Source organism: Dromiciops gliroides, chromosome 3, assembly GCF_019393635.1.
Source record: "Dromiciops gliroides isolate mDroGli1 chromosome 3, mDroGli1.pri, whole genome shotgun sequence".
In the NCBI taxonomy this organism is placed as follows: domain Eukaryota; kingdom Metazoa; phylum Chordata; class Mammalia; order Microbiotheria; family Microbiotheriidae; genus Dromiciops; species Dromiciops gliroides.
This window is the reverse complement of record NC_057863.1, coordinates 259102690-259168303: the sequence shown is the minus strand read 5'-3', so window position 1 is coordinate 259168303 and position 65614 is coordinate 259102690. Positions and strand designations below refer to the sequence as shown.

The 65614-nt window shown below is 36.8% G+C and overlaps 1 protein-coding gene across 2 annotated transcripts; it reads right to left on the bottom strand.

Annotated features, from left to right (window-relative positions):
• Positions 1-23041: 23041 nt before the first annotated feature.
• PSMG1 (proteasome assembly chaperone 1) lies at positions 23042-51809 on the bottom strand. 2 transcript variants are annotated; one of them, XM_043991195.1, is made up of 7 exons: positions 51467-51809; positions 41343-41449; positions 38499-38650; positions 35981-36043; positions 35127-35325; positions 33176-33312; positions 23042-23227 (listed from the first exon to the last, which is right to left on the bottom strand). In XM_043991195.1, the coding sequence occupies exons 1-7, from the start codon at positions 51601-51603 to the stop codon at positions 23153-23155; spliced, it is 870 nt and encodes a 289-aa protein (XP_043847130.1). In that variant the 5' UTR covers positions 51604-51809; the 3' UTR covers positions 23042-23152. The 2 variants fall into 2 exon arrangements, with proteins under 2 accessions (XP_043847130.1, XP_043847131.1); XM_043991196.1 differs by having other exon boundaries at positions 38499-38620.
• Between the last annotated feature and the right edge of the window lie 13805 nt (positions 51810-65614).

The window sequence follows — 65614 nt, the reverse complement described above, 5'->3', positions numbered from 1 at the left end:
AATTGTAAGTTGTGACAATCAAATGTTGCTTGCCTAAGTGCCAGGGAATTCAAATGATTTTTTTTATCACCAAGATTGCTAAAAAATGTTGTATAATTGTAAATGAAAATATTTATTTTTGGAAAAGCTATGCCATTAATCTAAATCTTTTAACAAACTTTTGTGGGTTTTTTTCCTCATACTATTGTTGATCTACCATAATTTTACTGTTGGGCAATTCAAAAAGGAGATAACGCTGTATACAGGGTAAAAATGTATCATATGTATATGTCCTTTTTGTGATCCTCATTTTTAAAATTTTGCTACTTACACAGCTTTATGTAGTTCAGGACAATAATGTATTTATAGAGAAGAGAGGTGAAGGGGAAAAGCTCATAATAGATTCTGAAAACCAATATCCCAAACTATTGTCTGGATTTCCATGTGTTAAATCTCGTTTATAAATTTAAATCTGCTTAGGTGGTGGTCAATACCTAATGAATTTTCAAAATACAAATGATGCCGGAATCACACTTACTTAAGAAATGATTGTGAAAAAGCATAAAAATACAGCAAACATTGATGATTTTCCCATTTGCACAGAGCAGAGTTTTAGAGTCACTGGTGTGAAGAAAACATTTTCCTTAATCCTCCCAACCTCTCAAACCTTTCCAAAGTAAGAATTATATGGAAGAGTCAAAGTAATTACAGCTGTCTCCATAGTCTACAACATCAAGAACCCTAATGAGGTAACAAACTATTACCTTGAACAGCAGCAAGGGCTATTCCCTAACCCCCTAAACACTCAGCACTCTTTCCCACCATCTCCCATATGCTGGCAGGACTGTGCAACAGAACTTACAGGCTTGTGCTCTGGCATCCACTTGGCAACTGGCTTGCTGCTGCTGCAGTCTCTGACAACCACTCCTTCCCACTTGTCCTTATCCCACTATTCTTTTTTTTTTTTTTTTTTTTGCGGGGCAATGGGGGTTAAGTGCCTTGCCCAGGGTCACACAGCTAGTAAGTGTTAAGTGTCTGAGGCCAGATTTGAACTCAGGTCCTCCTGACTCCAGGGCCGGTGCTCTATCCACTGCGCCACCTAGCTGCTCCCTTATCCCACTATTCTGAGGTAACAAGCAATAGATCTCAACTCTGTTCCAACTCACTCTGTGCAGAGGAGGTGGAGGTACAGGAAGGTGGAGGCTTCCTCTGCCTGTGACAGCAGCATGCTATATTACGTCAATGGTCCATTAGAGAACTAAAAAAAAGAGGGAATTGGGTCAGGGCACCTGTATGGGAAGCAGGAGTTCCACAAGCCTGAAGGAAAGGGGACTAGCGCCCAACTAAGCCCAGTTCTATCCTCCTAGAAGTCCCTTGGGGCAGACGAAAGGAGGCTGTGATTGAACAACATTGAGATTTGCCATCAAAGAAGGACTCAGAAAGTGAACGAGAAAGGAATATGAGGGGAAAAGAGGTTGAAATTGTCAGAGGTCTCAGGAGGAAGAAAGCTTAGTCAAAAACCTTGATAGATAAACCAGCAAGAAAGATCTTTTTAATAGAAGGGAAGATGGTCTCCACATCGTCTACGCTAGCCCAAACATTACTGAATTAGTATTGCAAAAGAAAATGAATCAACACCTGATGAGGCAGAGGACCCTGGGGATTCCCAAGAGAGCATGGAACAGTAGCAGGATGTTCCCAAGTTGGTTCAAGAGAGAAATGAGAACTATGAGGATGGACTTTATGGCTTGCACAGAAAAAAAAAAAAAAGACATAATAGAAAAAACGAATTTACAGTGGCGAATTTCACCAAAGAAACAAAAGAGTGAACAACTGATTAGGAAAGCAAACATACAGAAGTGAAAGACAACCTGGAAGAAGCAAAAATCAATAACATTAAAGGAAATATCTCTCTACAAGCAAAATATAATAATCTTAAAATCAGGATACATAGAGACAACTTAGAATTAACAGTCTGTTAAATGAACATGACAAATAAAAAAAACCCTGAATATCATAATATTAGAAATAATACAAAAAAACTTCCTAGAACTTCTGGACACAAAAACCCCCAAATGTTAGGGGTGGGGGGGCGGAGGGGGACAACCTATACTGAAAATTCTAAGATACAACAATACAAATTACGAAAGTGACTAAAAGAAAAACCTTCAACTATCAAGGAAAGAAAATTTGAATAACACAAGACTCTTCTGCACCCACCAGAAAGAAATAGAATAATGTGTTACAAAGAGCAAAGGCATTTTAGATGCAACCCAAGATAATATGCACTCCCTACAAACCTGAGCCTAATCATCAGTGAAAAAGGATGGATGTTCAATTTAAAAGAGGCATTTGAAGAATTCCTACAGAGAAAACCAGACCTCTGTTGATTACTTGCTTTGCCAGCACTCCAGACAACAAAAGTGTAAAACAAGTAAATAAAGCAACCAAGAAAAGCACAGATAACAAAATAAATTACCCACAGAGAAGAAAAATCCTAGAAAGACATATATGATATTAAAACAATAACAAAGGCACTACTAAGAGATTTCTTACTAAACAGTACTTAAGGAGACATGGGTAAAAGCAAAATGAAATAGAAGTGATGGTGGAAGAACAGCTCTGAAACACCATGGACTAAACCTCAAAACAACTTGCCTATAGGTGAATCAACACTTTTTGTGGGATTAAACTGCAGAATGGGAGGGCACATAAAAGGAGAGGGGGAAAAAGAAGATAGAAGGGGATCTGTGATGTTTCCTAATGAAGTCAGTGATAATGAATTGAAAATAACTCCTGTAGTCTCTTAGGAAGAAGAGGGCCTACAAGAGAATGGGTGAGCTGGCAAAGGGAGGGATTGAAACAAATGAGGAAAAGGGAAATCTCAATTTAATGCTGGGAGGATGTCCCACTCACAAGAGGAAAATTATACAGTAGGAGATTGAGACCTTAAAATGGGCATAATTAATCAATAAACATTTGGCACAATGTTTGCTAAGCACAAGGATTTGGTGCTTAGATCTGAAACAATGTGCCTCCACTCGTGCTTCAGGAAAAAGGGAATTGGGGCTCTGAATCAGGGTAGTTGACATTTAGACTGGTGGTAGAGCATGGACCCAGAGAGAATTCATGGCATGGGGAGGGGGAAAGGAGGACAGGTGAAAATAAACTTGGGTCAACATGAGGTATTAATGGACCAGACAATCAGGGACATAAAATTCCTCGCCTGGAGCAATGCTTCTATCCTTTACACTTGTAGGAATTGTTACTTCTAGGAATGAGACACAATAGAAAAAAAGATGGGTGAGGTGGAGGGCAAGATCTGTAAGGCAATAACATACTTAGAAGAGGGAACTCAAAATAGGTGTATTGGAAATTTTGATTTTATAAAGAATGCAGAGACTGAAAAGATATAAGGACAATAAATCAAAGAATAAATCTAGAAGAGAATGAGGGAAGGAAATCCATTTTAGAAAAAGGTACAGAAAAATAAAAGTTGAAAAAGTGGCTTTTACTTAATTACATAACTGATGGGGGGAAAAGGAGGGAAATATTTGATAACTAGATAAAAGAAAAGGATTTAATAAGTTACATAAAACCCTAAAACTAGGAAAAGGTAATGAGGGGTGAAGGTTAAGGGGGAGGGGAAGAGAGCCTATCTGAATAGGATTGCTTTCAATTAGATTAAGCAAAAATAACTGAAAAGACAAAGTATTGTCTTTACCAAAGAAGAGGAGCAACATACAAAACAAACAAACCAAAAAAACCTAATTCAGAAAAAAAAAAGTGATTTACACTTACCTAGGGGAAACAGAATAGTTTCTGGACCTCCAATTCTTCTGCCCTTCTCTTTCCTTTTCAAAGCACAGGCTAACTAGCAATCCTCAGAACTGATATTTCCAAGCTTGGGGTACCTTGGTCCATGTCTTGTGGGTGGTTCTGAGTTCAAATCAGGCATTGTTCTCCTAGAGAGAATGGTTGTGTCTGAGACCAGATTTGAGCTTGAATCTTCTTGACTCCAGACCCAGTGCTCTATTTACAGCACCACAAAGCTGCCCAATAAAATTCTAGCATTTATATAGCCATATAAGATTTGCAGTGTGCTTTATGACTGTTATCTCAAATGATGTTCACAATGAAGTAGGTGCTATAGCCTCATTTGCTGGATCCCCTGTATGTTCAGAGTCATACAACTAAATATATGAGGGAAGATCTAAACTCAGGTTTTCCTGACTCTTAGCTCAATGTTCTATCCACTACACCACCTAGTTGCCCTAGTGCTAGAAGTATGAAAATAAGAATCATTTGTATATCAATAATGATTAAACCAATGTTAACTGATGAAATCACCAGAAAAGAGTGAAGAGAGTCAAGAAAGAGTCTTGGGGTATACCCCTATCTAGAAGATGGGATACAGATGATGATCTAGCAAAGCGGACTGAGAAGGAGATGAAGAGAACCAAGGGAGTTCTCTCTCTCTCTCTCTCTCTCTCTCTCTCTCTCTCTCTCTCTCTCTCGTGTGTGTGTGTGTGAGAGAGAGAGAGAGGAGGGAGGAGAGAAGAGGATGGTCAATAATGTCCAATGATTTAGAGTAGTCAAAACATGAAGCCCTGGCCACTTTCCTGATTGCCCTTATAAGTCTAAGTTGTCAATTTTGCAGTTAGTCTACACAGAATCCAGCAGCTAAGGAAAGAGCCCAGACCTTGAAGAAGAATCACTCCACCACTATTATCCATGGCACCTTGCAACAAATTTAGTTGCCCAGTAGGAAACATAATTAAGATACATACAGTAGAGACAGAGACATACTCTCTATATAAGTAAATAGAGTAGCATTCTAGGCAGGAAGCAGCTTCAAGTAAATACCTCTGCCAACAAACTGGATTCAAGAGAGAAATTATCCTGGTAGTTAAGAGTCAAGCTGTGGGGGCAGCTAGGTGGCGCAGTGGATAGAGCACTGGCCCTGGATTCAGGAGGACCTGAGTTCAAATCCAGCCTCAGACACTTAACACTTACTAGCTGTGTGACCCTGGGCAAGTCACTTAACCCCAATTGCCCCACCAAAAAAAAAAAAAAAAAAGAGTCAAGCTGTGGAAAAGAAGAGACCCAAGGAACACAGATGGGCGAGCCATCCGCTAGGCTCTATGTCCAAGGGAGAGCAATGTGTGCACTCTACAAGAAGAAAAAGGATATTTGGGTTCTGTGTTATTGGAGGCGTGAGTAGTCCTAGCCACATGTGTTGTCCTTATTACTAGAGTACTCCAAGTATATGCCCTTCCCATTGCTACTGTGTGTATTTGTGGAAGTGTACCCCAGCTTTACTCAGGGGATTATTTTGTAGCTACTGTTCTTACTATGCCATTAGTAAATGTGCTCTGAGCTACTTATGTCTGCTACCTGACTATTAAAAGTATGTTCATCATTGCGGGGCGGGGCGGGGGGGGGGCGGTGTTGTTCATAAGCTGTAGTTTTAGGAATACAAAGAAGATATCCAGGTAGGGGGCAAAGCTAAATTGGGGAAATGGAGAGTCATTCACCCAAGCTCTCCCAACATTCCCCGCCAAAGAGCTTTAAAATAACACCTCAAATGGAATTCTGGAGTGTCAGAGCCAACAAAAGGTCAGAGTAAGACATTTTTCTGTACCAAGACAGCTAAAGAAGTCAGAAAGAGAGATCTGTGACATGGGGTGGAAGCTAGTCTGGAACCCATGTGGATGAAACTCCAGGGGTGGGACTAGGTGGTGTTAGCAGGAGCAGCTTCAGGTACTCTCAGAAAGAGATGACAGGGGACCCCTATGCTAGCACTGGGCACAAGATCAGTTGCTATTTGTCAACTCCATTGCCTATGCCTACTTCTGAGTTATACATAGTTTAAGGGTAGAGAAGGGTACTTTCAAAAGGGAGTGGGAACTCTGAGAGGCAGCTCTTTGGAAACTTCATTGCCTATTTTGGTCAAGAGGGAGTGGGAGCCCTGAATAGCAGTATCTTCTTTTCAGCCCTAAGGGATCAGGGACCCTGAAGAATAGTATCTTGCAATCATAAAGGATCAGAGGTCCTTCCTGGGCAGGGGCCAGAGTTCAGACCAAGGCAACAGTGACCACATCTCTCCCTAGATCACATCAACTGGGAAGCACTGAAAACTTCTAAACTGCCATAATGAGCTCTGAAAAAAGCAGTGTGAAAAAGCCTGAAGTTTCAGAGTTCCTCCCATGCCCTCCGCCATGGCAGAAATAGAACCCCAAATTAACATGAAGTTCCAAATCAAGAAATAGTGTGGGATAATGAACAAACAACAAAAAAAGAACCTATAAAAAGCTTCTATGGTGATTGGGAAGATCAAGACAAACTCAGAAGTCAATGAAGTAAAAACATCTACAAGCAAAGCCTCAAAGAAGAATGTGGATTGGACACAAGCCCCACAAGCATTCTTGAAAGAGGAGGCAGCTAGGTAGTACAGTGGATAAAGCACTAACCCTGGATTCAGGAGGACCTGAGTTCAAATCTGGCCTCAGACACTTGACACTAATCTAGCTGTGTGACCTTGGGCAAGTCACAACTCTCATTGCCCTGCAAAAAGAAAAAAGAAAAAGTTTTTGGAAAAGCTAAAAAATTATTTTCAAAATCAGAGTGGTAGGGGAAAAATTAGGTAAAGAAATAAAAACAAAGGAAGAAAATTATGAAAAGACAACAGGTTGGTAAAAGAGGCACAAAAAATACTAAAGAAAACACCTTAAAAATGGAATTGGAGGGGCAGCTAGGTGGCGCAGTGGATAAAGCATGGGTCCTGGATTCAGGAGGACCTGAGTTCAAATCCAGCCTCAGACACTTGACACTTACTAGCTGTGTGACCCTGGGCAAGTCACTCAGCCCTCATTGCCCCACAAAAAAAAAATAGAATTGGAGAGCACCAGTCCTAGAGTCAGGAGTACTTGAGTTCGAATCTGGCCTCAGACACTTCACACTTACTAGCTGTGTGACCCTGGGCAAGTCAATTAACCCCAATTGCCTCACTAAAAAAAAAAAAATAGAATTGGTCAAGTGGAAAAAGAGGTACAAAGTCTCGCTGAAGAAAATAATTTCTTAAAAATTAGAATTGGACAACTGGAAGCTAATGATTCCACAAGACACCAAGAAACAATAACATAAAGTCAAAAGAATGAAAAAATAGAAGACAATGTGAAATATCTCATTGGAAAAAAATTGACCTAGAAAATAGATTGAAGAGAGATCATTTAAGAATTAAATTAAGTCTAATGACTATCTGAAAGCTATAATCAAAGAAAGAGCACAGATATATTTAAAAAATATCGTCAAGGAAAACTGCCCTGATATCTTTGAACCAGAGGGGAAAATAGAAATTGAAAGAATCCACTGATCATTACTGAAAGAGATCCTAAACTGAAAACTCCCAGGAATATTATTACTAAATTTCGGAGCTCCCAGGTCAAAGAGAAAATACTTTAGGTAGACCATGGAGCCACAGTGAGGATTACACAAGATTTAGCAGCTATCACATTAAAGGAATGGAGGCCTTGCAATATATTCTGAAAAGCAAAAGAACTATTATAACCAAGAATAACCTACTCAGAAAAACTGAATATAAGCCTTCAAGGGAAAAATAGATTTAATTCAATAGAGGACTTTCAAGCATTCCTGATGAAAAAAACAGAGATTAATAGAAAATTTGACTTTCAAATACAAGACTCAAAAGAAACATAAAAAAGTAAACATAAAAGAGAAATCATAAGAGACTCAGAAAGGTTAAACTGTTGACCTTTCTATATGGGAAAATGATTCATGTATCTTCTAAGATCTTCATTATTATTATTAGGGCAATTATATTCTATAGAAAAAGAGGGTGTAGGAGTGAGATGATTATGTTAGGATGGTTTTTAAAAAATGGAGAGGCAAGAAAGAGAGATTCCCTGGAAGAAGGAGGGAGGGAGAAGAATGAGGAAAATTATCTCATGGAAGAGCTTTTACAGTGGAGGGGGGAATGGGGGGACAGGGCTTCTTAAACCTCATTCACATCTAAATTGGTTCAATAAGGGCAAATATATATAAACAATTGGCAATAGAAATATATCTTACCCAAAAGGGAAATAGGAGGGAAAGAAAGGGGGATAAGAGACAGTAGGCAGTGATAAAAGGGAGGATAGATTAAAAAAAAAAGCAGTGGTCAGAGGCAAAACAGACTTTAGAGGAGGGGCAGGATAACAAGAGAAGGATAAATAGAAGAAAATAGGATGGAGGGAAATGCACAGTTAGTAATCATAACTGTAAATGTGAATGGGATGAACTCACTCATAAAATGGAAGTGGATAGTAGAATGGATTAGAAACTGGAATCAAGCAATATGTTTCTAAAAAACACCTGAAACAGAGAGAGACAGTTAAAATAAGGGGCTGGAGCAGTATTTATTATGCCTCAGCTGAAGTGAAAAAGACAGGGGTTAGCAATCATGAGGGGTTACAAAGAATCAGACATGACTGAAGTGACTGAACAACAAAAAGCAATCATGACCTTGGACAAGGCAGAAGCAGAAACAGACCTAATTAAAAGGGTTAATCAGGGAGACTATATCTTTCTAAAAGGAACCCGAGAAAATGAAGTAATATCAATACTAAACGTATATGCACCAAATGGCATAGCATCAACATTCTTCAAAGAAAAGTTAAATGAATTACAGGAGGAAATAGTAAAACTATTCTAGTGGGGAACCTCAACTTTCCCCTATCAGAACTGGATAGCTGTAACCATAAAATAAATGAGAAGAATGTCAAAGAGATTGATAGAATCTTAGAAAAATTAAATATGGTAGAACTCTGGAGAAAACTGAATGGGGAATAGAAAAAAGTATACCTTTTTCTCAACTGAACATGGCACCTTCACAAAAATTGATCATATATTAGGTTATAAAAACCTCATGACCAAAAGTAGAAATGTGAAATGCCTCCTCTTCAGATCATAATGCAACAAAAATTCCCTTTAGTAAAGGGACATGGAAGCATAAATTAAAAGCTAATTGGAAACTAAATAATCTAATCCTAAAGAATGAGTGGATCAAAGGACCAATCATATAAACAAATCAATGATTTCATTAAAGAGAATGAGACAATATACCAAAATTTGTGGGGTATAGCCAAAGCAGACTTTGGGGAAATTTTATATCTCTAAATGTATACATCAATAAAAAAGAGAAAGAACAAATAAATGAATTGGATATGCAACTAAAAAAAAACCAAACAACAACAACTAGAAAAAGGACAAATTAAAAATCCCCAATTATCCTGAAAATCAAAAGCGGGATTAGTAAAATTGAAAGTTAAAAAACCCCACTGAACTAACAAATAAAAGTAGCAACTTGTTTATGAAAAAAAATAAAAATAGATATACCATTAGTTAATTTAATTTAAAAATAAGAAAACTAAATTACCAGTATCAAAAATAAAAAGCATGAATGAAGATAAAATTAAAGCAGTTATTAGGAGTTATTTTGCCAAATTATATGCCAATAAATCTAACAATATAAGTGAAATGGACGAATAGTTACAAAAATATAAACTGCCCAGATTAACAGAAGAGGAAATGGAACACTTAAATAACCTTATCTTAGAAAAGGAAATTGAATAAGCCATCAGTGAGCCCCTTAAGAAAATATCCCTAGGATTAGATGGATTCACAAGTGAATTCTATCAAATATTTAAGGAAAAAATAAATCCCCAAATTATATAAGCTATTTGAAAAAATAGATAGGAGCAGCTAGGTGGCGCAGTGGATAGAGCACCGGCCCTGGATTCAGGAGTACCTGAGTTCAAATCCGACCTCAGACACTTGACACTTACTAGCTGTGTGACCATGGGCAAGTCACTTAACCCCCATTGCCCTAAAAAAAAAAATAGATAAAGGAGTCCTACCAAATTCCTTTTATAACACAAATATGGTGGTTTTGGGGGGGAGGCAAAAGGGTTAAGTGACTTGCCCAGGGTCACACAGCTAGTAAGTGTCAAGTGTCTGAGGCTGGATTTGAACTCAGGTCCTCCTGAATCCAGGGCCAGTGCTTTATCCACTGCACCACCTAGCTGCCCCACACAAATATGATTTTGATACCAAACCGGGGAGAGCAAAACCAGAAAAAGTATAGAGCAATTTCCTTAATGGATATAGATATAAAATTTTAAAATAAAATACTAGCAAGGGAGTACAGGAATATATCACAAATATCATACACCATGACCAGGTCAGATTTATACCAGGAATGCAGACTGGTTCAATATTAGGAAAACTATAAGCATAATTAACCATATCAGTTATCAATATATATCAATATATTGATCAATATCAACAATAACAAAAATCATATGATTTTGTCAATAGGTGAAGAAAAAGCCTTTGGAAAAATACAACACCCATTCCCTTGAAAACACTAGAAGGCATGAGAATTAATGGGGCTTCTCCTGAAATGATGAATAGTATCTATCTAAAACCAAAATCAAGCATTATATGTAACAGGAATAAGCTAGAAGCCTTCCAAAGAAGATTAGGAGTGAAACAAAGATGTCCATTATCACAACTATTATCCAATATTGTATTAGAAATGGTAGCTATAGCAATAAGACAAAAAAAAAAAAGAAATTGAAGGAATAAAAACAAGCAATGAGAAAACATCCTTCCAGATGATATGCTTATAGAACCCTAGAGAATCAACTAAAAAATTGTTGAAAAAATGAACAACTTCAGCACTTATAGGATACAAAATAAACCCACAAAACCACCAGCATTTCTATATACTATTGACTATTCCTTTTTTTGTTTTTGTTTTTTGTTTTTTCAGGGCAATGAGGGTTAAGTGACTTGCCCAGGGTCACACAGCTAGTAAGTGTCAAGTGTCTGAGGCCAGATTTGAACTCAGGTCCTCCTGAATCCAAGGCCAATGCTCTATCCACTGCGCCACCTAGCTGCCCTATTTCTATATACTATCAATAAAACCCAATAGAAAGAGATAAAAAGAGAAAATCCATTTAAAATAACTGTAGACAATATGAAATACTTGGGAATCTACCTGGCGAGACAAATCCAGGGATTACATGAACACAATTACAAAACATTTTTTCATACAGAAAAGAGATGCAAACAATTGGAAAAATATTAATTGCTCATGGCAGACTGAGTCAATATAATAAAAATTACTTCTACCTAAATCAATTTACTTATTCAGTGCCATGCCAAACAATCTACCAAAGAATTATTTTATAGAGCTAAAAAAAAATAATAACAAAGTTCATATGGTAAAACAAAAAGTCAAGAATATGCAGGGAAAACAATAGAAAAAAGTTAATGAAGGTGGCCTACTAGTTCGAGATTCAAACTATACTACAAAGCAGTAATCCTGAAAACCATCTGGTACTGTCTAAGAAATAGATTGGTGGAAAAGATTAGGTACGTGAGGCATAGTCTAAAAGATCATAGTAATCTAATGTTTGATAAATACAAAGATCCATGCTTTTGGGGTAAGATCTCAACATTTGACAAAAATTGATGGGAAAACTGGAAAGCAGTTTGGTAGAAACTAAGCATAGACTAACATCTCACAATATATAACAAGATAAGGTCCAAATGGATAAATGATTTAGACATAAAGGGTGATATCATAAGTAAACAAGAGGAGCATGGAAAAATATACCTGTCAGATTTATGGATAAGGGAAAGGTTTATAACCAAACAATAGATAGAGGGGTTTATGGGAAACAAAATATATAATTTTGACTACATGAAATTAAAAAGTTTTTGCAAAACAAAATAAATGCAGCCAAGATTAGAAGGAAAATGGGAAACTGGGGGGAAATTGCAGCAAATTTCTCTGGAAAAGACCTAATTTCTCAAATATATAAGGAACTGAGCCAAATTTATAAAAATAAAAGCCATTTCTCAGTTGATAAATGGTCCAAAGATATGCACAGGCAGTTCTCAGATGAAGAAATCAAAACTATCTATAGTCATATGAAAAAATGGCCTAAATCACTACTAATTAGAGAAATTAAAATTAAAACAACTCTGAGGTACCACCTCACACCTATGAGATTGACTAACATGAAAAAAATAATGACAAATACTGGAGGGGATGTGGATAAAAACATTAATGCACTGTTGGTAGAGTTGTGAACTAGTCCAACCATTCTGGAGAACAATTTGGAACTACGCCCAAAGGGCTAAAAAACTGTGCATAACTTTGACCCAGCAACACCAACCACTATTGGGTCTGTATCCCAAAGAGATTAAAGAAAAGGGAAAAGGACCTATTTATAAAAAATATTTTTAGCAGTTCTTTTTTGTTCTGGCATAGAATTGGAAATTTGAGAGAATGCCCTTCAATTGGGGAATGGCTAAATAAGTAGTGGTGTATGATTGTGATGGAATACTATTATACTATAAGAAATTACAAGCAGCATAGATTCCAAAAAAACTGGGAAGTCTTATATGAATTAATGTAAAGTAAAGTGAGCAGAACCAGGAAAACATTGTACACAGTAACAGCAATATTGTAAGGATGATTAACTGTGAAAGACTTAGCTATTCTGATCAAGACAATGACCCAAGACAATTCCAAAGGATCTGTGATGAAAAATGCTATCCATCTCCAGAGAGAGAACTGATAAACTCTGAATATAGATTAAAGCATTCTTTTTTAAAACTTTATTTTATAAATTTGTGTCTTCTTTTGCAACATGTCTAATTTGGAAATATATTTTGCATGACCTCACATGAATAATTAAAATAAAATTGCCTTCTCAAAGATGGGGGAAGTGAAATAGAAGAGAGAATTTGGAAATCAAAAATATTCTAAAATTATTGTTAAAATTCTTTTACATGTAATTGGGAAGTGTTTAACAAAATAAATAAAAATAATTTTAAAAAAGGAGTACAAACACACAGGGTACTTTATTTTTTTATGTTTTATTTGTTTTTTTCAACAAACATTTATTTTATTTTTTTCCAGTTACATAGGTCAAAATCAATTTGAAAAACTTTCTCTAGTGAAATGCCCCAGGGCCCATTTTTATCAATGAGTTGGAAAAAGTCATGGGTTACATGTTTATCAAATTTATAGATTATACAAACTAGAGAGAAATAACTAACATCTTGGATGATAGGCTAGAACATTGAGCCAAATTTAACGGGATGAAATTTAATAGGGATAAATATATAATCTCTTTCAATTGATTTTTTTTAATGAGATATTTTATTTTTTCTGTTACATGTAAAGATAGTTCTCAACTTTTGTTTATACATGCTTTACAATTTCAGATTTTTTCTCCCTCCCTCCCCTCCCTCCCCCCTCCCCTAGACAGCAGGTAATCTGATATAGGTTATATCTATATATCTCTATACATATACATATATATATATACACACACATATATATACACATAATAACATTAATCCTATTTCTGCATTAATCCTGTTACTCAATTGATTTTTTTAAAAAAAATCAGTTTCACAAGTACAAGGGGAATAAGAAATGGCTATTGAGCATTTTGTCTGAAAAAGATCTTGAGGTCTTAGTGGACTGGAAGCTTAGTATGAGACAACAATGTGACAGGGCATCCAAAAAAGCTCAGGCAATCTCAGGCTAGGTTAAGAAAAGGAGATGATAGTTCTGTTGCACCTATCTTGACCAATATACTTTCACTATCCTTTTCTGGTACTACCTGATGTCTCCCTCATATTGCCACCATGAGGTGGGTTATGTAAAAGAACTCTCAATCCCATCCAGGGACACAAAATCACCATCAAGTGAGCTAAGGGATCCATTTTCTTCCAAGTAAATAATATAGTTATGTTGTGACAGTTTTTTTATCTCTCCCACACTATTAGAAAACAAGACACTTCCCCAAAATACAACTCCATGTTCCTCCATAAGTTTTTGTACCAAATCTCTGCAAGAAACTGAAATGAATAATTTATAATTACTAATTATGACTTCATAAGGATGATGATGAAGCATGACTCCCATCTCTGGATAGAGAAGTGATGAATGAGAGGTTCAGTTTCAGATATGATCAATGTGTTGATTTATTTTACTTGATTATACTTGTTAAAATAATTTATAAATTGTTGAAAGAAGCATTTATATTGGGAGTCAGCTTGTAAGAGGTGAAAGAGAGGGCTCCATTCACTTTGGAGAAATAGCTAAATAGCCTCTCAATTATTTGGTTCCCTTTTCTCTGGGATGGTTTGTATAAATAAAGCCTGACCTATATCCTTGATTAGTTACATATGAGATGAAGGTATTTTTTTTTCTTTTTTTGTAGGGGAAGGGAGTGATGTGTGAAGATCTAGACATGAATCAAATTCTGAGATTTCCAAGGGAAATCTTGAATGGATTTTCAATACTTATGTCAATACTTCAAAAATCTGGGTCTTCACTAGTATGAGAACTCCCTCCATTGAGCAGATTGTGACCCCTCTATGACTTAGAGTTGTAATGAGTTGCTGTGGTTAAAAATTTCATCACCCGGTCACCAATCTTATAGTAATGAGGCTCTCTTAACTTAGCTATACTAGTCTTCTAACAAAAGGGGCTATACTCAAAACTTTTCCAGTTCCATAGAATTTTCTTGGATTTGAACTCCATTGATAACACAGGATCTCCTATATGCCATAGCGAGAAATAGCAAATTATATACTTAATAAAAATAGTTCACACATATAACATTTTTTTACACATATAACATTTTGCAGTTTGCAAAGTACTTCCTGCATAACAGTTTATCTAACTATTAATTTTACTCATTTTACATATGAAGAAACTGAAACTCAAAAAGGTAATTTGCCCACTATCAAATAAATGGTCATTGGTGGAAATTGTGCACCTAATGCCCAAGACTTCATTATTGATGGTGGAGAGGAGATAGGAAAAATTTATCTTTGAGAAAATTTGATATTTTATTTAATATTGTACTGGAAATACTATCTAAAGCAATAAGAGAAGAAAAAGAAATTGAAGGGATTGGAATAGGCAATAAGGAAACAAAACTATTACTATTTGCAGATGATATAATTGTATATTTAGAGAATCCTGGAGAATCAACTAAAAAAATTAATTTAAATAATCAACAATTTAGCAAAGTTGCAGGATACAAAATAATCCCACATGAGTCATCATCATTTCTATATATTACCAACAAAGTCTGGCAGCAAGAGATAGAGAAATTCCATTTAAAATAACTGCAGGAACACTTAACACTTACTAGCTGTGTGACCCTGGGCAAGTCACTTAACCCCAATTGCCTCACCAAAAAACAAAAACAAAAACAAAAACAAAAAACTGCAGGGGCAGCTAGGTGGCGCAGTAGATAGAGTACCAGCCCTGTATTCAGGAGGACCTGAGTTCAAATTCAAGCTCAGACACTTGACACTTACTAGCTGTGTGACCCTGGGCAAGTCACTTAACCCCAGTTGCCTCACCAAAAAAATAAAATGAAATAAAATAACTGCAGACAATGTAAAATATTTAGGAGTTGACCCACCAAGACCCAGGAGCTATCTGAACACAATTTAAGACACTTTTCATACAAATGAAGTCAGATCTAAACAATTGGAGAAATATTAATTGCTCATGGGTAGGCTGAGTTAATATAATAAAAATGACAATTCTACCTAAATTAATCTATTTATTCAGTGCCATACCAATAAGACTACCAAAAATTATTTTATAGAGCTAGAAGTAATCATAACAAAATTCATCCAGAAGAACCAAAGGTCAAGAATATCAAGGGAATTGATGAAAAAGAATGTGAAGGAAGATGGTCTAGCCATACCATATCTCAAACTGCAACTGCCAAAACAATCTGGTACTGGCTAAGAAATAGAGTGGTGGATCAATAGAATAGATTAGGAATACCATACATTGTAGTAAATAACCATAGTGATTTAGTATATGATAAACCCAAAGATTTAAGCTTTTGGGACAAAAACTCTTATTTGACAGAAACTGCTGGGAAAACTGGAAAACAGTATGGCAGAAAGTAGGTATAGATCACCATTTCACACTATATCCCAAGATAAGGTCACAATGAATGCATGATTTATTTTTTTATTTGTTTGTTTATTTATTTAAAATTTTGACTTCCAAATTCTATCCCTCTCTCATTCCCTCCCTTCCCTCCCCTCCCCCCTCCTTGAGGCAGCAAGCAACCAGATATGGGTTATACACGTGCAATTATGTAAAACAATACCACATTAGTCATTTTATACAAAAAGACTCAAGTAAAAAAAAAAGAAGAAAGTGCAAAACAACATGCTTCAGTCTGTGCTCAATCAACATCAGTTCTTTCTCTGGAGGTGGATAGTATGCTTTATCATTAGTCCTTTGGGAATGTCTTGGATCATTGTATTGCTGAGAGCAGTTAAGTCATTCACAATTGCTCATAGAACAATAATGCTGTCACTGTGCACAATGTTCTCTTGGTTCTGCTGGCTTCCCTATACATCAGTTCATATGAGTCTTTCCAGGTTTTTCTGAAATCATCCTGCTTGTCATTTCTTATAGCACAATAATATTCCATTACAATTATATACCACAGCTTGTTTAGTCATTCCCCAATTGATGCCAATGAATGCATGATTCACACATAAAGGGTGATACCATAAGCAACTTAGGAGATATGACAGAAGCCAAGAAAGACTAGGGAATCATGAGAAACCCAGTCTGACTGGAATGTAGAATGAATAAAAACAACTTGCATAAAATATATCTGGAAAGGTAGGTTGGAGCCAGACTATTGGAAGAATTTGAATGGCAGGTTAGAGAGTCTGAATTTTCTACAGAAGACAAAAGTAAACTACTAAAGGTTTTGAGTATGGGAAAAATATGTTTAGAACTGTTTATATAATAATGAATATTAGATTACTTGAAAACAAATCATATTTATATGGCATTCTTCAATTTAAAAAAACACCTTAATACATGATCTTGCTTAATCTTCACAAAGAATCTTGTGAGGTAGATGGTTTAAGCTGTGCCCCAGGACCTCAGCTACTGGGCTTACACAGTCTGGGTTCAAACTTGGAGGTATTTTTTTCTGTCACTTTGGCTCATACTCCCACATAGAGTTTCTGTAGGAACCTCAGAATCCGGCCCATTTTACTCACACAGTTTCTCCCCTAGGAATATCAGAATATAGCTCTACTATTGTGGGTAAAAGGCCCCTCCATGCCTCTATAATTAAATACACACATACACACATGTATGTGTATATGTGTACATACATACACATATATATAAAGTACAGGATAGTCTTTATTTTATTTGCAAAACAAGAAAGATTCAAAGGAGCCCATAAGTGATTATGGAAACACTTGTCTCCTTCTGGTAGCTACCACCTACAGGAGGCAGCTAGGTGGCAGTGGATAGAGCACTGGCCCTGAAGTTGGGAGGACTTGAGTTCAAATCTTACCTCAGACACTTACTAGCTGTGTGATCCTGGGCAACCCACTCAACCCCAATTGCCTTAAACATCTGGGGCCATCTCTAGTTGTCCTGATAGATATCTTGCCACTGGATCCAGATGGCTCTGGAGGACAGAGTGAGACTGGTGACTTGCACAGCTCTCCCTCACTTAAATCCAATTCACTGCAAGTCATGACATCACCTCCTGATGTCATGGTCCTCTTCAAGATTGAAGGACAAACAACAACCTCCTATATACAACCCAGGCCCTCAGTGCCTCCTTGCTGTTGAGACTCCTCTGGAAGAGAAATGTACTTGGGGTTGTTCCAGAGTCATCCTTTTTTTCTGTCACAACTGCAGTCTGAATAACTCATAGTAGTACTGGAAGAAAAGGCCCAGGTTATTCCTCCCTATGAAGCTACAGAACGCACAAAAGCCACAGCCCAGTAAAACTGATTCAGCAGACATGCTACACGGGGTTGAGGGTAATCAACAGGCCTCAAACCCATTGGAGAATTAGGGGAATGTCTACCTGTGAAGACTTCCTCTGATGGTGGAATCCTCAGAGATAGTGGCAGAGTAGTGGAAAAAGAGGTAGGGAGGAATAAGAACGTCATAATTTTAGACTACCTATAAACTCGAATTTGATTCAGCCTTCTAAATGTGAGACCCCTGTCAAAAAAGTGGACCTACTGTTAAAGGGACTGAATAACAACTTTAACATAAGTGGTGGCATAGAATGGGGCAAAAGGAAAAGCAACCATTTGTTTCAAAGATGTATGCATATCTCCATTATCTTATAATCCAAAGAAAAAGGGTTGCTTTGCCATTGGCCTACTCCCTCAGAAGTGTGGTCTTTAAAAAAGAATTTATCTGAACTCAAATACCAAAAAAAGAGAGAGCATTTCCATATACATAGAACACAAAAGAGGATTCTATATTATATTGTAGACCTCCATATTGCTGGCTTTTTTTTTTTTTGGAGGGGGCAGGGCAATGAGGGTTAAGTGACTTGCCCAGGGTCACACAGCTAGTAAGTGTCAAGTGTCTGAGGCTGGATTTGAACTCAGGTCCTTCTAAATCCAGGGCCAGTGCTTTATCCATTGTGCTGCCTAGCTGCCCCTGCTAGCATTTAAAAAAAAATTTATTTATTTTATTGCAGGGCAATGGGGGTTAAGTGACTTGCCCAGGGTCACACAGCTAGTAAGTGTCAAGTGTCTGAGGCCAGATTTGAACTCAAGTCCTCCTGAATCCAGAGCTGGTGCTTTATCCACTGCGCCACCTAGCTATCCCCACCCCCTCCGCTGGCATTTTAAAAGAAAGAATTTAATAAATTCCTCACTACTTTCAAAACCACCCTGCTTGTTTGTGCTGCCTTTTGAATTTCCATCTGTTCTCTTGTGTGCATTTAAATTATATTTCATTCTGGAGAGCAATTTGGAACTATGCCCAAAGGGTTATGGGACTGTACATACCTTTTGAGCCAGTAATACTACTACTAGGTATGTATCCCAAAGAGATCATAAAAAAGGGAAAAGGGCCCTCGTGTACAAAAATATAGCTGCTCTTTTTGTGGTGGCAAAGAATTGGAAATTGAGGGGATGCTCATCCATTGGGGAATGGCTGAACAAGTTGTGGTATATGAATGTAATGGAATACTATTGTACTGTAAGAAATGATTAGCAAGAAGAATTCAGAAAAACCTGATGCTGAGCGAAGTGAGAAGAACCAGGAGAAAATTGTACACAATAACAGCAACATTGTGCAATGATCAACTGTGATAGACTTAGCTCTTCTCAGCAATACTATGATCTAAGACAATTGCAAAAGACTTATGATGGAAAATGCTCACCACATCCAGAAAAAAACCCTATGGAGTCTGAATGCATACTATTTTCACTTTTGTTGTTGTTTTAGTTTTTTCTTTCTTGTAGTTTCCCCTTTTGTTATGATTCTTTCACATGACCAATGTGGAAATATGTTTAATATTAAAAAAAAGTGTTTCAATGGTCATTTTGGGGGGTATAACTATCGCCAACCCTTCCCTGTATCCACCCCACCCATACTGACACATACTTTCATACAAATATATGCAGAGTCTGTGGGGTGGGGGGAGGAGAGTGGGCACAGATTTAAAGGATAATGTCAGTGTTCATAGGGTGACATGTTCATAGGATACATGTGGCCAGAACAACTCACAATAATTCATAGCTCTGAGATTGTAGGACCTTGTTGTCCCCTCTTTCTTGAAGTGTCTTCATGAAGTTCGCTGACGCTGAAAGATTGAAAGAAAAAAACCCTTGTAGCCAATAAGCACAGCCAAGTAAAGAAAATCCACGGAATGGCTGTGTTTAACAACGCATGCCTCTTTCTGCATCTTTTGTCCATCACTTCTCTGTCATGAGATGGGTACGATGTTGTTTTTTTAATCACAGGTTCTCTATATGTTCTCTGGAAATGCTTGTCATTGCAGAGTTGAGGATATCTGCGTCTTTCAAAGTATTGTTGTTACAATGTTGCTATCCTTGCATTAATTATTCTCTTGCTTCTGCTCTCTTCATTCATCAGTTCATACTACCCCCAATTCTCTAAAAATCATCTCTTGTGTCATTTCTTATGGTACAATAATATTTGATTCCATTCATATACTCAATTCATTCACCCATTCCCCAATTGTCTAAGATTTCATCTAATATTCTAACTCACCCTTGGATTCTAGCTCTTGTCTTTTAATTTTCCTCTTTAAGATCAGAAAGTTTATTTTGCTTTCAGCTCAGAAACATTACTCTCATGTGTCATGTTGTCCCCTCTCAAGTTCCACTTATTGCACAATGCCTGGCACATATTAAGTACTTAATAAATACAAATTGGCTGTTTAATTTGAGACATTTCTACAACTTTGTGTGTGTGAGGGGGGAAGGGAGGAGAGAGAGAGATTCAATCCTCTTTCACCTCATCGAGATAAGGTTCATTTGTTGACTACTTATCTTCCTCCATGTTTGCATACTATTTTCACTCACCAATTATGAGAAATAGCAAATTCTGTCTCCTTATTCCTCCTTTCTATATAATTTAATTCTTTTATTCAGCTTCTCTTTCCCTCTTCAAACCCTCAGAACAAAATCAATCAACATTACCTAACTCCCACTAAGTCTTCAGTTCTAAATCCCTCAATATCTTTAGAAGACATGACATTTCTGAAGTAATACTTACTTTTCCTCATTCAACTGTTAGCACTACATCATCATATAAACCCTCCCAAATGCTCAAATATATTTACCTAAGTTTCTTTGGACTTGTGTTTGCATTGCCAAGTTCCTACTCAGCTATGGTCTTTTCCTCAGAAATGTTTGTAGAGTACATTAGTCTTGGTTGTAATCTTCTATCTTTTACCTCTTAAAATGTTGTGTTCTGATTTCCTCTCATTTATACATGAAGCCAACAGGTCTTTTGTGAATATGACAGTGGTTCCTAAGTACTTGGCTTCTTTCTGGATACTTGTGGTAATTTTTCTTTGATATAGGAACTTTAAATTTTGGTTATGGAATTTTTCCTTTCAGTGTTCCTTTCAGGAGGTTGAATGATGACTTTTTAAAAAACCTTTATTTTCTCTTCTGATTCTAATAGCTCAGGAGGCAGTTAGGTGATGCAGTACATAGAGTGCCAGACCTGTAGTCAGGAAGCCTGAGTTCAAATCCAAGTCTCAGATACTTATTAGCTGTGTGAAACTGGAAAAGTCACTTAACCTTGTTTGCTTCAGTTTCTTCATCTATAAAATAATCCAGAAGAGAAAAAAATGGCAAACCACTTCAGTACCTTTGCTAAAAAGAAAAAAAATTTTAACCCCCCCCAAAACAAAACCAAAAGGGGTCATAAATTGTCAGACAATTGAAAAACGACTAAACAACAGTCTAATAGTTCTTTGCCAAAACCCCAAGTGGAAGAGTCAATCATGACTGAAATGAATGAACAACAAAAAGAATAAACAAGAATTCCAATGAGAAACTATAGTAAATTAATTCTTTCTCCCCAGAACTACACAAAGAATTAGGCAGAAGTCCTCAAGCAATCGGAAAGGGACTAACCAATAAAATCAGCACAACTGGGTCCAGAAAGCCCCAGGGAGTAAAGAAGTCCAAGGGTGGTCACACAGTCCAAGGGCAGTGCTTTTGCATTGATATTCTTTAAGAGATATTGGTCTACAGCTTTCTTCCTCTCCTTCATGCCTCCCCGGTTCAGGTATTAAGATATTTCACAAAGTTAATACAACACTGGAATTATTCTTTCTTCTAATGTTTGAATTCACCATAAATCTATCTGGTCCTTTACTCCCTGCCCCTACCCACTTGTGAATTTATTTATGGTGTGGCATGTTTAGGGCCATGTTCTTGAGTTCAAATCTGACCTCAGACACTAGCTTTGTGACTTTGGGCTTGCCAGTTCACTTAAGTTCTCTTAACCCTGTTTGCCTCAGAGTTCCTCATCTGTAAAATGAACTGGAGAAGGAAATTGCAAACCACTCGAGTGTCTGATATGTATTATCTGATTTAAGACTGATAAGTTAGTTGCTGCCATGGCCTGTATTATCTGAATTGTGGTTCCTGGGTACTTCCACAGGTTGTAGTTGCTTTTGTTTTTCATTTTGAGCTGTTTGCATTATTTTTTTAATTTATTTCAAAATTTTGGATTTTATTACATTATCTTTCCTGAGGTGACTAGGAGATTTCTACCCACCCCCCTCACTTTGCCTTCAAGTTCTAAAAAATGTGATCATTTTTGCAAAATTAATGTTATTTTGAAATGGCATATCCTGTCTTTTGTTTAGTCAAGGTTTTTTTTTTTTTTTTTAGTGAGGCAATTGGGGTTAAGTGACTTGCCCAGGGTCACACAGCTGGTAAGTGTTAAGTGTCTGAGGTCGAATTTGAACTCCGGAATCCAGGGCCGGTGCTCTATCCACTGCCTCACCTAGCTCATTTTGGTGTATTCTTACTCTCTTCTTATTAATTCAGAAATTCCCTTCAAGGATGCAGATGACAACTCATCCTGTGTGCTCCTAAGTTTGCCACAGTGAAATAGAAGTCTTTTTTCACTGCTTCTTGCTATTCCAAGGATAAAAATAGAGCAAAGATAAGAGTAGATCATCATCCTTTGTTTTTGCCATACTTGCCTATCTTCTCTATCAATACTTTTCTTGAGAATTACTGGTTCTGTGTTGCAGCCTGTGTACATCTACTATATGTCTTTCTGTCACCTTCTGGGTGCTATTCATCTTTAGTTTTTCAGAGGCAGTGGTATTTACAAATTTGTTGTTGTTCTTACTTATTTAAAGTTAACAGAAATTTAGAGGGACTATAAAGGAGCACAGAGCAAGTGCAGTTTATTTTACTGGTTTGCTGTTAATGCTCAGTTTTACTTTGTTGAAAGCCAAGAGATTTTATACAAGACTGTATTCCTTATAACATGGTTTTCCCCCTTGTAATAATAAAGTTTATTTTAAAAATTTAAAATAATTTTAAGGTAAGCTATTAATATTCCCACCTAGAGTCAGAAAGAAAAACTTGTTTTAATCATAAATCTAATTCTACATTGAAATAATGAAATAAATTCAGGTTACTTTAAAATAAACTCTTTATTTTGCTTTCTTGCACTAGGTAAATTAGTTGGAATTATAGAACATTTCTCTTTCTGGCACCCCTCCTCATGATGACTTTCAAAACTCAATCACGTATAGATGTTGCTTTGAATTTCATTTGTTGTCACTAGTTTCTTCAGTATCTCTGTACCATGGGAAACATTCTGGAAAGAGAAAAAGTTAAGAATAAAATCACATGTCATAATTTTATAAACTTTTTTTTTCTCTCTGGCAGTGTTTTAATTGCCCATCAGCTGTGGGTATTTTTTAAATTTAGTTTTTCATAATAAATAAAATCTGTTTTTTCTTCCCTCTTACCAACCTCATTGGGAAAAAAAAAGAATTCTTGTACAAGTAAGTATAGTCAAGCAAAACAAATTCCCACATTTAATGAGTGAGTTAACAATTGTGTTAACAACTGAGATAAAGGAGGATAAATATACATTTCTAAGGATAGGAATATTATGGCTTAAATATCACTAAGCAGATATAATACTCCTAATCTCTTTAACTAAGATGATGCTGATCAAGAATCAATCCTTAAGACTACTTTATATCTAAATGATTATTTAGCTAACTATGGACCTCCCTTCTCAAGTAACTATATATTTAGTTGTATTTATATAGTCCTTGTGTGTCTTAACAGGTAGACCTCCAAGAATCTTAAGCAATCTGTAGTTATTTTAAATGGAATCTCTCTTTTCCTGCTGGATTTTATTGATAGCCTACAGAAATGATGACGATTTATGTGGGTGATTTTGTATTTAACTTTGCTCAAGTTAAAAATCACAGAACTGATTTAATTTATTCTTTAGGGTTCATTAAGTATACTATCCTATCACCTATAAAAAGCAAAAATTGTGTTTCCTCTTTGTTTATGATTATTTACTCAATTTCTTTTTAATGTGTCATCACTATAATTAGCATTTCTAACATTATATCAAATAGTAATGGTTATAATGAACATCTTTACTCCTGATATTACTGGAAAGACCTTAGTTTACAAATAAAGCTGGCTCTTGGGTTTAAGATACTATATATATTAAGGAAAAATCCACTTATTCTTATGTTTTCCAATTTTTTTTAAAACAGGAATGAATGTTATATCTTATAAAATCTTTCCCTCTAATTCTTTTAAAATAAGACTGAATTTTTCTCCTGGTTCTGCTTATTTCATTCTTAACTTCTAAAAATCCCCCAAATTGTTCATTTTTACAATACTGATATTATAGTATAAATTGTTCTTATTTCTGCTTACTGTACTCTGCATCAATTCTTTACATGTCTTTTTTGAAATCATCTATTTCTTATAGCATAATTAATATCACAACTTATTCATTCATTCTACTATTTGACATTCTTCTAGATTCTAGCTTTTTTGCTACCATAGAACGCTATATTTTTATAGATCAAAGACTTATTTCCTCGTTCTTTAAGGCCCAAAGATGGTAAAACTGGGTCAAAAATATTTAATAACTTTAAAAAAAATTTTTTTTTTTTTAGTGAGGCAATTGGGGTTAAGTGACTTGCCCAGGGTCACACAGCTAGTAAGTGTTAAGTGTCTGAGGCCAGATTTGAACTCAGGTCCTCCTGACTCCAGGGCCAGTGCTCTATCCACTGCACCACCTAGCTGCCCCTAATAACTTTTAATGTACAATTCCAAATGACTTTCCAGGATGACTGTGCCCATTTACGGGCCCATCAATATGCCTTCTTTCTTATGGGACCTCCAACATTTATCATATTCCTTTCTTGTCATCTGTGCTACTCTACTGAGTAAAGTAGAATATAAACAATAATTTCAATTTCTCTATAACTGGTAGCAATTTTTCCATATGGCTATAAAGAGACAAATTTGAATGCTGTAAGAACCATAATGAATATAATGAAGAGAGAACTGATGATGAAACATGCAATTCATGACAGAGAAGATTCAGGGTCAGGTATGAAGTATATTTATTTTTGTGCATGTCACTGGGGAAATTTCTTTTACTTGATTATGTCTATTTGTTACAAAATATGTGATTTTTAAGGGGGTAGCTAGGTGGCTCAGTAGATAAAGCATCCTGAGTTCAAATCTGACCTCAGACACTTGATACTTATTAACTGTGTGACCCTGGGCAAGTCACTTAACCCTCACTGCCCCACCACCAAAAAAACCCCCCAAAACCAAAAACCACATATGTGACCCCCCCCCTTCTCAGTGGAGTGGGAGAGTAGATAGAAGAAAAAATAGATTTAATTTTTTTTTAAATAGAGAAATGGGATGCTACAGATGTGGAATGTTACATGAACATGAAGAGAGGTTGCTGTAAGTTTTACTTTGTTTAAAAAACAAAAACATGAATAAAACTGAAAGTATAAAAAAATAGTAACTGCAATCAGAAAGACTAAAAAAATGGGATAGCTTCTTGTAACACCTTAGCTATATTAGGTTTGTATAAAAACACCGGAGAGCTTCTAGCTCTGGTCTAGCAAAGGAGAGATTCATTTAATGCATAATATCTGACCTAATGGAAGAAAAGGTGAGTAACACTGTTCAGTAAGATGGCTGAACAAGTGGTTGTTTTCTACATTCTACTCCAATCAACTGTGAGATTTAAAATTGGATATTAGATCATAAATCTACCCTACTTAACCTTTCCCTTAATTTATCTCCCAAACTAGTAAATGGAAGCAGCTTTTGGTTTTCTAGATAGACCTTTTTATTTATAGTTATGATAGTCACAAGGTGATGTTGATTAGAAGGATAGGAAAGTAGAAACACAATACAAATCGTCTTAAGTCTAAGCTTAGTCCTTATAAAAACTCACCAAACCGAAAAGGCCACCTTTGGAGAGAGAGAGTCTGTGCCGCGCCGTCAGGAGTCCCGCCAAGCAGGCAAAAGCGCCTCCTCTCGTTCTCTCCACCCCGGAAGTCAAAAACCCGGCAGGCAGTCTGACATGCGCAGCAGGCGGACTGTTCATCTCCTCCCCAAAAGGGTGGTCCTTGAAAAACTGGCGTCTTTCAGTTATCCTAACCGACTGTTAAAAACTTTCATATTTTACCACATTTCCCCCCTTTGCTTCCTCAAGAAACGGAATGTTTCCTTGATGGAACAGTAAAAAGAATATAATAACTTTTGCTGACTAATAATATGCGAACAACAATACAGAAAAGGAAGAGAGGAAAGTTTTGTCCAGAGGGGCGATTTTTTTCATAATTTACCACACTACCAATCCAAAATATGTGACAAATCTGGAAAAATTTAAACAGAAAGCCTAATACAGAAACACTGAACAAGATTAAAGCTTCATGAAGTAATATTCAGTAACTGAAATACTTAGGAGCTCACACACACACACACTTTCTATCTATCTATCTATCTATCTATCTATCTATCTATCTATCTATCTATCTATCATTAATTTTTTGCAGGGCAATGAGGGTTAAGTGACTTGCCCAAGGTCACACAGCTAGTAAGCGTCAAGTGTCTGAGGTTGGATTTGAACTCAGGTCTTCCTGAATTCAGGGCCGTTGCTTTATCCACTGCGCTACCTAGCTGCCCCATCCCACACACTCTTTCTTTCTTTTTTTGTGTGAGGCAATTGTGATTAAGTGCCTTGCCCAGGGCCACACAGCTAGTAAGTGTCAAGGGTCTGAGGCCAGACTTGAACTCAGGTCCTCCTGAATCCAGGGCTGGTGCCCTATCTACTGCACCACCTAGCTGCCCCCCCCCTTCTACCCATGAAACACAATCTACACAAATGAACTTGTAGGTTTGTGCATCAGGATTGTGGCAGCTGAGGCTCCTTCCTAGGATCCCTATTGCAGCAACTTGGTCTGAACATCTTTCTCCCTCCCCTTAGTCAAAAATAGTGGTAGGACACTGAATCTTCCCAGGCACTTGAAAAGTATAGCTAGGAGAAGAAGGGAGGGAGGGAGGAGAGGACTACTTCAGAGTCACCTAGAGGAGAAGCAGTGAGGGAGTCTGTGCCTGAGGGAGAGGGCAGTGAAACACAGAGGGGAGTCAGTCAGTCTTCTTCCTAAAGAGTTTACTGTGGGTAAGAAGTCCACCAACTTGTGGACATTGAGGATTCCCAGTTTCTTTTTCTTCTTTTTTTTTTTAACCAGTTCTCTCTCAGGAGACAGAGCATTTTTCATCATGAGTCTCTTAGGATTGACTTATTAGATCATTGTATTGCTGAGAATAGCTAAGTTATTCATAGTTTTTTGTCATACAATATTGCTGTTACTGAGAACAATGTTCTCTTTGTTCTGCTCACTTTACTTTATATCAGTTATATCATATTTCCAGGTTTTTCTGAGATCATCCTGCTTGTCACTTCTTATAGCACAATAATATTCCATTACAATCAAATATCACAACTTGTTCAGCCATTCCTCAGTTGATGTGCATCCCCAAAATTCCCAAATTCTTTGCCACAACAAATAGAGCTGCTATAAATATCTTTGCATAAAGTTCTTCTTTCTCTCTCTGGGATACCACCCTAGAAGCAGTATTGCTGGATCAAAGGGTATGGATGGTTTGGTAGCCCTTTGGGCACAGTTCCAAATTCTTCTCCAGAATGGTTAGATGAGTTCACAATTCCACCAACAATTCATTAGTGTCCCAGTTTTCCCACATTCCCTCCAACATTTGCCATTTCCTTTTTTGTCATATTAGCCATTCTGATAGGTGTGAGGTGGTACCTCAGTGTTGTTTTCATTAGCATTTCTCTAATCAATAGGGATTTGGAACACTTTCATATGATTATAGCTAGTTTTGATTCCTTCATCTAAAACTGACTATTTATATCCTTTGACCATTTATCAATTTGGGGGATAACATTTTTTTATAAATTTGACTCAATTCTCTATATAGTTGAGAAATGAGGCCTTTTTTCAGAGATACTTGCTATAAAAAGTTTTTCTGTTTTCCTTCTAATTTTGGATTGCATTGGTTTTTTGTTTTTTTAGTGAGGCAATTGGGGTTAAGTGACTTGCCCAGGGTCACACAGCTAGTAAGTGTTAAGTGTCTGAGGCCGGATTTGAATTCAGGTCCTCCTGACTCCAGGGCCGGTGCTCTATCCACTGCACCACCTAGCTGCCCCTGCATTGGTTTTGTTTGTTCAAAATCGTTTTAATTTTATATAATCAAAATGATCAATTTTACATTCCATAATGTTCTCTACATCTTGTTTGGTCCTAAATTCTTCCCTTATCCATATACCTGACAAGTAAACTATTCCATGCTTTCCTAATTTGCTTATGGTATCACCCTTTATGTGTGATATTGGTGTAAGGTGTGAGATGTTAGTCTCTCCTTAGTTTCTGCCATATTGTTTTCTAGTTTTCCTAGCAGTATTTATTAGCAAGTTTTTGTCCCAAAGCTTGGATCTTTGGGTTTATCAAATGCTAGATTATTATGGTCATTTATTACTAAGTATGGTATACCTAATCTATTCCACTGATCCATCACTCTCTTAGCCAGTACTAGATTGTTTTGATAATAACCACATTATAATACAGTTTGAGATCTGGTACTGCTTAGCCCCCTTCCTTCATGTTTTTTCATTGATTCCTTTGATATTCTTGACCTTTTGTTCTTCCAGATCAATTTTGTTATGATTTTTTCTAGCTCTATAAAATAAGTTTTTGGTACAATGCTGAATAAGTAAATTAATTTAGGTAGAATTGTCATATTTATTATATTGGCTCAGCCTACCAATGAACAATTGATATTTCTCCATTTGTTTATATTTGACTTCATTTGTGTGAAGTGTCCTTTAATTGTGTTCATATAGTTCCTTGGGTTGTCTTGGTGGGTAGACTCTCATTCGTTTTGTATAGTCTACAGTGATTTAAAATGAAGTTTCTCTTTCTATTTCTTCCAGCTGGACTTTGAACTTTGTTGGTAATATATAGAAATGCTGACGATTCATGTGGGTTTGGTCTGCAACTTTGCTAAAGTTGTTCATTATTTCAACTAGTTTTTAGTTGATTCTCTAAGCATACCACCATATGTTCAGAGTGACAGTTTTGTTTCCTTATAGCCTATTCTAATTCCTTCAACTTCTTTTTCTTCTCTTATTGCTATAGCTAGCATTTCCAGTAAAATATTGAATAATGATGATGATAAAGGCCATTCTTGTTTCACTCCTGATTGTATTGGGAGGGCTTCTAGCTTATGCCCATTACAGATAATACTTGCTGATAGTTTTAGATAAATATCACTTATCATTTTAAGCTAAGCTCCATTTATTCCTGTTCCCTGGTATTTTTAATAGGAATGGGTATTGTATTTTGTCAAAGGCTTTTTCTGCATCTATTCAGATAATCATATGATTTCTGTTAGTTTTGTTATTGATATGGTCAAGTATGCTGATAGTTTTCCTAATACTGAACCAATCCTCCATTCCTGGTATAAATCCCACCTGGTCATAGCGTATGATCCTTGTGATATATTGCTGTAACTTCCTTGCTAGGATTTTGTTTAAAATTTTTGCATCAATATTCATTAGAAAAATGGATTTGTATTTTTTCTTTTTCTATTTGAACTCTTCCTGAGTTAGGTATCAGTACCATATTTGTGTCAAAAAAGGAGTTTGGGGGCGGGTAAGGTGGCACTGAGGCAGCTAGGTGATGCAGTGGATAAAGAATGGGCTCTGGATTCAGGAGGACTGTGGTTGACCCCGGGCAAGTCACTTAACACTCATTGCCCCGTAAAAAACAAAACAAAAAACAAAAACAACAAAAACAAAAAGGAGTTTGGTAGGGACTCCTTTGCCTATTTTTTTCAAATTGTTTCTATAGTACTGGAAACAATTGTTCTTTTTTTTTTTTTTTTTTGGTGGGGCAATGGGGGTTAAGTGACTTGCCCAGGGTCACACAGCTAGTAAGTGTCAAGTGTCTGAGGCCGGATTTGAACTCAGGTACTCCTGAGTCCAGGGCCGGTGCTTTACCACTGCGCCACTTAGCTGCCTGACAATTGTTCTTTAAATGTTTGGTAGAATTCACTTGAGTACATTGGCCCTGGGAATTGTTTCTTAGGAAGGACTTGTTCAATTTCTTTTCCTAAGATTGGGTTCTTTAAGTATTCTATCTCCTCTTCTGTTGATCTGGGCAATTTGTATTTTTTAAGTATTCATTCATTTCATTTAGATTGTTAGATTTACTGGCATATAACTGGGGAAAATAGCTCCTAATAGTAGTTTTACTCTCTTCTTCCTTGGTGGTGAATTCACTCCCTTCATTTTTTTTTTTTTTTGGTGAGGCAATTGGGGTTAAGTGACTTTACCCAGGGTCACACAGCTAATAAGTGTCAAGTGTCTGAGGCTGCATTTGAACTCAGGTCCTCCTGAATCCAGGGCCAGTGCTTCATCCACTGTGCCACCTAGCTGCCCCCATTCCCTTCATTTTTGATACTGGTGATTTGAGTTTTTTTTTAAAAAAAAATCAACCTAACCAATGGTTTTTCTATTTTATTGGATTTTCCATAAAACCCAGGTTCTAGTTTTATTAATTAGTTCAATGGTTTTCCTACTTTTGATTTTATTAATTTTTCCTCTGATTTACAGGATTTCCAATTTGTTATTTATTTGGAGATTTTCAATTTGTTCTTTTTTCTAGTATTTTTAGTTGCATGTCCAATCCATTAATCTGTTCTTTATCTTTTATTAATGTAAGTATACAGAGATATAAAATTTCCCCTAAATACTGCTTTGGTTGAATCCCATAAAAATTCTGGTGTGTTGTCTTATTGTTGTCATTTGAGGATTCCCAGTTTCAGAGGCTTGAAGCAATGGAACTGAGAGAGGATAAGGGGGAATACAAGGGGAGGGGGGGAAGAGACCAAAGTTCCAAAAGCCAAACTGGGTAAAAGCCTAGTTTTCAAGCAGATAAAGTAACAATGAGACTCAACTACATAAGCAAAATTGAAAATGAAATCAACCCTTAGAAAGTTCAAGATCCAGCTCCCTCAATCAAGTTTTGGGGACTACAGTGGCTAGCTCAGAGGATTTCAGGAACAGTTCAATAAACTACTGACATTTGCTTCCCCATAATCTAAGAGGGAAGCCTAGAGGGTTATTGGATTCTTTTAGATTTTGGAAAACTTGCTATCTGGATATCCTGATGGTCCCCATTTACCAAGTCAGTGTCTTTCAAGTGGGGCCCAGATTAGGCTAAAATGATGGAAAATGTCAAGTAGGCTGTCATATCCAAAACAGAGGGGGAGGAGAGGGAGCTTAAGGTGAATGGTCTCAATTTTTCCCCCCTGAGGCAAGATTCTCAGCTAAGAGTGAGGAGAGAGGAGTCACAAGAAGTCTGAGTAGGAATGAAAAGCTTTGGAAAGGCCACTGTGGAAAGTGGGATAGTGAGCTGATATGAAAGAACTGCCTAACAGCAGTGAAGGCCCAGTTAAGGGAGATTTTTTTTTTTGGTGGTAGCCAAAAATGGGAAATTAAGGAGATGGGTAATGGATAAAAAGTTGTGGTATGTGAAAATAATGGGATGCTGCTGTGCCACAAGAAATGTATGAACAATTCCAAAGGAAATTGGGAAAACTTTTATGAATTGATGTAAAGGGAAGTGAAAAGAATTAAGAGAACAATTTATATAATAATAATATTATAGAGAAAAACAACTTGGAAAGATTTTTTGGATGATAAATGCAGTGGTAATACAAAAGAATGAAGATGAGAAATATGCTATTCACCTTCTGAAAGTGACGTGATAAACTTAAAATGCAAAATGAGACATTCATTTTTTGACATGGCTTAATGTGGGAATTCATTATCCTGTACTATGTAGATTTATTGAGATTCGTTTTTCTTTTTTATAAGTCTGTTTAATGGAGAAGGGTTAGATTAGTTTTGAAAATTTTTATTACTTCAAAACTAACCAAAAAAATTTAAAAGGAAATAAGGGCAAGGACAAAATAAATGAACATTTCTTGGAAAAGTTTCCAGAAAAAAATGTTACTTAAGAAGAAGTAAGGTGGGGGGGGGGGGAAGAGAGAGATAGAGCACCAGCCCTAGAATCAGAAGGACCCGAGTTCAAATTTGGCCACATTTTACACTAGCTGCCCATGCATTTCCTGCCCACTCTCATCTCTCCCCTACCCTACTGACCTTTCTCTTTCTCTGCCCAGATAAAAGTATGGTTTAAAAATCTCCCCCTACCCCTAGATTACTACTATAGCAGGTAAGAGAATAAAATAATCAATTTGAAGAAAAGGAAGGAGCTTCGAAGACAGCAGTGATAAACTTCAGAAACATTTACTCAATTCCAGTCAATCTTTTACTTTCTCTTCAGAGAAATGTAACAACTTTTCCTAGTTTGATGTAAGATTCCCTTATTATTTTATTCATTCACATATTGGTTTAGTTGTTTTATTCCACTTTATGTGTGCCCTGTTCATATGGGCTCATATATTACATTAATTGCAAGATCATAGACTTAGAGCCAGAAGGAACCTAATTTACCATTCCACCCCATTTCTCACCCCCATATGATGAAACTAAGACTAAGAGAGATTAAGTGACTTGCCCAAGGTCACAGAGGTAAGAAAGTAGCAAAGCTAGGATTTTAAATCAGGTCCTTTGACTCCAACTCTAGCACTTTTTCAATTGTATCATGCTGCCTTTCTTCTTTGCTTTCATAAGTAGGAAAACAAGTCAAAGCAAGGGCCCATGCACAATTAAATGCTTTTTGATGAAGATATGATTAGTTGCATACATTATATCTGAAGTAAAGAGTTGAACAAACATTGTGGAATAAGTTATTTTTAACACAAACTAGAAAGTACATGTCAGAATAAAAAGAGAAATAGAGTACCTTTGTATTAACTGTTCGTTTTATACATACATACATACATACATACATACATACATACATACATATATATATATATATATATATATACACACACCTATTTATATGTGTATGTTTGTGTGTTAAACTGCTATTAAAAAAAGATGCACATAAAAATACAGAATAAGCAAATTAAATATCTGGAATAGGAAGATTATCTTTGGCAAGGAAGTGACTTGGCTTGAGCTGCTTGTGTTTAATAAAATTAAAATAATATTAAAATACATTTTTATCATATAAGCAAACAAATAACTTACCTTAACTAATCCTTTCAAGCTTTCCGAACTAAGTATTGGTTTGAAAGCTTCAACTGTAACTAGGTCTAGTTTCATTACATCAGTGTAACACAGGTATAAGATTGCAGGAATTCTCCACACTTGACAGTAACTCAGAACTAAAAGTAAACAAGAAGGATGAAAAAGAATGAAATTTAAGTCAATTAAAAGTAAACCTTATAGATATTAAAGGCAAGTCAGTGAAATCTCAGTTACTTTTGCGGTATGTATTAGCTCAAATAATAAAGAGATTTCAATTTACTTTAGAATATATACTTTCTCCCAGCACATTTATCCTCTTAATCCTAAAATCCTTTTAAAAAAATTCAGTTAAAAGTTCATTATGAGAGGGCAGCTAGGTAACGCAGTGGATAGAGCACCAGCCCTGGATTCAGGAGGACCTGAGTACAAATCCGGCCTCAGACACTTGATACTTACTAGCTGTGTGACCCTGGGCAAGTTACTTAACCCTCACTGCCCCTCAAAAAAAAGCTTCAGTGAATAGAAAATGGTAATATTTACTTATAGTAATATTCTGGCATAATTACCAATAACTATAAGATACTCTGGGGGCAGCTAGGTAGTACAGTGGATAGAGTATAGGACCTGAAGTCAAGGAAAACTCTTCTTTCTGAGTTCATATCTGGCATCAGAAACTTACTAGTTGTATGACTCTGGGCAAGTCTTTAACCCTGTTTGCCTCAGTTTCCTCATCTGCAAAATGAGCTGGGACATTAAGAGTTGGACTGAAAACAACAACAAATGAGGTACTCTAAAATTTAATGCTAAAACCAAAGTTCAACATCTGATAGTAACTACGAAGCTAATTAAAAACATATTAGCCGGGGCAGCGAGATGGCGCAGTAGATAGAGCACCAGCCCTGGAGTCAGGAGTACCTGAGTTCAAATCCAGCCTCAGACACTTAACACTTACTAGCTATGTGACCCTGGGCAAGTCACTTAAACCCAATTGCCTCACTAAAAAAACAAAAAAACAAAAAACCATATTAGCCTCACCAGTGTAGCTGTTAGTAGACACATATTTCACAAAAACTTGTAACTAAGCATAATTTGTTAGTAGTCTGAGAGGTATCAAAATTCAAATTGTGTGTATCATGACTAAAAGATAATACATGGAAAGTCTCTATTATTGTGCATAGTAAATCAAAAGAACATAATGTGAATCTGGCAATTAAAAAATATTAAGCCCAAAACACAATTTATATTCATAAAAAACAGTATAAGTAATGGAAACAGGCTACTTTACTAAAAATACCAAAATTAAATACTTTCCTTAAAATATTAAATTTAAAAAATATTCAATAAGCATTTTTTAAAAGTGTCTCCATGAATGTTGCCAAGTGCTAGGGATAAAAAAAAAACAACAAAAATGAAGTAGTCTTTCTCTTTCCCTCAATGAGCTGTTTTTTATATATATATATATATATTTGCTGGGCAATGAGGGTTAAGTGACTTGCCCAAGGTCACACAGCTAGTAAGTATCTGAGGTCATATTTGAACTCGGGTCCTCCTGAATCCAGGGCCAGTGCTTTATCCACCGCACCACCCAGCTGCCCCCTAACTGTTATATTTTATTGGGGGAAAACATATATAGAGAAATAAGTAAAACACATACACAAAGTAAACACTTTGTGGGGAAGGAAGTAATAGTTATTAAAGGGAAAGCTAAGTTAAGTTTTGCTGTCATAAAGGTTCCTTTTATAAAATCTAAATTCTCAGAAGTGAACATAACAGTTAATTTTATTCTAACTAGGCCATAAGATCAGCATGCCTAAGGTACTAAGGTTTAATAATCAATAACTTTCCATTACTCAATATACCTAAAGAGATCACAGAGAAACAAAGAAACATTCCTAAGCTACCGAGCTAGAAATAATAATAAAAAACATTAAAAATTGTATTTAAAAATCACCTGCAGCAGGAAGATCATGTACAATATTTGGCTGTTCTAAGAGCGTACAGCAGGCAGCATCTTGGAAAGTCTGTGTTTTTAGGGCTTTCAGGAAAGGAGAAGGAAGGTTGCTACTGGATTCTGGAGTTTTATAGTCAGTCACATGACGAGATGTAAGAATAGTTATTTGTAAATTTGTCTTTGGAGAAGAACCAAAAACCTGGTACAGAAAATTAATTTTAATACCATAAGCATAATTGTAATATTTTGTCAGAAAACTGAGAATTGTATTTATTGTATACTAATTTTCTTTTTCTAAAAGATAATACAATCTGTTAGAAGCCTGTACTTTTGGTACTATCATTTTGGATATGTAATTTAACTACTCTGGGTGTCTTGGTTCTTCATTTGGAAGATGAGTGAGTTCAAACAAGAGATTTTTCCAAATTCTTAAATTCCTAAGATTCTTTGACACTTATGAATCACAAAGAACATAATTATTTGCAAATTAGGATTAAAATGAATGGCAAATTTAAGGATTTTTAAACTATTATACAAATGACTTATAAATACTAATTTCCTTATCCTATCCCAGTCTTGCAAAAAACAAAAATGCAATTAACACAAAAACATTTTCACTAAGATTTTAATTAGGAAGTGCAACACTATTTATGCAGGTAATTCTCCCCACTATCTTGTATTGTGTAGAAGAAATCTGATTATTTTTAAATTATTGGTCTTGTCTTAATAATGAAAGATCATGAACTCTTTAAGGCCAAAGATCATAGCCTGTATTTCTTTATCACTGTTGGCCCTAGCACAATGCTGAGCAAATGCAGATGTGCAAAAAACCCCATTTTTTTCTATAAATTTACCTTTTCAAGCCATTGATATTGTTGATCTTCAGCAACATAGCAACTGCACTGGCACAGGAAAACCTAAACAAATTTGAAGTGTTTTGTCAAGCCACTTATTTATATCATGGAATCTTATGAACATATAACTAGTATGAAACACAGCTTTTAAAATTTGTTCTCAAGTATGCTATTGGAATCGTTTATTTTGTTTTTGTTTTAAATGAAAATTAAGCAATCAAGATAAAATCAACAGAGGGGTACATTTTAAATTCCAAATCATGATTAATACAACAACACATACTTTTCAGCTGGCCTGGCAACTAAAATAAACTAATGATGCCTACTGTAGATGGCTTCATTTTAGAAAACAAAGTTCTACATATGCTTGTATATGAAATGAGTAACTCTGCACACTGAAGGAACCCTATTCCCTGCAAAAAGAGGTTAGCTGATTGTTAGTATTCTATTTCTTATATTGCCAATTCAGGAGTACCTGAGTTCAAAATCGGCATCAGACGCTTGACACTTACTAGCTGTGTGACCCTGGGCAAGTCACTTAAACCTCATTGCCCCACCAAAAACACACACACACACACACACACACACACACACACACACACACACACACACACACAAAAGAAAGCAATGCTAATGGAAGAACACAATCTGTAATATACCTGGGACTAATTACTTACTTTAGTCAGTGGGAATATAAAATTGTTGGATTTGGAGTCAGAGGACTGAAATTTAAATCTCAGCTCTGCCACTTGGTAAGCCTGGCAAGTCACATCAATTGTCTAGACCAGATTACCTCTACATACCTTGCAGGTATAAATCTATGATCCTATGATTAAGCTCATCTTCAAAATGGCCTCACACACTCACTAGCTGTATGACCCTGGACAACTCACTTAACCTCTGACTCAGTTTCCTCATTTGTAAGATGGGAATAATAACAGCAGCTCTGTTATTATTATGAGGATGAAATGATATAATAAATGTAAAGTGCTTAGCACAGGGCCTGTCACACAGGAAGAGTTCTATAAATTATCGTCAGCAACAATACAAAAGATAAGTTAACTAATGACAACTAATTCAGCTGTTGCAGAATTCACAGGATCCTTGCCTTGATTCCCCTAAGGTTCAACAATTGAATGATCCAAAGGAGGCCACAGGAGGAAAAACAAAAAGCATCTTGAATTTAGAAGATGACTCAAATGGATCTGGACTCTCCTTGATTTGGGAGTTCACGGCAATGATGAGGATATCAACCAGCTAACAGCTGCCCATCCCATGAGATGGCTGTACATCTTCTAGTAAGTTCACCACAGAGGACCTACTCGACCTCCTGGAGATCTTCACTTTTTCCTTATTTTGAAAGAGAAGCAGCATGGCATTGTGTCTATCCATATGTCATTCCTTTGGCCTCACCCCGTAACCAGCCCATTTTCTCTCTCTCTCACAGAAGTCCTTGATCTTATACTTATATCTTAACTCATTGTTCTTAGAAGTTCCTCACTGGTTATTATGTTGCAGCCTACTCACCTCCCGCCCCAGCCCACAAGCACCTTTGTTTCTCCATGTGATTTTCATTTTATTTATAGAGATTTGTTCTCCATTTCTCATTACCACATTAGACACTGGTATAATGTTGTAATTTAAGAGATGAGGGGCAGCTAGGTGGCGCAGTGGATAAAGCACCGGCCCTGGATTCAGGAGTACCTGAGTTCAAATCCGACCTCAGACACTTGATACTTACTAGCTGTGTGACCCTAGGCAAGTCATTTAACCCTCATTGCCCTACCAAAAACATAAACCAGAAAGAAAAAAAAAATTTAAGAGATGAGCCTCTGTTTTCATGGGAAGCTTGGAGTCATCAAAATAACTTTGCAATACCCCAAAGGTAATCCAATATGATCCTTAATGTTTTGATCCTTTGAATCATTACACAACTCTTCCAGAAGGCTATGTAATGTTCTGGGGCTTGATACAATTAGTACAATGTCATCTATGTCTGATGTGACTGGAGGACCTCACCATCCACAAAGATTCTCTCTTCAACTTGGTCTCTGTACTAGATCTCTTCTAGTGAGATGAACACCTATGGCAAACATACATCTTCCTGTTTTGTTTTGATTTTTACTGTGCTTAATGTTTATGACCAGAAGTTCATAACCTTGAATAAAGTTATTTCTATTGTTATAATTTTGAAGGAATCTTGAATGCTTTTGATGTATGTGTGTGGATGGGAGGTATCCAAAATCCTGAGTTGCTTGATTAAAAAAACCAAAACACTTTATTTATAAATAAATTAGAATCTCGGGATGTACATCTACATATTCAGAGTCCAAACAGATAAGTTTAATTCTACCACTTAGATGTGGGACAATATATTAATAAATTACTAAATCTCTCTGAATTCCAGTTTCCTTATTGGTTATAAAACAATAAAGGTTAAAAGATTTCTTGTAGAAACTCAGTCTATGCTTCTATTAAACCGCACTTAAATTTCCATTTCAATACAAATTTCACTTACTGTGGGATCTGACTTTAGACGGTAGAACACACAAAAAGCATCTGTTGGGGAAAGATTTGTTGTATCTGTTGTTCTGCACCATTCATTCCATAGCTTAGTGGATCCAATTTCCTCCCAGGTTCCTGAATTCATAACAAATGAAGACAAAAATGCTAGGAAGAAAAAATTAACACATATCACTACTTTTATAACTTTATTGTATTTTATTACACTATGAAGTGATTTTTTAAAATTTAAGTAATTTATTTAGTATAAGATAAAACATATGAGAAACAGGATTAAACACTAGAAATGGCAATGAACTTAAGAGTCCAAATGCCTAGGTTCCAGTTCAGTGCAGTGACCTCATTACTGTGAAGCTCCATGAAAATTAACAAGTTAGAGATGATCCCTGGTGGCCCTTTCAGTTCTAATAGTCTACAATTCCTAGTTGATTATGCAAACCAAGTTAGCCACTGTGTCACAACTTTTCTACAAAGGAAGAAAATGATCCTAAGCTTAAAGACAGCTAATAAAACAACATACAATTTAAAACAACTCTGAGGTACCACTTCACACCTATCAGATTGACTAATATGACAAAAAAAGGAAAATAAATGTTGGACAAGCTGTGGAAAAATTCAAATACGGATGCATTGTTGGCGGAGTTGTGAACTGATCTACCCATTCTGGAGAGCAATTTGGAACTATGCCCAAAGGACTATGGGGCTCTGCATACCCTTTGACCCAGTAATACCACTACTAGGTCTGTATTCCAAAGAGATGATAAAAAAGGGAAAAGGACCCACACATACAAAAATATTTTTATTTGTGGTGGCAAAGAACTGGAAACTGAGGGGATGCCCATCAATTGGGGAATGGCTGAACAAGCTGTGGTATATGAATGTAACGGAATACTATTGTGCTGTAAGAAACGATGAACAGGCAGATTTCAGAGAAACCTGGAAACACTTAAGTGGACTGATTCTGAATGAAGTGAGCAGAACCAGGAGAATGTTGTACATACTAATGGCAACATTGTGCGATGATCAAATGTGATAGACTTGGCTCTTCTTAGCAATACAATGATCAAAGACAATTCCAAAGGACTTATAATAGAAAATGCTTTCCACATCCAGAAAAAAAGAACTGTGGAATCTGAATGCAGATTGAAACATACTATTTCTATGGTTTTTGTTTTTTGAAGTTTTTCCCTTTTTTCTAATTCTTCTTTCACAACATGACTAATGTAGAAATATGTTTAATGTGATTGTACATATGTAACCTATAACAGACTGCTTTCTGTCTTGGGGAGAGGGGAGGAAAAAAATTTGGAACTCAAAATCTTATAAAAAACACTATTAAGATTGGAAAAGAAAAAGCCAATCATAAACCTGGGAAGGTGGAGGGATTTGGGTAGTCTTGTGGTATAATCAAATACATACATTAACATGAATCCTTTCTACAAACAGATCTAACATCGCTATGCAACTATGGCTATGCTACTTAACTAGGGGATAAAAATACATACAAATTACCATGTTGAGTCCAATTCTTTAATGTATAATTTAGAAAACTAAACTTGTGTAAACCTCTGGAATAAAGCAACTGCAAGTGGAAGAGAAAGTTGTTGGAGGAAAGGTCCTTAATTGCAGTCTTTGCTTAACAGTAAGGAAACCACTGCCACCCCAGGCAGTCGATTCCATTTCTGGATAGGTTTAATTATTAGGACGAAGAGACCTAAGAAAACAGAGAGACAAACCAAAGACCCAAGTAACTTCCATTTTGTCATCAACCTCTTAGTCAAAATGGTGGGTCTCAATTTTGTCTTTTCACTCCAAATATAGAGAACTATACTATGTTGCCTTAATTACAGAATGCCTTGATTTCAAAAGAATCCAAAGGACAACGGAAAGACACCCGGTAGACAAGAGTCATACATTAGCAAATACGAACTATGTAAGAAAAGTAAAAAAGGAAATGAATTGTATATTCAGAACGAGATACAACAGTTGGACAGCCTAATGACCAAGTTCTGGACATAACACTGCTTTAGCTTTGGTATTTATGCCTCATCTATTACTGGCCATTTATGAAGGCAGAACAAAACACAAATCATCAAAAACAAAACAAAACAAAACAACAAAAAACCCCAATTCTTCCCACAGCCTCCCTTTTTAGAAAGCTCAAGATCCTAGCTATCTCTTCAATTGCTCCAAGCTATTTTGCTTGGTTTCAACTCCACCATCATCATCTTCATCATGCTCTTGTTTTGTGTACCCTCTGTCCCCCTCCCTTTTCAGTTTCCTTTTGTGTCCTATCTTCTATTAGATTGTAAGCTCCTTAAGAGCAAGGACTGTCTTTTTTTTCCTTATCTATGTCCTCAGCACTTAACATGGTACCTGGCATGTAGCTGGCACCTAAAAAATTCAGGGATCTGTGAACTTGGAAGGAAAAAAATATTTTAATTAACTTCTAATTAAAATTTAGCCTTTCCTTCAATTAAACAGAGAAAAGCATATTTTAGCAGATAACCAAAGGGATCCATGACAAAAAAGCTGAAGAAACTCTGGCCTAATAGATACATATATAGCTAATGAGAAATTAAGAAGCACAGGCAAGGCCTTCAGTATGTGGGGAGTGAATCCTTGATGGAAGATTTATTAAAAACACAGAGATGAGAAATACACATAATGTGAAAGTAATGGGGTATGTAATGAAAGAAAAATAACTCATATGCATGAGATGGAGAATCTGCATGAATATATAATAATTTAAAATCTTATAATGGATACAGTAATTTTATACACATGCATACATATTTTTAAATTTTCGTAATTGATAGTTTGTTGCTCTTTCACTTACCTACAGCATTATGTCCTATGGCTATTATAAACTTTGAACATGGATATTGTTCTAGCAGGGGAATTTCCAAAGATACATTTGTCTGCCTCTGAAGGACCTCTACTTCTCTGTTAATAAGAAAGGAGTGATAATAAGGCAGAATTATCATTTTCATCAAACAGTTTACTATAATAAAAGCAACATTTATGCAGCATATTCACAAAGGATTTTCCTCACCACACCCCAGGGAAATAGGGATGATAACTAATATTATCCCCATAATACATACAGCTTAAAGCTCTGGGGGGGTTAACGTGCATTGTTTATAAGGACAAAGCTGGTAAGGTTATTCTGGACAGGATTTAAACCAGTTATCTCCTAAACCTTTGCATTATACAATACAACTAAAAACAACTAAAATAACAACAAATTAAAACCTCCCAACTGAACACCAAAAAAGGAAAGCCTGAAAATGAAAGGAGAGATTAAGAAAATGGAAAATTAAAACAAACAAACAAACAAATAAATAAAACTAGGAGTTGGGTTTTCTTGGGGGGGAGGGGGAAGAAACAAACAGCTGGCTAATTTGATTTTTTTTATAGCTGACTTTTTTTGGGGGGGGGCAGGGCAATGGGGGTTAAGTGACTTTCAGGGTCACATAGCTATTAAGTGTCAAGTGCTTGAGGCCAGATTTGAACTCAGGTTCTCCTGAATCCAGGACCAGTGCTTATCCACTGAGCCACCTAGCTGCCCTAATTTGATTTTTTAACAAAAGTAAGCAACTATCAGCATCAAGAAGGTGAATTCAAAACTAATGAAGTAGAAATAAATTCAATTATTAGGAACTCTTTTGCCCAATAAAATTGACAATGTAAGTCAAATAGATAAATATTTACAAAAACATAAACTTCTCAGATTAACAGAAGAGGAAATAAAATACTTAAATAGCCATATCTTAGGAAAAAAATTTGAACAAGCCATAAATGAGTTCCGTACCACAAAAACTACAAAAACTAAACTTCCCCCAAACCAAACCAAACCAAACCAAACCTGCAAGACCAGATGGATTATAAGCAAATTTGAATGTTTAAAGAATAACAAATTCCCATACCACATAAACTATTTGGAAAAAAACAACAACAGGTAAAGGGGTCTACAAAATTCCTTCTATAACATAAATATGGTCTTGAGACATAAATCAGAGAGATCAAGAAAACCACACATTTCTCCCCCTAGCTCCCCCTAGTAAATACTGATGCCAAAAAAAAAAAATTAAATAGAATACTAGCAAGGAGATTAAAGCAATATATGACAAAGATCAACAGACCATATTAAAAACAAAAACAAAAATCATATGCTTATTTCAACAGATGCAGAGAAAAGTTTTGACAAAATACAACAAAAGCATAGGAATACATGGAGCTTTCCTTAAAATGATATATAGTAGGGGCAGCTAGGTGGCACAGTGGATAGAGCACCGGCCCTGGAGTCAGGAGTACCTGAGTTCAAATCTGGCCTCAGACACTTAACACTTACTAGCTGTGTAACCCTGGGCAAGTCACTTAACCCCAATTGCCTCACCAAAAGAAAAAAAAAAAGTAAAAATGATATATAGTATCTACCCAAAACCAAAAGCAAGCATTAATAATGCTTAATTAATAATGGAGATAAGAAATCTTTCCAAAGATCAAGGGTGAGGCAAGGATGCCCATTATTCCATTACTATTCAATATTATAGTAGAAATACTAGCCATAGAGAAAAGACAAGAAAAAGAAATAGAAGAAGTATAGGCAATGACTGTAAATTATATGATGGTTTATGTAGAGACTAAAGAACTTAAATCCTAAAAAATTATAGAAACAATGGGAAAATTCCATTAAAGACAATGACAATACAACATAACAAAATATGTGATATGTTGCCAAAGCAGTCCTTAGGGGAAAATTTGTATTTCTAAATAGTCACAACCAAAGGAGAAAAAGCAGAGATCAATGAATTGAACATGCAACTACAAAAAAAAAAATTAAAAATCAAAATAGAAGATAAATTCAAAGAACTGTTTGGCAAGATTGGAAGCAAACTAATCCCAGATAATTAATAAATAAAACTAGAAACTAGTTGACTTTGGGGTGGGTGGGTGTAGGAGCCAAACCATAAAATACATAAATCACTACCAAATTTAATTTTTAAAGGCAGAAAACAAAATTATTTAATAAAGAAAAGAGGGCTTTTAAAAACAGGATATTAGAAATTATTTTGTCCTGCTATTTACCAATAAAACTAACAACTTGAAATGAAATGAAGGAAAATTTACAAAAATTCCCAGAATAACAAAATAAGAAATACAGATTTTAATAATCCAATCTCAGAAAAATAAATTCAAAGGGCCCCAAAGAGAGGGAAAAACCTCCAGGATCAGATGGATCACCAAGTTACGTCTATCAAATATTCAAAGAACAGTTAATTCTGATATTACAAAAACTGTTTGGAAAAAATAGAAAAAGGGATCCTATCAAATTCCTCTATGGTCTTGACACCTGAAACAGAAAGAACCAAACCAGAGAAAGAAAATTATACACACAGAGCTTTCCTTATTATGGCAAACAGTAAGTATCTAAGATAAAAATCTAGCATTTTATCTAAAAGGGACATACTAGATGCCTTTCAAGTAAGATAAGGGATAAATTAATGATACCAATATTAACACTGTTATTTGCAATACTGCTTGAATGCTAGTTATAGTGGTAAGACAAAAAGAAATTAAGAGATATAAAGGATCTTTTTTTTCAGATGATAATAATGGTTTACAACAGTGGTGTCAAACTCAAAAAGAACATATCCTGCCAGGCTACATACTGACTTAGAAAACCACAAATAAATATTATCTATGTTGTATTGTGTTTTTATTTTGTTAAACATTTCCCAATTACATTTTAATCTGGTTCAGGGCTGCAAATGAGTTTGATGCTTCTAGCTTAGAGCACCTTAGAGTCAACTTAACTGAAACGATAACCAGCGAAGTTATGGGCTACAAATTAACTACATGTAAATCATCATTTCTGCATATTACCAACAAAACTTAGTGGTCTTTAGTATGTTTGGGAATATACTAAGACATATGCTAGAACTATATAAATACAAACACAGAACACTTTTTAGATAAATAAAGACCTAAATAACTGAAGAACTGTTGTCCATGGCAAGCCAACAGGATAAAAACAACAATACTGATTAAATAACTTTATTTATCCAATGTCATTCCAATTAAACTACCAAACGGAGTCATAGAGCAGAAAAAAAATAATAAAATTCATTAAGAGGAAGAAAAGGTCAAAGAATTTCAAGACAAATAATGGAAGAAGAAAAAAAAAAGGTTAAAAATAGTGTCTAACAGTAACAGATCTCAAACTATGCTACAAAGTAGTAATCATTAAAACAGTTTGGTACAAGTTTTTTTTTTTTTGGTTTTGTTTGTTTTTTAAAGAGATGTTGATCAGCAGAATGTGTTGATGAACAAGATCCAGAAGAACTGAATACCACAGATTGAAATCCTAAGACCCCCCCCAACTACTGTGGTTAAGGACTCATTACTTCACAAAGTAAAGTACTTCACAAAAAAAAAATTGCTGGGAAATTTGGAAAGTAGTCTGGTGCAAGTTAGGTACAAATCAATATTTCACACAATATATAAAAATAAACTTCAGTGGATACATTACTTAGATGTAAAAGGTCATATAATAAACAAAATAAAGGATCACATAAAAATTACCTTGAAATCTATCCAGCTCCAGAGAGGGAATTGATGAACTCAGTGCATATTGAAAACATTTTTTTCCACTTTGAGTCTCTTGCTATTTTATTACTGTTTTTTTTTTTTAAATAACATGGCGGGGCAGCTAGGTGGCGCAGTGGATAGAGCACTGGCCCTGGAGTCAGGAGTACCTGAGTTCAAATCCAGCCTCAGACACTTAACACTTACTAGCTGTGTGACCTTGAGCAAGTCACTTAACCCCAATTGCCTCACCAAAAAAAAAAAAATAACATGGCTTATATGGAAATATATTTTTCATAAGGAAAAAAATAAAACATGAGATAGAGACCATGACTTGACACTGATGAGCAAAACTGAGCTAAATTATTCAAATGATTTCAAATAAACAATTTGTTTTTTTTTCCAGCATGTGCATGTACACACACACACACCCACACACACACCAACTATTCATCGCTTTCCCAACTACATATCTGTATGAGGCTAGATTTTTAACCATATATTTCAACCAAAACAACAGATTGCAACAGATTGAATGCAGAAACAGATGAGAATCTAGATTTGCAAAAAACATGAAAAATAACAGCACTCTTCACTTTTTTGGTAAACGTTATTTTTCTTAAAGATGTGTTACTTTAACATGTAATGGATTTGTTATTATTTGATAGCTATTTTTAAAAAAACCTATCAATTTTACTTCTAATAAGGAAAAATGGATATCTAAAACCCCTACAAACAAAACACTTTGGGTCCATAATCATTTTTAAGAGCATAAGGAGATTCCAAGATCAAAAACTACTGTCTTAAAAAAGTTACCTAGACCACTGAGACTTTAAATAATTTGCCCAGAATAATAAAACAATGTTTGCAGCTCTAGAGGCAATGGCAGAGCCAAGGTAGTGGAGTAAAGGCAGGGAAGGATTCAACTGAGCTCTCCTAAAATAATGCCTCAAAACAAATTCTGGAGTAGCAGCACCAACAAACGGATGGGGTAAAACACTTTTGCAGCCCAAGACAACTTGGAAGGTTGGCAGGAAAGGTCTGTCTCACTGGGATGAGAGTAGAGTCCAGTCCAGCAACCCACCAGAGCAGATCTTGGAGCAACTGAAGAGGTGGCAGCAGCTTCTGTAGCTCTCAGCCCAGATAGTAAGGCGGTCTGACAACTGGTCAGAAGATTACAGGGAGCCCTTTGCTGGTATTAGGTGCAGGACTCTATTACACTATGCATACTTGGTGCTAGGTCACAGTATCAGGGTAAGAAAGAGCACCAGCAAACCAGTACTTGTAGCCCCAGGGGAGCAAAGCCCCTGGTCACATTTCTAGGGTGAAAAAACAGTGCTTGTGATTACTTGCAGAGCACAGGAGAGCATGATCACAACTTTACTCAGATCATGCCACTTAAGAAGAACTGAAAACTTACATACTACCAAAACTGACTCTGAAAAGAGCAGCACAAAAACCTAAGTTTGGGAAAGTGCTCTCTCTATCCTGGGAGCAGAGCCCAACGTTAACACAAAGTTAAAAGTCAAGAAATAGCCTGGAAAATTAGGGATGGGGCTGGGGAAAGAACCTGACCACAGAAAGTTACTATGGTTACCTGGAAGATCAAAACACAAACTCAGAAGAAAACAACAAAGTCAAAACAGCTATACCTAAAGCCTCAAAGTAAAATGTGAATTGGTTTCAGGCCCTGGAAGAGGTCAAAAAGGATTTTTCAAATAAGAAAGGTAGAGGAAAAAACTGGAAAAAGAAAGGGGGGTGACATAGAGGCAAGATGGCAAAGAAATGGTAGGTACTCACCTGAGCTCTCCCAAATTCCCTCCAATTTCAAAATAATGCCTCAAAATGAATTCTGGAACAGCACGACCAGGAAATGACAATTTTCTAGCCCAAGACAATTTAGATCATCAGAAAAGGTCTGTAGCACCAAAACGAGAGTGAAACAATCCAGCATAGGCCACGCCTGGCAAGCCAGCAGCAGACCCTAGAGGTAACTAAATCGGCAGCTGTGGCTTCTGGAGCTGTCAACCCACAGACAATGGGGGGGGGGGGCCGGCAATGATATCAGATTAGCCAAAAGGAGATTACTGGGGACTCTGCTGCCATTGGATTCAAGACTCTGTTGCATTGCCCATAGGTGGTTCCCAGTAGCAGTCCTAGGGAGAAAATGAATACTAGCTCACTGGACTGTATGGCTGCAGGGTAGTAGGGACCATGGTCACAGTTCCAGGGCAGAAAAGACCTCACAGACCACAGCACATATTCTTCCATCCAACAACACCACTAATAGGGCTATATCCCAAAGAGATCAAAAAGGGAGAAAGGAACTATTTGTATTAAAGTATTCATAGCAGCTCCTTTTGTGGTGGCAAAGAATTGGAAATTGAGGGGAAGTCTATTAATTGGGGAATGGCTGAACAAGTTGTGGTATATGACTGTAAAGGAATACTATTGTGCTATAAGAAATGAAAAGTAGGATGATTTCAGAAAAACCTGGAAATTCAAGAACTGATAGAAAGTGAAATATAAAACGTTACCCTGAAGCAATTAGCACCAGTTACACCTTAAATCTCAGCAGCTCAATTATAACTTGAGAGTGTTTCAAATGCCAGGTATATCCTGTGCCTTGACACTTTATTTAATTTGCTTGTTTGTTTTTAGTACTAATGCATACACATTATGTCAAAACAAGAAAGGAAGAAAAAAAGGGCCAAGACAGAATTTTTTTCTGTAAAAAACTACTCTCAACTATTACTATTAAATACTGAATAACTTTATAGGTCTGTCTTAACTACTCAACTCTGTAATTGTAGCTCCAAATTTTGGTTCTGTTTCAATAAAACTTTATCTGAAATTGAAAGAATCATTCTTAGCTCTTGGTCCATCAAAAACTGGTCAGGGTAGGAACAGAGTATGCCAACATCTGGTCTAGTCAATCAACAAAATAATCAAGCCCAGATTTGTAGTATTTGCTGATTTCAGAGGTATAAACACTCACACTAAAAATTTAACAATCACTTTTAGTCAGTAGAGCTGGCTCTAACCCCCTTACCTACCAACATACAAACCACCACGTACATACAAGATTTACATTGTAAATGGGAAGTAACCTCAGAGGCACTAACAGTAAGGGACTAGGACAGGCCTCTTGCAAAATGTGGGACTTAATCTGAGTCTCAAAGGAAGCCAGGAGTGAAGTGGTGAAGAGGTAGAGACTAACCTATAAGATGACAAGGTCAAGAGGAAAACTGATGTGCTACCAGAGATGCCATTTTAAGTTAGTGATAGTCTGGAACTGTGGCATATATTGATGTTAACCGTGGCCTGTTGGCAATGAAACCTAGGGGCAAATAGTCTTCCACTGATACCTTGGACAACTGTGGCATGAAGTGGTTAAAATCTGAGAGATTCCAGGACTGCCTTGATTATATCAATGATTTTTACCTGGAAGGGGGAGCTAGGAAGTGGAGGAGAACTCATGCTTGTCCTACATGGACAAAATTGCTGTAGAGCAAATGCCAAAACAGTCAGTGAAAAGGCACAATCAGGATATGAGAGTGTCATATGTGGAAAAAATAGCAAGTATGCCAGCATAGGTAGAACAGAGAGTATGTAAGAATACTGGGAAGGAGAAAATGTCAAGTTGTAAAGGACTTTAAAATCCAAATAGAGTATTTTTATATTTGATATTAGTGGTAATAAAGAGTCAATGAAGCTTACGTCCATTCAGACATCTTCAAGGCAGGATGTACTCTTCTAAAGGGCAAAGAAACATATGAGACAACTTGCAGAAGAGGCAGTGGCAAAGGCCATGAATGATAAAAGTAGTTCACTTCAACTGGCCCTGGTACTCAAGAGAGTAAGGAATTCAGGATACTGGCTATTGGTACTATTAGTCTTCTGTAAGGATGGTGACATGAATTGCACAAAAAAAAGCTGGGAGTGTCAACGTAGAGAGTAGTACCTATAACTACCCCTTTTCCTGTAACAAAATGCTTTAAGTTCATATGACTTGGTAGCCTCATTTGCTTCAAGGAATATAGAGACTAGCTGTAGGGGAGAGTTGAAAACAGGTCTTAACCTGCAGTCTGTGAAATGATTTAAAAAAATATTTTGATAACTCTGTTCCCTTTGTAATTATACATAGGTTTCACCAGACTCCCCAAATGATCCATGGCATAATGATGTTTAAGAATCTCTGGCTTAAAAGGGAAAAAAAAGGAGTCAAACTCAGATGTTCCTAGAAGTCTACAAGAAAGAAAGGAAGTCATATTAGATTTAGTACAGAGCTGCTCTGGATCAGAGGACTTCCTGCTTTTATGTTCTCCACCTTCCAATGTATCCACAGTCACATATACGGGCAATAACCTAATAAATCTGATCCATCAATCCTCTGCTCAAAAATCTCCAGTGGCTTCCCATTGATAATCAAGTTAAAACTCCACAGTCTGGTACTTAGGGATTCTGTACAATCTAACCGCCCCCTTTCCAAATTACTCACTCTCTACCCCCCAATTCAAGCCCAGCTCAGGCATAAATCTCCCCTCACAAACCTCACTAAGTGCTCTGTTCTATACCTAACACATCCAAGATAATATGTGTAAAAAGCATTTAGCACAGTGCTTGGCATATAGTATGTGCTGTATAAATACTTATTTCTTTCCCCTGTTATATATCTGAGTTTGTGACATCCCCATTTGTGACATCTGTAAACTGAGAGCAAAGATTTTGAATGCGCTCTAACCCTAGCATATTGTTCTTCATACAGTGTTTAATGTTCATTGCGTGGTTAAAGTTTAAGAAGTCAACTTTAACAGTACTTCCTTAGCTTTAATGAAAATGTCCCAACATTTAAGTTCCCATAAATTAAAAAAAATTTTTTTCTTTTTTTTAGTGAGATTAACCATCAAAGGATTCTTTTCAATATATAAGGGACAAGAAATAGGACTGTATTAAAAAAAACAACTGTGAACTTGTCAGGTTGTGCGTGTTTTTTTTTAAAAGAAGTATTACATCTAACAAGGCAGTAACAACATTTTTCTACTTATGGACCCCATGTATTTGTTTTCTTTTCAACATTTAAAAAGTGCCATAATCTTTTTTGGGCACATCTATCATTACCCACTAATCCTTTTAATTTCCATCCTCATACTTTGGACATGTCTTTGTCAATATCTCTATTAAATGTGGCAGCAAAGCTGTGAAAAACATCAAACATGGTCTAACAGAGTGCAGTGTAACTATTAATGCCTCATTACGGGCACCACGATTCTATGAACACAGGTTATTCTACAGCTAATTAGCACAGGACAATAGCACTGGAACCGAAGTCAGGAAGACCTGAGTTCAAATCCAACCCCAAGCATTTAGCCATAAGATACTTACTCTGTAAAACAAAGACACTCCCAGGGCTCTAGAGAGGATAAAATGGCATATTTGTAAAGCTGTTTTGCAAACCTTAAGCACCGGGATTTAAGAATACCTCGAAGAACCTTTTTTTATCCCTACAGCAAAGAATAAAAAGGATGAAAATTTTCATTTCTAAGTGAGGTTATAATAAAATTTTTGCATATGAAGGTCCTGGTTCTGCTGGTGTTAATGTAATATATAAGTACTGTTGTGGTTCAGTAGAGTCTGACTCATCCCCCCCCCCCCCCCCGCCCCCCCCCCCCACAGCACACCAACACTGTCCATAGGGTTTTTCTTGGCAAAGATACCATTTCCTTCTCCAGTGGATTAAGGCAAACAGAAGTTAAGTGACTTTCCCAGGGTCACACAGCTACTAAATGTCTGAGGCCGAACTTGAACTCATGTCTTCGTGACTCCAGGCCCAGTGCTCAATCCACTGAGTCACCTATCGACTTCCTAAATCATTTTCACTTTGCGGGCTCAAGTCGAAGACTTCTACAGGAGCAAAACCAATTAAGCACAAAAATCCGTGAGTTTTAGCCAGTGAATTAATTGCTTTAAACCTGGGCCACAGCATCAAGAAGAAGTGGACAGGGCTGAACGACTGAACAATAAAACGCAAACACTTGCACGCATAGAAAACACACGTGTACGCACAAGCACACACATGCAGAAACACCTGCACGCAAGCTGTGCCTCATAGCTGCATATTTATGTCGCCAGGATCCAAGGCACTCTAGCCCAAGGAGTTCTTGGCCAAGGGGGAACTTTCCCACCTGTCCCCCCAGCTCCCCCGCAGGCCAGCACCTCTAAGGGGAATCCCCACCTGGGCGCAAGTGGAGGTCCCGGGCAAAGCCAGGAGAGGCGGCCACCAAGACCAGACCGCTGGACCCATCCTCGTGGGCGCAGAGGCCGGCGCTCCAAGGCCGGGCGCGGACTCCGGGGGAATGAGGGTGGGCTTACCGCTTCCTCTGGAGCTCACGCCGGACCTCTTTGTCCTCGGGGTTATCCTGCGCCCAGGGCTCCTCCTCCTCTTCCTCCTCCTCAGTCACAGCCCGAGACCGCACCTTCACCACCTCCCCGAAGAAGGTAGCCGCCATCTCGCCCGCGGGTGAGCTAGCTTCCAGGCGGCCCAGTACCCCGCCTCCGCAAGCAAAAAGCTCAAGCCCCGCCCCGCCCAGCGGGATGTTCCGGAGCCCGATCGCTAGGGAAAAAACGGAGCTCTAACCTCGGCATCGCCGAAACTCCTCCCCCAGCGACACCCAGAGACTGGGCTTGAGATGCCGAAGCACCCCTCCGAGGGGCTGGGCCGTAAAGTGAACTGCGCAGGCGCGCGCAGGCGCCCGTGCTTGTCGGCCCGGAAGAACTTTGCCTCAGGTCCGCCTCCTATAGCCCTCACCTGCCCCGCAGCTTTTGGGATGGGGCGGGTTTCGGGGTTTAACCACAGGAGCAAGACCCTCTGGGCCCTCCCAGCCTGAGGAAACAAATAGCAGGACCCCATTAAAAGTGCTTCATAATATTGTTGAATTGGAGTAGAATACCACTTGTGGTCTTCGAGGGAACTGAATGAGTATTTTAAAATTTTATTTCTCTAATTATATGTAAAAAGAGTTTTAAACATTTTTTTCAAATTTTTGAGTTAAAAATTCTTCCTATGGGACTGTTCATACCCTTTGACCCAGTGGTACCACTGCTAGGTCAATATCCCAAAGAGACCATAGAAAAGGGAAAAGGACCTACATGTACAAAAATGTTTGGAGCAGCTCTCTTTGTGGTGGCAAGGAATTGGAAATTGAGGGGATGCCCATCAATAGAGGAATGGCTAAACAAGTTGTGGTATATGAATGTACTATAACTTGTTCAGCTTGTTTAGTCATTCCCTAATTGATAAACATCCCTTTGATTTCCAATTTTTAGCCACCACAAAAATAAATATTTTTTTTCATGATTCCCTGGTATCCTTGAGCTTTTGTTCTTCCAGCTGAATGTTGTTACTATTTTTTCTAGATCTATGAAGTAATTTTTGACAGTTTCGTATGGCACTGAATTTAGGTAGGATTGTCATCTTTATTATATTGTCTTGGCCTACCCATGAGCAATTAATATTTTTCCAATTGTTTAGATCTGACTTTATTTATGTGAGAAGTGTTTTATAGTTGTGTTTGTATAGTTCCTGGGTTTGTCTTGGTAGGTAGACTCCCAAGTATTTTATATTGTCCTCAGTTATTTTTATTTTATTTTCAGGGCAATGAGGGTTAAGTGACTTGCCCAGGGTCACACAACTAGTAAATGTCATGTGTCTGAGGCTGGATATGAACTCAGGTCTTCGTGAATCCAGGGCCAGTGCTTTATTCACTGTGCCACCTAGCTGCCCCATGCCCTCAGTTATTTTAAAAGGAATTTCTCTTTTTCCCTCTTGCTGCTAGACTTTGTTGATAATATATAGAAATTATGATGATTTATGTGGGTTTATTTTGTATCCTGCAACGTTGCTAAAGTTGTTAATTATTTCAAGTAGTGTTTAGTTGATTCTCTAGAATTTTCTAAGTATAACTCATATCATCTGCAAAGAATGATATTTTTGTTTCCTTGTTGCCTATTCTAATTCCTTTAATTTCTCTTTCTTTTTGTACCGTTATAGCTAACATTTCTGGTACAATATCAAATAATAGAGGTGATAATGGGCATCCTTGCTTTATTCTTGATTGTATTGGGAAGGTTTCTAGCATATCTCCGTTACAGATAATTCTTGCTGATTTGTGTCCATTTCAAAAGCAATATAGGGGGCTCAGTGGAAAAAAAAAGTCCATGTGTTTATACCCCTCTGCTTTATCCCTAGCCACTTTTCCTTTTGCAGTTGTGAATAAGGCCTTACCTGGACTCAGTGCTAAGGCATAAGAGTAGAATAACAGTATTATAGAGCAAGATGTCAGAGATCATTGACGGAAAAAGTGTTGACTTGGGACTTAGAGGTCCTTGACTCCCCAATCCTATCTCTAATGCTTACTACCTGCGTGACCTTGTGCAAGTCACTAACCACCCAGTCCTGAATTTTCTTCTATGTAAAAAAAGGTATGGTGTTCATTTTCTAACAGTAAAATGTCAGGGTAAGACTCCTGAAATCCCTTAGGGAGATTTCCCAGGTTTTCTGTTGCCACTTATTGCCAGTCAATCACAGTTAAACAGACAGGAAAATAAACAAACACAGCTACAGCATCCCCAACACTGTGGTGGCTTAAATGGTTCGGAAGAGATTTAGGGCCAGGAGGATCAGGTCAGTGGTTGTATTCCTTCACAGAAAGTGGCCTCAGGTGGCAAATTCCACCATTGAGCTCTTCGGGTTTTTTCCTGGAGTGCTATTTCAGGGATATTTTTCCTTTCTATTCCTTCATTGGTTACCAACTGTTACAGTCAAAATAAGGTAAACTGAAGCACAAAGTTCTAAGCATGGTCAATTTATTAGTAAAGCAGGACTTTACTGATAAACTTTCTCAGCAAAACTAACACCCTGAATGAGTGGAATAGCCCCTATTTATAGTTTTTGGGAAGTACAGAATGAAGAACAAGACTTCATAGGCAGTGTTTACATGGACTCTGTAATGACAGTACTATATGTTAGAGCTTCCCCTTCTTCACAGGGGAGCAGGACAGTGGAATTACACAACAACCAGCCAATTAGAAGGATTTCTGAAGCCCCCAAATTGCCTGACATACTAGTGATCCTTTGTGAGTGAACTCTAGCTGAATTTGGAGCTTTCCATAGCTTCCAGAAACCACAGAGTCAGCCTTTATCAGTTCAAGGGAAATGCTGAACAGAAGCTTCAGACTTGAAACCTTGCTTGGGACTTTCTGCTTCATGGCTTATTGTGTCTACAGATATCTTCTCCCTTAACCACCCTGCTCCCTGCCCAAAAGCTTCTAGAAACTATTACTATCTCACCCTTTTTCATACCCTCTTTGAGCAGCTGAAAACACACACAGTCTCTCTCTCAGTTCTTCTCAGACAATAAATGATTTGTAATCTGTGATTGGGTTCTGTTTTATATAGGCTCTGGGCCTTCCTTTAACAGCAAGGAACAAGAACTTGACATTATCAATGGTGAAATCAATATGACTGGTTACACATGGAAATGTTTTGCATGACTGAACATTTATAACCTGTATCAAATTGCTTGCCTTTTCGTTTTGTTTTGTTTTTTGGTTAGGCAATTGGGGTTAAGTGACTTGCCCAGGGTCACACAGCCAGTAAGTGTTAAGTGTCTGAGGCCGGATCCGAACTCAGGTACTCCTGACTCCAGGGCCAGTGCTCTATCCACTGCGCCATCTAGCTGCCCCCAAATTGCTTGCCTTTTCAATGGGGATGGGAGGAAGGAAAGGAAGGAGAGAATTTGGAATTAAAAAATTTAAAAAACAAATGTTAAAAATTATTTTTATATATAATTGGGGGGAAAATAAAATATGGTTGGTTATAGATCTGAGGTGTGGGGGACAATATGATTTGATTGAAAATTGGGAATGAGGGGATAACAGCAACCCTTTCCTTCCCTTCTTTGACTAAGAAATGCTCATTGTTTGAGTTCACCTGCAAGGTGAGAGATGGATCAAACTTTTTTGGATAACAAACCAGACATCCTTCAAGTATAGCTTCATGGTGTAGCAGACTCCCTGGGGTCTAACTGCATTCCTCAAGGATAACAGATTTCCTTGAGGCAAGATTAGGACAGTGAGGCTAGCTGAATTTCTGAACTAAATTCAAAGACAAAGAACCATGACTTATGTCCATAATAGGCCAAAATCAACTAACTGTAAATAGGATATACCCACAATTAGGAGGCATGTTGTGCATGATGATCCAGCAAAGGAGGCTGAAAAGAAATGGTTAGACAGGAAGGGGGATAATCAAGAAAGAGCAGAATGAAAACTCTTAGAAGAAAAAGTATCCAGAAACATGGTCAACTTTGTTAAATACCACAGAGAAGTCAACAAGGAGAGAAGGCAATCAGATTCATTGACTTATGATGAACTTATCACTTTGAAAATGACCTTTTGAGGTGAGAAGCCAGACCATAGAGGATTTAGGAAGAGTGTGAGGAAAAGTAAAGTCAATGAGTAGAGACAGCTTTTTCAAAGGAAGGAGATATAGGATGATAGTTTGCAGGGATGGTTAAGGATGAGGGAGGTGGTATGCAGGCAGGGAGCAGGGAAAGACTGAAGATTAGAGGAGAGAATGATTGTGGGGACAATTTGTTGAAGAAGATAGGGCTAATGGGATCAAGAATACATGTAAGGGGGGCAGCTAGGTAGCACAGTGGATAGAACACTGGCCCTGGAGTCAGGAGGACCTGAGTTCAAATCCAGCCTCAGACACTTAACACTTACTAGCTGTGTGACCCTAGGCAAGTCACTTAACCGCAATTGCCTCACCAAAAAAAAAAAAAAAAAGAATACATGTAAGGGGACAGCTAGGTGGTGCAGTGGAAAAAGCATCAGCCCTGGATTCAGGAGGACCTGAGTTCAAATCTGGCCTCAGACACTTGACATTTACTAGCTGTGTGACCCTGGACAAGTCACTTAACCCTCACTGCCCTGACCAAAAAAAAAAACGTTCTAAAAAGAGTACATGTAAAAAGGTTGCCTTTGGCAAGAAAGGCCACCTGTTCATCAGAAACTAGAGTAAAGCTGGCACTGTCCTGTGTTCCAAGTCAAAGGGATTTTGTTAATTTGGTCAGGTTTCCTACTTTATTGAAGTTTCTCACTGATCATAAGGCACAGGAACTCGAGTACTGACTATGCCATAGAGACTGTGGGGCTTAGCCCACATTTCCTTGCAGTTTCTTTCCGCCTAATGAGAAAATGGACTCTCATCAGTTCTACGTTATGTTAGATAGCCATGCTTGAAATCTAAGATGCAAATCATAGCCATGGCTATGTGCAATTTTCCAAGGACAAAATTGGAAATAGCAAGGAGTATTCAGGGGACCCTGTGATCTGATGAGTATAGACCTAACTCATTTTTTTCTGGTAACTAGGTCTAGGTGATCAGACTCAGCACATCATTCAGTGGTGCACTAGCATAGAACCCCGTGGCTGCTAGTTGGCACAGTGGATAGAGTTCTAGCGTTGGATTCAGGAGGACCTAAGTTCAAATTTGACCTTAGACATTTACTAGCTGTGTGATCTCCATCTCAGTTTCCTCAAATGCAAAATAGGGATAATTATAGCATCTACCTCACAGTCGTCAGGATCAAATGAGATAATATTTGTAAAGTGCTTAGCACAGTACCTAATACATTTATTGTTATTGTTATTGAGTCATTTCAGTTGTGTCTGCCTCTCCATGACCCCATCTGGGGTTTTCTTGTTAAAGATACTGGAGTGGTTTAACATTTCCTTTTCCAGCTCATTTTACAGATGAGGAAACTGAGGCAAACAGGGTTAAGTGACTTGATCACGGTCACACAGGTAGTAAGGGTCAGAGGCCAGATTTTGACTCAGTTCCTCTTGACTCCAGGGCCAATGCTCTATCTACCTAGATGCCTGCATAATACACAGTAGGCACTTAATACATACTTCCCCTTCTCCCATGTCTCTTCATCTAGACAAATTCCATGCAGGCAAATAAATGACCATAATCTGACCAAGAGGGATTTGGTAAATTTCAAAATTGTGGAAGTGCAGGAAATACGGCCTGAATTTAAAATTGACATTAATTAGGAATCAAGAGGATTCAGAGGAGGGTTTGGAGATTTTAGGATTTAGGATTTAGCAGGACTCAGGATTTAGAGCTCAGGTATCAAAGTAAGGTAGAAAGTAAGTAGTCTAGGACCATGCATTTGCTCTAAGGGCATGCTAGTTTATTTCATGTTCATCTAAAACCTGCAGGTGCTGGAAAGTGGAATTTTTATGCCGGGGGTGATCTTAAATTATAGTTTTCCCTACCAGGACCTTTGTTCTGAAAGAAATTTACCTTAGAAGAACCTTAGAAGCAAAAGGTAACACAATTTAGCTATTCATTTAAGTACGTTTCAGTTTCCCTTAAGGGAAACCTTTTATCTTTATTGTAATGTTTTCAAGGTAAGTGGAATTTGTATGAAGAAAATTCTAAAAGTAAAAATAAAATCTTATTCAAGTTCCATTAAAAATTAAAAGAATGAGATAAAATCTTCAAGCTCAAAACTGCAAGGAAAAAATTAGCTTCTCCCCAAATTCTCCCACAACTTTTTAATCTCTTTTTGTAGTTGTTCAGTTGCTTCAGTCATGTCCAACTCTTCACCACTCAATTTGGGGTTTCCTTGGCAAAGATACTAGAGTGGTTTGCCATTTTCTTTTCCAGTTCATACTTCAGATGAGGAAACTGAGGCAAACAGGGTTAAGTGACTTGATCACAGTCACATAGGTAGTAAAGGTCTAAGGCTGAATTTGAACTAAGGTCTTCCTGACTTTAGGACCCACCTAGCTTCTCATTAGAAGGTAAGTAATGCAAGCTATAATCTCCATCCAAAAGGAAATCTTTTTTCTCATAAATTTATAATAGAATCAGAGAAAGGCAGTGGAGATGGAAGAAGGGAAGGGTTGACAGAATCATTACTGGAGTAGAATAAAAGGAAAGTCTCAAAACTTGGCATGCCTGTCAGGAGAGAAATATTTTCTGCAAGAATAAGTTTGATTGAAAAAGTGTCTGTATTGGTGTCTTTAAAAGCATCAGCACCTGTGATATAATAAGTTGAGTGAAAGTGATAAGTAGCAATTAATTTGGCTGTAGACAATTTTGGAAGGGAGGAGTTCTATTCACTTTTTATTGTTTACGAGGCAAAAATAAGATGATTTATTTACTGGACTGAGGAGATGTTAAATTAATCTCTTCCTTTTGACCAGTTGGTTAACTAGCATTTATTAAGAACCTACAATGTGCCAGGCTCTGTGGCCACAGTACAGTTGGTGTTTGAAAAATACATACGAACTTGTTTGAAATTTTTTGGTTTTTTTAGAATATAAACTGCATATATGATTTGGGGATGAGGAGAATCTCAAATGTTATGATTTGTGGTACTTTAGTTATTATTTTAAATGGAAAAGTAAATAGCCTTGAAAGGAAAATAAATATTTATTAGCTTTTTTGGGGAATGTGTATGAAAACAAAAGCTTTTTCATGGATTTTCATCTGAGAACATTGACTATTAAAATTAGAAAATTAGTTTAAAGTTTCAGATTAACATATTATAAAAGGCTTCATGGATTTTCATAGAATCACATATTTATATATGCGCCTGTTTGTACAATTCTTCTTAGTACAGAGAAACTAAAGTAATCCGTTCATTTCTTCTTCCTACCAGATATAAGACCCCTGATGCCTAAGTACTAGGTGGCTTCCAGTTAGGCCTCTCTCCAGTACATCATGAAGAGTCTCACTGCCTACATCTTGCTTCAGTGCCCCAACACTATCTCCAGGGCTCTCTCATGGTGTGCTGGAGGCAGCTCTTAGCTCACAGTAGTCTACTTAAATTTTCAGTGTAAGCATTTGCACCTTGGAAATCAGCAAATACTACAAATCAGAGCTTAGTTTATAGTTCTGTTGATTGTTTAGACTTAAGAAAATGATGGAGAAGATGTTAATAATGCAAATTAAACTAAAGAAGGTCATACATTTTATGTATATATACATATACATACATATATATATATACACACATACATATACATACACACAAACACACACACACACACACACACACACACACACACACATATATATATGTATATATATATGAGGCAATTGGGGCTAAGTGACTTGCCCAGGGTCACACAGCTAGTAAGTGTTAAGTGTCTGAGGTCAGACTTGAACTCAGGTCCTTCTGAATCCAGGGTGAGTGCTCTATCCATTGCACCACCCAGCTGCCCCATGCATTATATATTTCTGAGAGCTAGTTGTCAAACATTTACCAGCACACCCAGCCTGACATCCCATAGGACCAAGACATTTTTCTCCTTCTGCCTTCCCCCAAGGCCTATTGCAGGGCAAGCAATACATATTGGCTTCCTATGATTAGACTTGGCTTCCATACATCTTTCTGCTCCTACCTCCTCTAAGGCTTGCTTCCTGGAGCCTCAGAAGACAAAGTGTTGCCATCTTCCACCAGATTGGATTTGTACAGTCTAATCCCACGTCTTTTCTCAATCTGATGTGCTCATTGGTTAGCAAACTGGACTCAATGGTTAACAAAGTCCTATCCCCATATTTTGCCCCATTTCAGTAAATTTGAACCCATATCTTCTGATATCAAACCCTATTGTACATCCTCCCCAACTCACCTATCCACTTCAACTGTATACTCCTCTCCAAGGTTCCATCCTAAGTCTATATATCCCTTCTACTGTCTTCTAATCCATAATGAGAAAACTTCTTTTCACCTTAAAACTTTTTCTTTCTTATTTTTCCATCTCCTAGCTTTCACTGAGACCTGATTCCTTCCTGATGACCACTTCTCTTGACACTTTTGGTGGTACTGAATACTGTTTTTCTCATACCCCTTACTCCCACCTCACTGGTAGGGAAGTTGGAATACTCTTTATTCCCCATTGCCACTGCCAGACTCCCTTCTCTAAGCAACATCTCTCCTTTATGGTTTATGTTTTCCAAGTTTATCATCCAGTGAATTCCAGGAATTCCTGAATTCAACTCCCAGGAATTTTTTTCAATTGATTTAGTGCTTGACTCAATAGTTTGCCTCATACCAGGGAACTTTACCATACATTGTGATGCTACCTCAAATACTGTAATTTCCCAGTTCCTTATTCTATTCATGGAGTAGATCTATAACCTACCCTTCCATTCTACATCTATACAGAGATATTCATATAGTTGATCTTGCCATAACCTATAAATCGTCTACTTCCTCATTTACCAATTCCAAAATTCCTTTATCTGATTATAATTTTTTGTAATTTCATTTTCCTCTGCGCTATATGAGTTATAACCGTGTTCTTTACTTTGATTTCCATTCCCTCCTCCCCTCAGTTGTTTCTTAGGCCCTCATCCCTGCACCAGTTACTTTCTTCCCTTCCCTATCAATCCCTTGGTGAGGCAGTTCAAATATTTGCTTTACAGTATCCTCTACTCTCTAGTCCTTTGACCCCTTCTTCTGTCTCTAGTCTCAACCTGAGGATGAGTCAGTATGAGGGAAGAATAAAGAGGACATAGGGGAGATGTTATGAAGATAGAACTCACAAGATTAGACAACAGATTTTTATGTGGAAGAAATGAAATTGAGGACTTGATGATGGCATTGAAGTTTAGAATCTAGGTGACAAAGAGAATAGTAGTGTACTCCATGGTAATAGCAAAGTTGAAAAAAAAGGCAGGGTTTGGTGAGAAAGAGTATGAGTTTGAGAAAGAAAGATAAACAGAATTGCTTGAAAATCTTCATGTTGATTTAACTATAAGCTCAAAAAAGAAAAGCAAGGGGAATTTTAATGAGACCAATAGTTTAGTATACAATTTTCTTTTTGTTTTTTTACCATGTATATTAAAATACTAATGATCAGAAAAACAAAAATTAATTAAAAGAATGTTTTCTGAAGATACGATTATTTGGTCCACATATGGTTCTCCAGTATTAGGTTAGCTTCTATTCTACAGTGTATACAGATTGATTTTGACATAAACAGCTGGAGAGACACAAAATTAAAGCCTGATTACTTCTTGGGAGATTGGATGTTTTAAAATTAGAATTGGTAAATCTTGCCTAGTGTGGATCTTACAAGGCTTTTTCAACATTAAGTAAAACCAAACGTATTTTGTTTAGCATTTCCCTTTAAAATAATCCATGTATATTCTGAATCACATTAAGTATTTTTTTATTCAAAATTTTTATATTTTATTTTTTCCAATTACATGTAATGACAATTTTTAACACTTTAAAAAAATTGATTCCCAGATTCTCTCCTTCCTTCCCTTTCTCCATCCTTGAGAAGGCAAGCAATTTGATGTAGATTATACATGCACAGTCATGAAAAATATATTTCCTAATTAGCCATTTTGTCAAAGAAAACACAGACCAAAAAAAGAAAAATAAAGAAAGTTTAACAAAAACCTGCTTCAGTCTGTATCAGTTCTTTCATGGGAGGTAGATAGCATTTTTCATCATAAGTTCTTTGGAATTGTCTTGTATTACTGAGAATAGCTAAATCATTCACAGTTGATCATCATACAATATTGCTGTTACTGAGTACAATGTTCTCCTGGTTCTGCTCACTTCACTTTATAGAAGTTCATAGAAGTCCAAGTTTTTCTGAAACCATCCTACTCATCATTTTTATAGCACAATAACATAACATCACAATCAAATACCATAACTTATTCAACCATTCCTGGATTGATGGGCATTCCTTCAATTTCTAATTCTTTGTCACCACAAAAAGAGCTACTATAAATATTTTTGTATGAATAGGTCTCTTTACCTTTTTTTTGCTCTCTTCAGGATGCAGATCTATTAGTGGTATTGATAGGTCAAAGGGTATGCACTGTTTTATAATCCTTTGTCCATGGTTCCAAGTTGCCCTCCAGAATGATTAGATTATTTCACAACTCCATCAACAGTGTTTCAGTGTTCCACTTTTCCCATATCCCTTCCAACATTTGTCATCTTCCTTTTCTGTCATATTAGCCAATCTGATAGGTGTGAGGTGGTACCTCAGAGTTGTTTCAATTTGCATTTCTCTAATCAACAGTGATTTCATATGACTATATACAACTTTGATTTCTTCTTTAAAAAAAAAAAACTACTTGTTCGTATCCTTTGACTATCAATTGGGGAATGACTGAAGTTCTTACAGATTTGATTCAGTTCTCTATCTATTTGAGATATGAAACCTTTATCTGAGAACCTATTTTAAAAAAAATCTCTTCTCCCCCTTTATCCCCCACTAATTTTCTGCTTTCCTTCTAATATTGGCTGTGTTGGTTTTATATGTTTGTTTTTCATTTAATGTAATCACAATTATCCATTTTACTTCCCATAATGCTATTTCTTGTTTTGTCATAAATTCTTCTCATCCATAGATCTGACAGGTAAGCTATTCCATGCTTCCTAATTTGCTTATGACATCACCCTTTATGACTAAATCATGTACCCATTTTGACCTTATTTTGGTCTACAGTGTAACATGTTTGACTATATCTAGTTTCTGCCAAATTGCTTTCCAGTTTTCCTAGAAGTTTTTGTCATATAGAGAGTTCTTGTTCCAAAAGTTAGGATCTTTGGGTTTATTAAAACTAGATTTCAGGGCAGCTAGATGGCGCAGTGGATAGAGCACTGGCCCTGGATTCAGGAGTACCTGAGTTCAAATCCAGCATCAGACACTTAACACTTACTAGCTGTGTGACCCTGGGCAAGTCGCTTAACCCCAATTGCCTCACTAAAAACAAAAACAAAAACCCAAAACAAACAAACAATCAAACAAAAAAAACTAGATTTCTATGATCATTTACTACTGTGTATTGTGTACCTAATCTATTCCATTGATCCACCACTCTATTTCTTAGCCAGTACCAGATTGTTTTGATGATTACTGCTTTGTAGTATGGTTTGAGATCTGGTACTGCTAAGCCACCTTTCTTCACATTTTTTCCCCATTGATTCCCTTAATATGAGTCACCTTTTATTCTTCCAGATGATTTTTGTTACTTTTTATAGCTCTAAAAAATAATTTCTGGTAGTTTGATTGGTATGACACTGAATAAGTAGATTAATTTAGGTAGAATCATCACTTTTATTATGTTGGTTTGGCTTACCTATGAGCAATTAATAGTTTCCCAATTATTTAGATCTGACTTAATTGGTGTGAAGTGTTTTGTAATTGTGTTCAGAAAGTTCCTAGGTTTATCTTGGTGGGTAGATTCCCAAATATTTTATATGGTCTACAGTTATTTTAAATGGAATTTCTATTTCTTCCAGCTGGCCTTTGTTGGCAATATATAGAACTGCTGATGATTAATGTGGGTTTATTTTGTATCCTGCAACTTTGATGAAGTTATTATTTCAAGTAGTTTTTTAGTCAATTCTCTGGGACTCTCTAAGTATACTATCATATCATCTGCAAAGAGTGATAGCTTTGTTTTCTCCTTGCCTATTCTAATTCCTTCTATTTCTTTTTCTTCTTTTAGCTTTTCTACTACAATATTGAATAATAGTGGTAATAAAGGGCATCTTTTTTCATTCCTGATCAGATTAGGAAGGCTTCTTTCTTATCCCCATTACAGAAACTGCTTGCTGATACACACACACACACACACACACACACACACACACAAAACACTTATTTTAAGGAATGCTCCATTAAACTATTTCTAGTGTTTTTTAATAGGAATGAGTATTGTATTTTGTCAAAAGCTTTTTCTGCATCTATTGAGATAATCATATTATTTTTGTTATTGATATGGTCAATTATGCTGATAGTTTTCCTAATATTAATCCAGTCCTACATTTCTGGTCATAGGGTATGATCTTTAAAATATATTGCTGTAATCTCCTTGCTAGGATTTTATTTAAATTTTTTGCATCAGTGTTCATTGGGGAAATTGGTCTAGTTTTCTTTCTCTGTTTTTATTCTTCCTGGTTTAGATATCAGTACCATGTTCATGTTGTAAAAGGAATTTGGTAGGATTACTTCTTAGCATATCCTCCCAGGTAGTTTATATAGTATTGGAATTAATTGTTCTTTAAATATTTGGTAGAATTCACTTGTGAACCTGCCTGGTCCTGGGGATGTTTTCTTAAGAAACTCATTTATGGCTTATTCAATTTCTTTTTCTTTTCTTTTTTACTAATTTTATTGAGGGACCACTAGGTGTTGCAGTGGATAGAGCACTGGTCCTGGAGTCAGGAGAATGTGAGTTCAAATCTGGTCTCAAACACTTGACACTTACTAGCTGTGTGACCCTGGGCAAGTCGCTTAACCCCAATTGCCTCAAACACCCGGGGCCATCTCCAGTCTTCCTGACATATATCTTGTCACTGCACCCAGATTACTCTGCAGTAGAGGGTAAGGCTAGGAACTTTGCATAGCACTTCCTCTCTTAAATCCAATTCACTGCAATTCATGACATCATCATCTCCTGATGTCATGGTCCTGTGAGATTTAAAATTGGATATTAGATCATAAATCTACCCTACTTAACCTTTCCCTTAATTTATCTCCCAGACTAGTAAATGGAAGAAGCTTCTGGTTTTCTAGATAGACCATTTATTGTATGGTAGTCACAAGGTGATGTTGATTAGAAGGGTAGGAAAGTAGAAACACAATACAAATTGTCTTAAGTCTAAGCTTAGTCTATATTCCGTATAAAACTCACCAAAAGAGAAGGCCACCTTTGGGGAGAGAGAGACCGTCTGTGCAGCAGTCAGGAGACCAGCAGAGCAGGAAAAAAGGCCCTATTTCCGTTCTCTCCTTGCCTTTTAAGCTCGCACCCCGGAAGTGGAGTGCTAGCAGGCAGTCTGACGTGCACAGCAGGCGGACTGGCATGCGTAGCTCATGCTGTTGGTCTCCTCCCCGAAAGGGTGGTCCATAAAAAAAAAAACTGGCTTCTTTCAGTTATCCTAACCGACTGTTAAAAAACTTTCATTTTTTTTTTACCACAGTCCTCTTCAAGAACAAAGGACAGATAACAACAACAATCTTATTAATTTTTTTGTTACATTTTAATTTCCAAATTCTCTCCCTCCCTACCCCACACAAGAGGCCACCATTTGACATAGATTTATAAATCTGTGTAAAACCATAATATGTGTACTTCTATTTATCAGTTCTTTCTCTGGAGGTGGATAGCATATTCCATCATGGGTCTTTTGTAGTTTATTCAAATATTTATAATTCTCAATATAACTTGGTTGTTCAAAACTAAGAGACTGATATATACACTAACAAATATTGTTTTCATTGAACAATATTTGTTAGTGTATATATCATTCTCTTAGTTCTGCTCATTTCACATTTCATTATTTGATTCAAGTCTTTCCATGTTTCTCTAATATCAACCATCTCATCATTTCTTACAGCACAGTAATATTCTATTACAATCATATATCACAACTTGTTTAACCATTCTCCATTTGA

Excerpts from the sequence above, each read along its gene's own strand:
- PSMG1 (XM_043991195.1), bottom strand. The coding sequence starts at position 51,603 with ATGGCGGCTACCTTCTTCGGGGAGGTGGTGAAGGTGCGGTCTCGGGCT. Across the intron at positions 41,450-51,466 it reads CGTGAGCTCCAGAGGAAGCG|AGAAGTAGAGGTCCTTCAGA; the intron begins GTAAGCCCACCC and ends TCTTATTAACAG. Across the intron at positions 33,313-35,126 it reads ACATGATCTTCCTGCTGCAG|TTCTGAGTTACTGTCAAGTG; the intron begins GTGATTTTTAAA and ends GTTTACTTTTAG.